The sequence below is a fragment of the Neofelis nebulosa genome, chromosome 1 (assembly GCF_028018385.1).
Source record: "Neofelis nebulosa isolate mNeoNeb1 chromosome 1, mNeoNeb1.pri, whole genome shotgun sequence".
NCBI lineage: Eukaryota > Metazoa > Chordata > Mammalia > Carnivora > Felidae > Neofelis > Neofelis nebulosa.
Genome location: NC_080782.1, coordinates 23,226,909 through 23,298,997, shown reverse-complemented (window position 1 = coordinate 23,298,997; position 72,089 = coordinate 23,226,909). Strand labels below are relative to the sequence as shown.

General features: G+C 35.6%; 1 pseudogene; it reads right to left on the bottom strand.

Annotated features, from left to right (window-relative positions):
- Window positions 1–33,506: 33,506 nt before the first annotated feature.
- On the bottom strand, window positions 33,507–55,145 carry LOC131514427 (annexin A11-like; annotated as a pseudogene).
- Window positions 55,146–72,089: the final 16,944 nt, after the last annotated feature.

The following is a 72,089-nucleotide window of genomic DNA, read 5'->3' as shown; positions in this document are numbered from 1 at the left end:
TTTTATATACATGTTAATTTTTTTACAGAATTTTTAATAAAAAGTACAAATTATGCATAATTTGGGTATAAACAGATTATCGGAGGTCTAGTGTAAGTTGAACGTTATTTTTTTGCTGAGAATCTCTTTCCTATTTTGCTTTATTAAGATATATTAAGTACTTTTTCCTGAATATTGAGAAAATTTTTCTGTAATTTAAATGTCAGTACAAGGATTTCCTTTAATCCCCCAAATCTTCTATGGATCCAATATATACCAAGGTGAATACAAAAACTTTTGGCTTTATTTCTCAATAAAATTTATTTTTTGGCCATATTTGGCATCATGAGTCATTTAGAATTACTAAAAACAAACTGAAAAAAAAAAAAAAAAGACCAAAGCAGACTTGAGGTATTTTACTTTGGGATCAGCTTATTTCAGATTTGGAGTCTTATTAGCTAAATTCTCTGAATCTCTGACTCATAATCTTTTGTCATTTTGAATATTCAATCCTATGATACCTTATTATGATTTATGCTTTACTTATATGTTAAAATACATGATGTTGATGGCAACGCAAGTCACTATGTATGTCAAAGCTCACCCAATTGTGTATATTAATCAATTATATGTTAATTAACTGTATACATTACGGGCAGTTTTTTGTATACCGGGTATACCTCAGTAAAGCTGAACAGAAAAATCTGTTTGATCTTGAAACAAATAAATAAATCAGATGATGCAGCTGTATCCGTATATTTATATTTGAAATTGTATTAGAATTGTCATTCTAGAATCAAGACAATCGCACTATAGAAATAAGAAAATTTATGGTGGGAGCGGAAGAAGTTTCAAGATACAGGTAACATCTGGTGAAAAATATCTGATTTATCCTAGCCACAAACAAACTGTACGGTTCCGGGTTTTCTGAGGAAATATCACAATGTCCAGTGAAGCTGTGTCATAGAAGGTGCACATGGTTATTATAGCTGGAAAGTGAGACTGGGAATATGTTTGCAAAGACACTTATTCTGAAAAGAAAACACCGGAATGATCCAATCAGTATTCAAAACTTTTTAAAATGTTAAAATAGGGGCTTATTATGATTTAATTTGACATTTACAGAGATCAGTTCTGTGGACGCTGACATGAACTGGAATGGAGAGCGGAATTCAGGTCATACAAAGACCAACTAAGAGTGTTTCCCAATATTCACAATGAAACATAATGAAGATTCAGACATGGGAAGTGAAGACAGAAAGGATGCCTGAGATGTTTGAGCAAGTGTACAGGTAGGTGAGGACCATTCTTAGCTCAACGAATACTTCTTTATTTATTCAACAAATTATTTAAGCTCTTACACTATCCTAGACACATTTGTTTTAATGTTTATATATTTTTGAGAGAGAAACAGAACATGAGCAAGGGAGGGGCAGAAACAGAGGGGGACACAGAATCCAAAGCAGGCTCCCGGCTACAGAGCCCAACGCGGGGCTCAAACCTATGAACCTCATAATGAGACCATGACCTCATTAATCCAATCAATAATTTTTATATGTTCATCTAGTCTATATGGTGTCAGTGATAATGCAAAGACAGATTGAGGCAAGGGAGAAGCATGACAGGAATGAAGGAAAGTCCCGTATCTAAGATGAGGGCACCGAGATTGTGTTCACGTGTAAGAAGATGAAAATTCAGCTGAAACATCAGTAATGTGTCTCAGTAATCAAACCTTTGGCTAAACAATTCTCTGACACAATGTGCCCCGTGTGTTTTCAAGATGCATCCGCACCCAATGGCTTTAAGTAGCTCAGAAAGAATAAGAATCCTATTTAAAGGCGTACATTGACCCCGAGGATACAATGCCAGTTGAGGGCCAGGCTAGACTGCAGTGCTGGCATAGGAATACTTAGAAGTCTTAAATTACTAATGCACATCAATTTGTTTGGTCAACATCAAAGGAGTAGGATTTCTCATTAGCCATGATTTGCTGTGGTTAGTATGGTGGATATCTTCTTATACCGACAGACTGGGAGACGGTTAGTGACCACAAGAGGAAAAGAAATATGCCCACAGAACATGAGGGAGAATATGAGTCAATAACTGCATATGCAGTATTTTTTAATTTTTTAAATATTTTCAATTTATTTATTTTTGATAGAGAGGGAGAGAGCACAGGTGAGGGAGAGGGGCAAAGAGAGAGGGAGACACAGAATCTGAAACAGGATCCAGGCTCTGAGCTGTCAGCACAGAGCCCAACGCAGGGCTCGAACTCACGAACTGTGAGATCAAGACCTGAGCTGAAGTCAAATGCTTAACCTACTGAGCCACCCAGGCATCCCTATGTAATATTTTATTGCTGGGTATGAGTAGGGATACGGTAATGTCACTACTCTGGATAAAGATTTTAGGAACAACGGTTTTTGAAAGGCAAGGTGAGAAGAAGAAAGATCAGTAATAAGCAATTATTTTATTCCTGCAGACTTTACCACAGTTAGGAGAGGTCTTAAAAATATAAGTGAGACATTATATCTCAGAAAAATGGTCATATGCTAAATACTGACATTGATGTGTCTAGAAGACATTACTATCATTTCTGTCCTCTGAGGTAAAAGGCAGAAAATGCCTTAGAATATGCACTTCTCTCTGGCTCACCGCTCTGTCTCTGTCAACATTTATATGTAGCTTCATCCTCCTTTAATTCTTATCTCTCTTTATATGTCACTTCCATAAAGAGTTCGTCACTCAGAAACCTATCTAAAATGATCACTGGTCATGACTTTTCCCCTGCGCTAATTTTCTTCATAATGCACTTATCACTTTCTGGCATTGTATTGTGTACGTTATTTGCCTGACGCTATTAATCTGAAACATGCAATAATAATTTTGGAAGCAGAACAAATGGATTAGGTAACAGGTATGATCTCATCCTAGTCAGTGCTACAATTACAAGAACTGTTCACGATCAGTTTTACGCTATATGGTTATTGTTAAGGATCCAACTATTTTTTGCCTGCCTCAATAATTAGAAGGATGAAAATTCCTTAGTTCAATTATACATATTAAAATTATCATGTGAAATAATAATAATGATTTTGGTGACCATCAATGCAATATTTATCTTTCCATTTATTTTTCTGACAGCAACTAATTAGATTCTATGAAATATCTGAATACTGTAGCCTGTGTAGGTATTTACACAGATATTTAGGCCGGGTGGCACTGTGTGGTTCATCTGTTGTCACCTCTCAGGTGACATAAACCCAACCTTTTGACATTTAGCTATGATTGAGGAAAAAGGAGAGTACTGTTCTGATCTGAACTTCTGTTGGTCATAAAAAATGTATCTACTGCCTGCTTTTCTTCCACTGTAAACTTACATTTGCCACTGAATGTTACTTACATTTAGTAATTAGAGATATTTATAAGAGACCACATTTTATTTTTCTGCTTATTCTTGTCTTACTCAGAGTCTTCAATGAGGCCTGACATTGGGTTAACAAGCTTTTACAATGAGAAGCTTTGCAGGAGAAATTTAACTAGTGTCTCAGGTTTCCAGGGATAACACCCAGCAGCTAAACCATTAAGATAATTACAAGGAAACAGGAGTGAACTGAGGCAGTTTGTCAGAGCGAGAAATCGCAGATCTAACTTAATTGAATTCTCTGAATAATGATAAAAAAAAATGCATCACTTTAAACACAGAAAGGAATTTTATAAGCCAAGTCCTAAGCCACTAGCAATATCTCATTATAATAGGAGTCACTAAGTAGAATGATTTAAACGTGCTGAATATAAAACATTTTCTAGCATACATAAATAGTATGAGTTTTTAAAAGTCTTTATCATAATCCTGGAATATTTAAATACAAATACAGATATTAGGCTTTGTTTTACTTTTGCCAATTTTTAAAAGCGTGATTGCAGCAGACTTATTTTTTCACCAATAAATGAGGTGATATACAGATGATTTAATTTGTTTTAAGTATAATGACTCTTCAGGAAAATGATCCAGAATAATTTAAAGGACGATTTACTTTAATATTTGGTACATCCTAGGAAGAGAGGACAAGTGGTTTCTGTGTTTATTTCATATCACTTTGAAGCTTATAACTAAGTGATTGTTTCATATTCCACTTACTATGGTTCAAATGGACCCTGCTGTAAAATTTCTAAAGCAAAATATATTTTAATGATATTCTAGACACATCATAGCTTAGACATATCGTCTACAAAAATTGCCTGTCTCAATTTTCAAATGGTCTTGGATTTTTTTCAACAGATCGTGTAGAAAATTTGCTATTTAGTCATGAAATTTCTTTGACAAATGATGACTCCCAACAGATTTGGAAATCGATGGTCATTAAATGCTTTCAGTTATTTGAATTTACTTGGTTTGGTATATTTTTAGTAATTGGAGAAATGCAGAAATGTAATTTTAGTATTTGTTTTATTCAGCATATACTGTAGGTTATTTCATCTTTATAGATATGTAATTGGAGAAGGGCAACACATAAGCTTCTTATCACAACATTAATTCCTTCTATTAAGTTTGCATCTCCTCTCTTTGACCGCCAAGGCATCGCCTGTCACATTTATTGCCATGTTCGAGAAACTGTCAGCCAAAATGAAGGAATCTGATAGACTGCTTACTACAGAAAGGAGTGATTACTGGAAATGTAATCTCTAATGTTTCCAAGTCTATTGATTCGAATTTACTTTCAATAAGTATTATTTTTTCTAAAACTGAATGCATGGACCTATTAACATGCATAATCAGGAACATCATTTGAAGTCCTCTTACCAAATATAGGCAACATGTTCAGCTGGGAACACTGCCATTCATCCAACTTGCCTCCATGTAAAATTACCTAATTCTTTAAATCTCAGAACAAAAAAGCCCTGGGGAATGAGAGAAGATTACTTTGTCTGTCTGTAGAAAAAGCCTACTTGTCTTTACTTTATCTTTGCCTTGTATGTGATGGATGATTGAAAATAAAATTATTTTCATTAAGCTCTAATGTAAATAGTCTCTTTCCTTTACCTCCTTGATTCGCAGTTAGTTGCCGATTCTGCATGTACAATTGAATGCCTATATTTGCTACCATTTCATTTCATATTATTTATAATAAAATATGGAGAGCCACTATTTAAGTCATCCGGACTTGAGTGTGTTCTGTTCTGACAAAAACAGGTTAGAATTCTAGAGGATTTAATATATTACTTTGCTGGATTTACACATATGAAATTATTCTGCGTGAGTGTGCAAAGTCAAGTAGTAGAATTTTATGGCATATGGAAATTCCAGAGCTGACTTGAATCTGGCTATTCAACCTAGTTTCAGTGATGAAAAATATAATACATTAGTGGGTATATCAAGTAGGCATGAAACAACAAATATAACATTTGAATAGAATCCCTTCTTGCCTAATGACTAATCAGCTTATGTGGCCTTAGTCATCAAAATAATTAACTTACTTGTATTGGTTAATTAAAAGGTAATGGTCCTGTAGTTTACTTCATAGGTATTGCCTAAATGAGAGGTGAAAAAAAAAAAAAAAAAAAAAAAAGAAAATGAGCAGTTTAAAGAATGTGCATCTTTCAGTTCAAGATGTCCAACTGAGCACACCAGTGAGACTCATCTTACTGGCAAGATCTCGTTTAAATTATTTAAATATAAAAAAGCCATAAATCTGTCACATGCTAGAGAAGAGAACATCAGTACATGAGAAATTTCAATACATGTTTAAGAAATCATATAATTGATGGATAATTTAAAAATAAAAATAAAAAGAACAACACAGAATATACGCTGAGCTTCAAGAGTAGGAATCTCGGGGCACCTGGGTGGCTCAATCGGTTAAGAGTCTGACTTTGGCTCAGGTCATGATCTCACAGTTTCTGAGTTCGAGCCCCGCATCAGGCTCTGTGCTGACAGCTCAGAGTCTGGAGCCTGCTTCAAATTCTGTGTCTCCCCCTCTCTCTGCTCCTCCCCTGCTCATGCTCTGTCTCTCTCTCTCCTTCAAAAAAAAATTAATAAATAAATAAAAATAGTGGTAGGAATCTACATATTGGCACAATTACAAATGGACTACAGACTTGCTACAACAAATAACTAGCTTAAAAAAATGGCCAAAAATTCAAGAATTAGTTTAAGGTTTGTGTACAGATAGGCAAATACCATTTAATCTTCTACTTATTCCCAAACATGCATAAAAATAAACAAAAAAAAGCATGCCCCAAGTTAAGAAAAAGTCATTTCCACCTTTCCTACATTATTTGATTGAATATCTTAAGAACAATAAATCATTTAATGTAGGTGTTGTTACTCATGTGTAAAGACTAATATGACTCTTGGAAGTAGAATAACTTACGCAGGTTCATAGAGGGCCCAGTCAGATTTTCCAGTCTCACTTCCTAAAACCTTAGGAATCAAACATTCAGTCAAATAAGCCAAGATAAACATATGGAAAACAAAACCTGGGTTAAAAATGTGTCTCTCCAAAATTCATATGTTGAATCCTAACCCTCAGTGTGATGGTCTTTAGAATGGGGTCTGGGAGAGGATTAGATCACAAGGGCAGAGCCTTCATGGATAAGAATCTTGGGCTTATAAAAGAGACCCCCAGAAAGTTCCCTGGCTACTCCTGCCACCTGAAGATGCAAAGAAGACAGCAGTCTATGAACCAGAAAGCAGGTTCTCGCCAGACACTCACCGTACTAGCACCCTGATCTTGCACTAACCACCCTCTAGAACTGTTAGAAATAAGTTGTTTATAAGCCATTCAGTCTATGGTATTTTTGCTATAGCAGCCTGAAGGGTCTAGACAGGCAAAAACGTAAGATAAACAAACAGAAAAGCTGACTCAAGTTGAAAGAACTAATGCAGAGAAGATATCAAAAGTACAAAAGTAACCATTCTCTTGGCTTCTTTTTTTTTTTTTTTTTAAGATACTTTAGGAGATCTTTTTATACACAGGACAACGAGAAACTTTGGAACAAATGAACAAACAGAAAATAGTGAATAAGAATGATAGCTAAGAAATCAAGGGTATTACTCAAAATAGCAATACAGTATTTCCAAGATAATGCAAAGCAAATTAACAAAGAGATGAACGATATAAAAGCAATGAGAGCAAAGATAAGAAATGTTACCCCAAAGCTAAAATCCAAAAAACAGTAGTCACAAAGAGAATTCAGAGATTTAAATTACAATGAAACTGATAGATTATTTTCTAATGTTGAAAAGAGACATTAGGTCTTCAGAAAAGGGGCCAGCCATTTGGTGGGGATAATTCTATGTGGTCATTCCATGTGATATCTTTGATGGACTAGTCTTGGCTTCTTCACAGCATAGCAGCTGGGTTCCAGGAGTGAGGGTCCCAATAATACAAGTTTTAAGTGTGTGTGGAATTATATTAATCTAGTCTTGGAATTCACATGACATAATATTTGCTGTCTCTATTGATCAAAGGACCACAATATTTGTTCTCACATATTAAATAGGAGTGCACAGAGACCCCACCATGTGATGGGAAAAGTGACGAAGTAAGAAGGCTATGTAGGGCAGGAGACATTTTTGTAGCCATCTTAGAAAACTCAATATGCCACACCCTTGTTGACAGGAAAAAAAATAAGAAATTACAGAGAAATAGACAAAAAATATTGAAAGTGTCATGTATAAAGGACAAAAATCGTGCTAGCATCTGATGACACCTTTAAATTTTGAAAAAAAAGAAGCGATTTCTGACTTGACCTATTATTTTATGTGCCAAATACTTGAAGAAAAAATATAGCCATTTATTTTTGTGAATGCATGTGTAGACCAATAACTGGTCTTCCGATTCATTCTTCCGCAGGATGGTACTTGAAAATATAGTCCAGAAATGAAAATATGACAACGAACAAAGAAACAGTTATAGAATTAAAGAAACAGTGGATCATTTAAAGAGATATCTTATCTTAGAAAAACATGTTAGTTGTCTCAATTAAGAATATCTATATGGAATCAAATAGTAACAATGGAAAAAGTAATAATAAGCTGGCTGATACCAGTAACAGTTTGGAAGAGGTATAGGTTTATCCTCCCAAGTAGAAAACGAGAGAAATGTAAATGTTAAGAAACAAATCAAAAAAACCATACAAAAATGTGAAGTAAATGAAAGTGTGCTATATTTAAAGAAATGGTTGTATGTAAGAAAGATGACTCAATTTGACCTTCTTTTAATTCTATAAACTTTATAAGGCCTGGAGACATTGGATAGAAGTGAGTCAATAATAACAGACCATTCGTTTCAATAACAAATTATACTTGCATAGCTACAAAGTATAAACACTCTACTGTATCTCTAAATGTAAAATGACATGTGAAAAAAGAAAAAGACATAGAATCACAACGTACAACCTGATTCTGTCAACGTGAAAGGAAAGCAGCTGTGACCACCTTGGGGAGTGGAAGAAGGAGCCTAGAGGTAAAGAGAAGCACTTTTGCGATGTAGGGCGCAACAATTCTTGTTTTACCAGAGGAGAAACAAGACATGGTGTGAACATTAGCTGATCCCTAAATAATTTTAAAATTTCAATGAATTTTAAATTTTAAATAAATTTTAAATACACAAAGGCAATCCATAGAGAAACAGCACTTAGAAAAGGAGAAAGAAAAGGAAAGAGAAAAACAAAATAGAGCAGAGAGAAGAGACAGGGCATAAGGTGGGCTCTTTCTGGAACCGCAAGGTTAAGAAATTATGCCATAGCGGTATACAATGTTATCTAGAAACACAGTTTGAATTGCCAGAGGACTAAACAACAGAAAGAAATAATTGAAAGGAGTTGATTTGGGAAGGGGTGGGCATGAGGCAGGGGTAGAGGGGAGTTAGTCTTTCTCATTATCATTCCTACCATGCAATTTCAGTTTTTAACACAGTGGATACATGCTACTTTCATAAAATTAACAGTAATACAAAGTCTGCTCACATTTATGGCTCTTACATGAAGCCAGTCATTACTAACATGATGGATTCAGACAAATCCCATGGGAAAAATGATGAATGATCGAAAAAGAAGTAAAAGTTAAAGAGGGCATAAGCTACTTCTAACATGTGACACAGGGCACCTAGGAGGCTCAGTTGGTTAAGCATCTGACTTCAGGTGAGGTCATGATCTTGTGGTTCGTGAGTTTGAGCTCCATATTGGGCTCTGGGCCTACAGCTCAGGGCCTGGAGCCTGCTTCGGATTCTGTGTCTTCTTCTCTCTCTGCCCATCCCCCACTCATCCTCTCTTTCTCTCTCTCTCTCTCTCTCTCAAAAATAAATAAACAGTTAAAAAAATAAGATTTGTAGGGGTATCTGGGTGGCTCAGTCGGTTGAGCATCTGACTTCGGCTCAGGTTATCATCTCGCTATTTAATATTGTAGATTAATGATTATTCCTAAAAGTAATATTTTGGGAGCACCTGGATGGCTCAGTTGGATAAGCAACCAGCTTTAGCTCAGGTCATGATCTCGTGGTTCCTGGATCCGAGCCCTGCGATGGGCTCTGTGCTGACAGTTCAGAGCCTGGAGCCTGTTTCAGATTCTGGGTCTCCCCCTCTTTCTCTGTCCCTCCCCCACTCATGCTCGGTCTCTCTTGCTCTCAAAAATAAATAAAACATATATTTTTTTTAAAATAAATAAGATGTTGTGACTTACAAAGGGATATTTCTTAGTTGCTCATGTCAGGAGATAATGAATTATGTTTATGTAGTATGCTAAAGGATATGTCTCCATTTAAATGAGAACCATGAAGTATTACATAACTGACCTACATGGGAAACAGAATGACTCACGAAATAAGTTCTTCTACACTAAAACATAAAAACAAAGTCATAGTGAAGAGATATCCATATGGTTTATATATTTTAAAATAGATATCAGCACACTTATAAAATGATCACATTGTATACAGAGACAGTCGGTGAACAATTAAGGTTTCTGAGTGTGAAATAAAACCAAAGAAATACCACATAAAAATAATTCTATTAGCAATAACTGCTGGGCAATTATAGATCTGTTTCTACAGCCTGGCAAAAAACAAGTTTCAATACGAATTCAATTCTTAAAACAATCATTGCAAAAAATATATATATATAATCAAAACACTGATTTCTTTGCTCCCATCATTTTGGAGTGAAAACCTTAAAGATGTCATCTGTGCATATGAAATACAATCATATTCATGAATATGAAACAAAGATTAATGTTATTCCTGATTGGAAAGCCATGCGTGAAGTTTGCATCAGAGGTGCAGAGTATAAGAATAGAAGGGGGGCGGCAGCCTTCTGTGAGACAGAGTAATAAAGACCTTCTGCTGCTCTAATATTATAGACGATGGCTGACGTGCTCTGTTCTGGGCTGAATATATGCCACCAGCTAAAGTTGAATGAATCACCACTGCCTGATCAGCACTTCCCTTCAGCAGCAGTACAATCAATACATCTGAATATAATTCCAGGAAGTCTTTGTTTTTGAAGATTCTAAGAAGCTATACCACATTTAGGATTATGCGTCAATCATTTAGCCTTAGTGGCTCAGTTAAGGAAAGTAGAAATTTAAATCTAATGAGATTTATTTTTGGCTTATGTGAAATAAATACAATAACCTCTTTCAAAAAGCTATAAACTAAAACCTAATCTAATGAACTGCTCTGATTACAACTTTAATGGACATGTAATACCAAGATAGCATGAAGTGAAATAATGCAAAAATTACTCACATATTCTTGATGCTTTTATTTTATAGTTTGAACAAGTAAGGAACAATTAATTGTCTGACTTGTATGTGTATTTTATTTTGCCTTTTAGTTTTGCTTAGAAGAATCTTTCAAGTACTTATGTAATTAAAATTGTACAACGGTCCTCTATTCAGAGCTACTTAAATTTAAGAATCATTCATATAGAACTTCCAGCTGCTCTGAATCCTCAAACATCTGGAAAGACCAAATAGCCTACAGGTCCTATAACCAAAGTGAGGAAAAAAAAAAAGTACTAAAACACAATCAGCTTATTTGTGGACTCTCACTATTCCATTGATATATGATATGTCAGCACTACAAAGTCTTGATTAATCTAGCTTTGTGATAAATTTTGATTTTGAGAAGTGTGAATCTTCCAGATTCAATCTTTTTATTTTTATGTATTTTATTTTTTTTTAACATGTATTTATTTTTGAGATAGAGACAGAGACAGAGTGTGAGCAGGGGAGGGGGAGAGAGAGAGGCAGACACAGTATCTGAAGCGGGGTTGAAGCCCTGAGCTGTCAGCACAGAGCCCAACAAAGGGCTAAAACCCACAAACCATGAGATCATGACCTGAGCCTAAGTCAGAAGCTTAACTGACTGAGCCACCCAGGCACACCTGTTCTTTTTAAAGAGTGCTTTCGCTACACTTAATCCTTTCTCTTTACATATGAATTTTAGGATAAGCTTGGCAGTTTCTGAAAGCCAGGCACCTAATACTTTGATAAAGATTGTATAGAACCTGTAGATCAATTTGAGGAACACTTGACGTGGATTCATGTTGAAGAACCTATCACAGTCTCCGCAAGACGGCATTCGGCAAGCATTCCTGGTAAGAAATACCAAGCACACGAATAACATGAGTGAATAAATTAGCCCTGCTGTTGTAAAGGTGTGACATAACTGGAGTTCCCAAACAGTAGATACACAAACAGGCAATGTCAGTTCCCAAACAGCAGAATGTAAGCAGGTATTTCTTGAACATTCAGGACTTTTTTTTTTTTTTTTTTAACATGTTCCTGTCTACCTACTGGCATTTAGATGACAGTACATTTCTTGTCGGTAAATAATAAAGGTCAGAAAGTACTCTGACTGCTTTCACTGTGACCCATATGTTACCCAGCAAAGTCTGATTTCTTGGACTTTTTCTTAAGAAATACAAGTCTTTCAACAATACATTTTTAAACACACTTTATGTGTGTTGTACTGTCACTCTAGTATAACTCTTGGGAACACTCCCAGAGTGTCCCCCAATTACATCAATACATACTGTTTAGTGCCGTCGCGCTCAGCATTTTTTATTATTACAACATTTCCCCCCCTCTTAAAGTACTATTTGGACTAATATTGGACTACTATTGGACTAATGTCCAATATGCTATTTGGACATTCTTAACCCTCCACTTTTTGAAGATGGGATTTTTCCCCCTGACTCACTGTTTGTTCAGCCTTGCCCCCTTAGGCACAAAATTGACAATGGTCTCCTGCTGAGAAAATTTTCAGCCTGAGGTTGAAATCTTTCTCATCACATGTTGAAATGTGTGAGTCATTATGGTTTTAAAAACTATAATTTGGATATCCATCATGAAAATTGTCATTCTTGGGGCGCCTGGGTGGCTCAGTCGGTTAAGCATCCGACTTCGGCTCAGGTCATGATCTCGCGGTCCGTGAGTTCGAGCCCCGCATCGGGCTCTGTGCTGACAGCTCAGAGCCTGGAGCTTGTTTCTGATTCTGTGTCTCCCTCTCTCTCTGACCCTCCCCCGTTCATGCTGTCTCTCCCTGTCTCAAAAATAAATAAACGTTAAAAAAAAATTAAAAAAAAATAAAATTGTCATTCTGATATATATATATTAAGCAAGTAGTAAATGATCCTGTATTAAATAATATTTTTTAAAAAGATATCTTTCATTTTGTATAATTTGTGATTATCCATCATTAAAATTGTCATTCTGATATGTATTAAGCAAGTAATAAATGATCATGTATTAAATAATTTTTTTTAAAAGATGTCTTTCATTTTGTATAATTTGTGATTATAGTCTATGGATATACTGTTACACATGCAGATGAACACACACACATTTTTTCTTCCATAACTATTAGCCAGGACCCATAGAATAGGAGCATTAGACTCTCCTCATAGACGGATTTTTGGCAAGAAAGTCATGATACAATAAATAAATAAATAAATATTTACATACTTCTTTCTTTATTTACTTACTTATTTTTGCTCCTGTCCTTGGGAAAAAATGAGTGTCTTTTTTCCTTTGTAGGGTTGTAATGATGTACTAGGTTAAAGGGTACTACTTATGTGTTTTCTATTTAACAGAATGGACAAAATAGATTCACTATGTCAATAGCTGCTTACAGGAGCCAGGGATGTATTGATTTCACCATTAAGGAGGCCATAGCTGCAAATGGAATCTTAACTTCATTAAGCTTAAGTAAACACATTTCCATTACCCCAGATCCATCTGTCTTTTCCATTGGCTGACCAAGAGTATCAAATGGGATGTAATAGAAATCACAGCACTTGTAGTACAGTATGAGAGCAAAGGTATCGGAGTCCAAGTGCCCAGGTACAATTTTAGTTTTCTATGGCCTAGCAATGGAGCTAGGTGCATTATTTAAGGTCTATGGGTTTTAGCTTAGAAAGTAATTGGGTCTGCTTCCTAGAGTTATGGTTTAAATGCAATGAGAAATTGTATGTAATATTATCTGGTATCAAACAAGTATTAACATAATAGTTATAATTATTTTTATTATTGCTCATAATCTCTAACATCATTACATTTTTAATAAAGGATGTTTATTGCATGTAAGGATATGAGTATGGCCATTTTCATGAAGGAAGCAGTCTGTAGATGTTATGGCATTAGGATTCTATGGCAAAGTGCACAGAAGAGCTAACATACTGAAAGGGATCAGGAAGGATGATGATTGATTTCAGATTTGAGCTACAGTTTAGAAGGATGAATATAGTCAAATTACCCTAATAATTGGTAGACATGGGTAGGATTCATTTGAAAAATGATTTAATTTTAGATGGACTTTAAGTTCATTATTTTATATTACTCACAGTAACCAATAAAGAAGATCCTAGATGAGTCTATTAAACGAATTACTGTTTTATCTAAAAGCAAAGGGAATGTAAAAGGAAAACAGGAAGGTCTTGGATCCATTGGAGAGTGCATACGGAATGAAATGTACATACAACTTAAGATACAAATTAAGGCAAAGTATATAATCAGGGACCACTTATACCTTTTTGAAAGAAAAGGAGAAACAAAAAAGTATACATGTGAAGTATGACAGAGGTAGCAATATTCCATAGTACAAGATAGAACAGGAAGGACTGTTAATGATACCATTGAAATGGAATGAATTACTTAATACTGAAAGAATTTTAAAAAATCAAATATTGAGAGAAATCGCATTTTCCTGAAATCCAAATGTTTCTACTTAGTTTTCAAGGAGTAGTCACTGTGGATAGATAAAAGACAGTCTCAGTGCAGATATCTGCTGAAGGCAACTCCGCAGTTGAAGTAAAGGTAGAAATAATAGAACAGACTCCCTTAAGGAACAAACTCTGAAGGAGAAAGTTTTTTGTCAGCCTCCTACACTCTAGAGTAAGAGAAAGCAGAAAACACAAATAGAGATGTTTGAAGAAGGAGAAAGATGAGGTGGCAGAGAGATCTTATGATCTTAATTGGTATAAAACAAATAAAAAAGGTGAGCGTTAAGAACGACTATGAAAAATACCTGAGGAAAGGTATCTTGCGGACTTGCCTCATCTATGTAATAGAGGGTATCTTGATCACATGAAGAAGTGGGAGCTTGCTTAGCAATCCGTTCAGCATAAGATGTGCATTTATTTAGCACCATAGCGAGAGCTACAATGTTTATAAGATCCCCACATGAACTTTGGAAACAAAATCCCTTACTAGATGAGGACGTTTGTATTTCATTCGTCTATTAACACAAACATGTTCACAAGACTCTAATGTCTATGGTTCATTTTGAAAGCTGGTGAAATTCAAAGTATAAAAATTCAGAATAAGATTTGTATAGGATCTAGTAGAATCTCAAATATTTTGAAAAATTTCATCTTGATCCTCTATGATTCTTTTACACAACATTCCCAGCACACAAAGTATGGGAAAAGGTACAAAATAGTGACTGAAAATGAAGCAAACAAAAATATAGAATCAGATTCATAGATAATCCGGGTATTGGGATTTGAAGAAAGTGCTTTAAAATAACCATGAGAGGGGCGCCTGGGTGGCGCAGTCGGTTAAGCGTCCGACTTCAGCCAGGTCACGATCTCGCGGTCCGTGAGTTCGAGCCCCGCGTCGGGCTCCGGGCTGATGGCTCGGAGCCTGGAGCCTGTTTCCGATTCTGTGTCTCCCTCTCTCTCTGCCCCTCCCCCGTTCATGCTCTGTCTCTCTCTGTCCCAAAAATAAAATAAAAAACATTGAAAAAAAAAAATTTAAAAAAAAAAAAAATAAATAAATAAATAAATAAAATAACCATGAGAAAATAATGATCAACCTGAAGAAAATGGAAACGTTCAATGCTTTCAATAGAGCAATCTATCGGAGAGATTCATTTGTGTATTCAATAACTGAATATAAATAATCTGCAGTTGTGCTTTATAGTATACTGCACAAAACTGGAAAGCGAATGACTATGCCCAACGAACCATCCATAGAACATATCCAAACTGAAGTAGGAGACAGAAAGCAAACAGACCGTGTAAGATCCATGTAGATCTGGGTCAACACGCCTAACATGTATGTAATTGGAATCACAAAAAGAAGAGAGAAAGAGAATAACCAAGGTATTTGACAAAGTAGTGATTAAGAAGTTTCCTTAAGTGATGAAAAACATTACATCACAGAGTGAATGAACACAACTCACACTATATATGAAAAACAAACATATGCACACGTGCACACACACACACACACACACACACACATTCATACATATCAAGGCACATCATGATCAAACTACTGAATATCCAAGCACAGAACACTTTTAAAAGTAGCCAGGGAAGAACAATACTAATTTAAAATGAAATAATAAGACAAGGGGCTGAGTTTTCAATAGAAACTATTGGAAATAAAAAAGCAAATTTGTGAAAACAAAATTTAATTTATATTTATATAGCTAGAAGAAAATATATCAGATTGAAGAATAAATACCTTTTGGACAAATACAAACAAACTGAGAAAAGTCATCACTGACACTAAAAAACATAAATGAAGTTCATCAGAATTAGTTGAATTATTACACAGAGAAACATAGAAAGAACCATCTCTTCCTTAAACTCCAAAGGTTCTAGAGCCTCTTGGAGAGTGAATCTTATAAAAACAAAACTGGAGATGTTTGGATTCAGTCCAATTCAATTGAATTCACTTTACCTTTGCAAAATTCCTATATGAATATACTATGAAATGTCTTAAGATACAACAGTATTTGAACTGTTTATTTCAAGATATCATGTCATGTACCTATATATGTATGTGTTGATACAAAATTAATGTGTCTGCATACATACACACAAGCACATGCACACATATGCCAGACAATATATTGTTAACAATTTTGGTGTTACCTGTAGGAGTACTGAGGAAGATAGAACTTTAAATTTCTTTAATTATGTCTCTTTCCTTTTAAATGTTCTTTCATGTATGTTCTGTGTCTTGTATATTCAGCAGTTTGATTATGATGTTCCTTGGTATGTATGAATGTGTGTGTGTGTGTGTGTGTGTGCGCACGTGCATGTGCATATGTTTGGTTTTCATATATAGTGTTGTGCTCCTTGACTCTGTGATGTAATGCTTTTCACCACTTTAGGAAACTTCTTAATCACTGTATTTTAAAGCAATTAAGACTGGGTATTGTATAAATAAAATAAGTGTTTGGAAATAGGTGGAGGATAAAATAAAATTACAGTAAGATCAGCATCTTTTGTAAGAGGATAAACACAAATTTAAAACATCACTAACTGTGAAACCATTGCTAGACTATTCCACCAGGGCACAGAGAATGTAAAAAATTTAATAGCAGCAAACATTGGGAAAGCAGAGGTGTTAACTGACTTAGCATGAGGGAAAAGTGAGATGTAAATACATCATTGGACTCCCAAGAGGCTCAAAAATTATTTCACCAGTTTCCCTTGGAAATGAAAAATAAAGTAAGGGAAAGAAAATTAAATAATTGCTTGAAGTATTTCTAAGAAAAAAAGTGTCTTTCAGCATTCTAGCAGCCATGTGATTGTCCCTTCCTTGTCTCATTCGAAGTTTGAAAATGTATTTCCTAAAGAGTATAAAACTATAGTCTCCACATGAAAGATATCAGGCACAGTTGAGAGTAGGGAGACAGAACTGAAAATACCATAATGTAAGAATTCCTGCATTAAATGGTTAGGCACCTCTTATTCTGATATTGATTCCCAAATCACTGACAGCCATGCCTATACCTTCCAAGTCAATAGAGTTCAATAAATTTCCCTTTTGAGCAGGACTCTCTACCATCTTGAATTCCCCAAGAAAAAGAAACTTGTAAACTCTGCAGTAAAGACTTTAATTGATCACCCCCATCTCCAACACAGAGCTTTTACTAATGGTTTCAACATTGCAGAAGGACATTTTGGTAGATCTTTATGATTGATCCAGAGAAAAATGTAACATGAAAGAACATAGACTTTTTAATTTTTTTAAATTTTTTAAATGTTTATTCATTTTTGATAGAAAGGAAGAGGCAGAGCATAAGTGGACGAGGGGAAGAGAGAGAGGGAGACACAGAATCTGAAACAGGCTCCAGGCTCTAAGATGTCAGCACAGAGCCCAACGTGGTGCTCAAACCCACAAACCATGAGATCATGACCTGAGCCAAAGTCAGATGTTTAGCCGACTGAGTCACCGAGGCACCCTAGAACATAAACTTTTTAGATAGAATGAAATTTCAAAACATATATTTCAAATTGTCAGGAGCCCAGCTGGGCTTGCAGAAGCACTTTTCTATCTGTCAGATACCTTCATATCTAATTAAAGCACTAAGTCAAAAATGAGTGGTAAGCCTCTAATCATTTACTGTGATGGTATGAGCAAGAGATTAAAACTGGAAAAAGCTAACTCCCCATGTTCCGTTTCCCACATAGAATGGTGCAGTGTGGCAGAGGGTCAAGCAGATCAGCATAGCTGTAGGGATTCTCTCACTGTTGGGGAAGCCTGAACAAAAGGCTTCAGCAGTTTTAAGGACCAAGAGGCTTGGTGGGTTGGGCAAAGAGAGGGATAGGAGTGAAAAAACACTGGGTACTGAACCAGAGTGAGGAAAAGTGGTTCTCCTGTCCAACCCCCATTAGGATGTCTCAGCAGACCTGCCCGAAGATAGCCTCTAGCAAGGTCTCAGATAAAGAAACCCAGGAATGAAGGCACCAGGACCAGCCTCAACTAGCCTGGACCAGCAAAGAGCATGCCCAGTCAGAAGGGCCTGGGACATTGATTACAAGTCCCTTCAGAGATTGTGGTGCACTTACTGTGCATGAAGTCTGGCTGGGGGAGGGCAGTTTGAGGCCTGTCGGGCAAAGCCTTAGTAATTGTCTATTGTCAAGCTTGAAAAATCACACATAGATTTTTAACCAGGAGCGAGACTCCTCACAGATATTCTCATAAAGAGGTATAAAAAGCTATTTAAGTCTGGACGCTATGGGAAAGAACATCCAGAGGGAGAAAAGCAATTTTTGTAAAATAATTATTTGATAACCAAAACAACATATGGCTAATGTTGAATAAGTCTTGTATAAAAATACAAAAGAGATGGAAAACTAAAAGAAAATAACAAGCCTAGGTGGTCCAAAAACCTAACAAATAGGAATCTCAGAAAATAATAAAAGCAAAATTAGATCAGAGAACATCATTGAATAGATAATTTAAGAACATATTGCCAATGCCAAGGACAGATATCTATAGATTAAAAAGAGAAACCAGGTGTCTAGCTGGATGTATAAAAATAATTCTGCACCAATCATGTCATCCTGACATTTCAGATCAGTTGATATGAAAATTAGAGCCCACAAGCTTTAAGAAAAATAATGGGCTTCGTCAAAGATAAAGAATAAGAATATTTGAAATGATTCCTCAAAAAGACAATGGAAATTGGAACATGGGGGTGTGTTTTCAAAACTTAATAGAAGGCAGTATCCATGGCAGTTGGGGTAATCAACAGGACTCATCAGATTATAACACGGCAAGTTTAATTGCAGGCACAGGATACATAGCACCAGGGCCAAAGATGCATAAATGAGCAGTAGAAAGCACTGGGACACCCAAGCAGAGCTTCTAGTGTTCACCTCAGAGTTGCAAAGGATTCAGATTCCAGGCCACTAAAATATGTGTGAGATATCTTGGATTCCAGGAAGCTCAGACTGCCTGATCTCATAATAAGTAAACTCCGTTGAAGAACATCAAACAATGTATTTTCAATAAATAATGTAAATAAGCTGGTATTTAATGCCTACAAGGGTGTTTTGTAATTTAAGATACTATCACCAGTATATCCTATTCCTACCTTGGGCAAACTGTGATATAATGGCTCCTTGTGATAAGCAGGTTATCAGAAACTATTTGAAAGTTAACCCATTGCTTACACATTATCTAACCTATGGATTCATGCTTACAACTAAAGGTAAGGCAAAGGAGTTAAGGTGTTTTTAGACATAGAAGATATCATAATTTTAGCTTTCCAAGGAACTATTGGAGGACTACTATTCAAAAACCAAAGAATATAAACCAACAAAGTTAGACACTAAATTCAGAAAACAGGAAACTTAACAAAACAAAGAGGAAGGCAATTCCCTGGCTGATTGTGAACTGAATTTCTAAAATGAGAACAGGAAGCTGCGTAGAGAACCAACCATCCAGATTGGAGCAGGTCTGGAGTCTGTGAAAGAGATTTGCTTAAAGTGATGAACTTGATAAAATACCTAATGGGCTTATAAACATTTTATGTTGTAGATTTCAACCGTGCCCCTCAAAGTTGTATCCAAGTCCTTATCCCTCATACCTGTTTGGAAATAAAGTTTTTGCAGATGTACTCATGTTAGGTCCTTGAGATAATAACTCCAAAGTGGAGCCTAAATCCAATGTCTGGTGTTTTTGTAAGGGAAAGAAGAGAAAGGTTTGAGACATAGAGACAGATGGAAGAAGGTCCTGTCAAGATGGAGGCAGAAACTGGAGTTATGCTGCCATGAACTAAGGAACACCAAGAGCCTCCAGCAGGTGGAAGAGGTGAAAATGATTATTTCTCCCCCAGAGCCTTCAGAGGGAGAGTGGCCCAACCAACATCTTGATTTCATACTACTGGTCTCAAGAAATCTGAAATAATAAATATCTAATCTTTTAAAGACAAATTTTTGGTAGCTAGTTACAGCAACTATAGGAAACTTATAGATACAGAAAGTAAGCAAACAAAAACATGATAATTTTCAAGTCTAGGGAAATCATGAATTTCTACCAAAAAAAGAAAACTATATTACCGAGTACTCTGACTTAGATGTAAGCAATATTTACATTGTTGTAATAATAGAAATACTGATTACAAATCTATAGTTTTACCAATATTACAATCTAAATATACTTGGGATGGGGGGAAGGGAACTGTATTTGAGCAAGATGAGATAAATTGAAAGAAAATAAAATGCAGTAGCCCAGGCTTTCAGTACTTGGATATGGGTAGTAACACTTGAAATGGTTAGAAGTAATTACTGAAGTATGCGATGGCTAAGATTGACAAAAATCCATCATCAATTCTTTATGGAATTTAGAATGAAACCAAATTGTCAAAGATGGCTCTTAAATTTCTGGATGATTGGCCAGATGATTGCAATAGTTCATATTTAGAAAATCTTTAATGCTAGATCGAGGGCCTTTTATTGGAGTGTGGGTCTACTGACTGGAGTTTTGATCGATACTCTTGCACAAATATTAATCATATTTCATTTTCTAAGATTTTGTATGATTCACTACTGTATAACAAATGAACCACTTAAAACTAATTCAACCTCGAAATATTTTAAAGATTAAAACAAACACTTTTAGAGTAGTGTTTCTCAACTTAAAATATCCTCCCTTTCACGATTTCTGTGATATTTTCCCCTAATTTGTCACGAAATTTTAATGTCAAGCATATGCCATTGTCTATCTTTTTGTATACTACGTGCATACTTGCACTTTATACATAAAAATGATAATTTGTCACATCACCGCAAGGACCAATACTGGTCTCTTTAGGAGACCAATATTTGTCTGCATTGAAAATGCAGTCTTATAGTAGACTTCCCTATAGTAATCATATAGAATTTTTGAGGGGAGATTTTCATCTTTAGGGAGTGCTATCCATACGATTATTTCCACAAAAAATTGAACTCTACCTTTGACCTCTATTCAGTTATATATATAATGTTCAATTCAGTTGTTTAAGAAATATGTATAAATTAATTTCATACTGATATTATCAAACACAACTTGTGGAAATTGTTTTAGAAGAGGAGCAAATGATTTGGTAGGAATTTGAAAATGAAATGAATGTTCAATATTCTGTGATAATCTATCATCACTTTCCCCACTGACTGGAGAACTTCAGTTCATGACTAATCTATCGATTGGACATCAACAATGGAAACTTCCACGGTATACTTGTTTATCCACTTTGGATTCATTCCTGTGTGTGTGTGTGTGTGTGTGTGTGTGTTTATTCATGTACATGTGTGTGTGAGAGAGATGCTGATTTATTACATAAATATACATATTTCAGTGCCCTGAAATCAAGTGTAGATTGGAAAATGGTATTTATTTTTTTTACTGATAATTTTTTCAATTAGGAACTTAACAAAAATACCATATCCAAGAAATATTTGTATGGTGACTCACTTACTGGATTAGAGACATGAATTACAAGTAAAATTCTAGAAAATCCCTTGATTCCATTTGTCAGAGACATACCCTGTTAATACAAATTTATTTTTTTCTATAATAATTGAAAATAAATGTGTAATTTTTTATTGTTTTTATTTCAAAAATACAGCAAATATTATTCTGTAATAAAGAAATAAAAATATTACCAATTTCATTTGAATTAGGTCACAAAAGTTGTTAAACTTATGGCTTACACTCGTACCATACTATCCCCTTTATGTAAATGAGCTACAAAATAACAGACTTTCAAGTATCATATTTGAGGATTTTTTCCAATACTAAAATTTTACCCTGTCTTTATTAGTTGTTGAATTTAAATTGGACTTTTATCAACTTATTTTTCATTCTCCATATTAGTGCAGCAGAATCCAGACAGCTAAATATATCACAGTATTAGTGAAGACCTATATAGCTCTGTCATAAATGAATTGTGGCTGTCACAATGGAGCTGTAAATTAAACAGAACTCACACCAGGGCTCTGTGCTGTTAGATATATATTTGGGGTTCATACCTTGCAATTTATAGATTATTATTATGTAACATTATCTTTTTTTATGTGACATTACTTTCGAAAAAGCTTTATAAAATGTGTAAATTCACATTAAATGCGCAGAAAATAGTTACATGAAGAAAGACTTCTGATACCAATGTTAAAGAAAAAATGTAAGACAAAAGTTTCTCTATTAATAGAAAATTGAAGAAGGGAACTTTATATCTTTACATATAAGATTTGGAAAACATCCCAGATTCAATTCAAAGAACATTGAACCTTGTCAAAGCAGGATGGTTTGCCTTCTCTAAGTGATCTTCATTAATTATGGATTTTATTCCTTGTCCTTCTAATGACTCACTGAAAAAAGTTATAGAAAGTTATTAGAGAGGTTACATAAGAAGCTTTCTAGATTATCCACTTTAAACAAGAAAAGAAATAATAAAAGCAGAATACAGGTCATCATGCCATTAGCTAAAGAGCTCAACAAAAATATAAAATGAGATTCCGTGATCCTTTCTAATATTGACTACCCGTATAAGGTACACAGTCACTTTTTTTTTCAATAATTGAGGTTCTATGCCTCCCTTTGTTGTATTTGTGATAAAAATAGCCAATATTTCCCACCTCACTAGAAAAAAGAGTGAGTTAAGTTTTCACTAAGGCCTTTGCCAAGTCTTATGTATCTGTGTGCATGCGTGTGTGTGTGTGTGTGTGTGTGTGCATGTAGACTGCATAAAGATAATTTAGTTTTTGAAATAGGAGAATGCCCCTGATCTTCTTCTGCATTTTTTTGTATGGAAACTCAAATCCACATGGTAACTAGCACTATGTGAATTTCCTGCTATTCTCCCAGTAAGCCAGGAGTGTATATATGCCTTATCAGTTTCTCACTTGTTTAAAAATGAAAAACAACAACAAAAAATAGGTTTGATGGCATCAGTTTCTTCCTGTAACAGACAGTAGGCTATACAAGTGAGATTCCAAGGCTTTCTGCTAATAGTGGCAAGCTGTCCAAGCAGCACTCTATGGTTCAGTAAAATATGAGGCCATGAAAAATGGACAAGATATCTATACTTGTATCTGCATAAGAATATGCTAACCACCTTGTGCTACTATATATATTTTATAGGGGCTACAATAAGTTTGTTTGGTCATACACATGAAAATGAGTTTAATTGATGAGAAAAAAAGAATAAGAAGGGGGTTGGTCAATATAAGATGGGGACAAATATGCTAATAAAATTACAGCTTGAAGGAAACCATTTGTATCTCTCTTATAATCACCAGCTATGAGTAAATACCAGTATCGTTGGCCAATAAAAATGATTTAGAGTATTTCAAAAAAATTAAGAACCAATAGTATGCAACAGAGAAAAACAGAAAAGAGTAATGTTTCTCATCTACTAGACCTTCTAATTTTTGCTTCTAGTATTTGGTTCATTTCCCCAGTGAGGGTCAACTGCAAAGGCATTTAGTCCAGGTGAATTGTTGTGACTCTTTTGTAGGCAAGCATGTAGTGTGAGTTTTACTATTCCTAAACATGTCTCATTAATTACTTAGCTTTTCTGTTCATTGTATTGGTATGATGTGTGAGTGTGTGTGTGTGTGTGTGTGTGTGTGTGTGTGTGTTAGAGAGAGAGAGAAGGAGAGAGGTGGGTGTGTTGAGGGAAAGAAGGAGAAGTGGGGTTTGTTGACTGCTATATTAGAGAAACAGCATTTCACAAACACTATTTCATTTATTTTCATGGAGTCCACAATTCCTAAGCTGCACTTGAGAAAATGAGTTTCAAATGGGTTAAGCAACTTCTTCAAGGCTACTTGGCTTATATTTGTCAAATCAATTCAAGTACCCTGGCCTTTCTGCTATATAAATTATGCTTCATTGAAGCTGAGTTTGTTAGACTATGTAAAGTAGCAATAAGTTCTTTCTGTGGAACACTGCATTTAAAGTTCAAGTAGTTTAAAAATTGATTTATTTCTGTAAATATAGGATTCCCACTAAAATATAGTCTTATGAAAAATACCCTAATGAGAATTTTATTATTTAGAAATAGGATTTAAACATCTCAAAAATACTAATAACTTCAGGTATTATAATGTAGTTAGGAGACTCTTCCAATTATAGCTGCTGGAGATGCTATTGTTCCAACAGCTGATCACAAATACCATCAATCTGTTGTCCACAAATAATTCCCCCACATTACTGTCTGACCTGGGACCCCAGATTTCTTTGTCTTGTCTTGCTTTTGATTTGTACCTGAGTTTTCCCCCAATTCTTCAATAAGTTTTGGAAGTTGAATTTCATTCTCATATGCACAAAGGTAAATTGCAGTAATATGCTACATGTCAGTTTCTTCAAATGAATTCTAATAGGTTCCTGATGAAAGTTCATAAAAATCTCTTTTGATATTACACTGATATTCTTTTCATTATGCATTGTCACTAAATGATGATAAGATAATTCTTGGTCTCAACTAAAAACCTGACTTTTCCTAAAAAAGAACCCATGAAACTAATTGCCAATCAAAAATTAGGTTATTAAGACTATACTCAGAAATAACGGACAGTATAAGGAATGGGAGTCATAACTTGTTAATGCAGTATGTACTTATTTTTATGTCTGCCTAATATCATTCCTTAAAACAGGCAAAGACAGTTAACATATTAGAGATTATTGTTAAAATTATATGTAAAATGCAATATGGCTAATTTGAAAGATAATTTAAAATCATACATATTTTTACATGATTTGATTGGAATATATTTATAAGAAATCTGAAACATAAACACAATTTATACAACATATATCTTTTCCGGTACTTATGATTTAAATGTTGCAAAAGTATGTGTGTATGCATATGTATTAAATATAGTTACAACTATATATAAATCATATTACCTTAAAAATATTATAACATGATTTTCATTGTTTTCTATATTTCTAAGAATGCCATTTATAATTTTAAAAATGGACTATTTAAGAAGTCATTAAAACGTATATATTTGGCTTAGGACTAATACATGTATATAGAAAATCGCATATGAAATATCTAAAGCAGATTGTATTTGGGAAAGAATGTCTTTTTTCTCTCTCTCTTTTTTAATGCCTGGAAAATTGATAACATTTATTTATTTATTTATTTATTTATCTGTTTAATTGAAGTGTTTGACATACAATATTATATTAGTTTCAAGTGTACCACATAGTGATTCAACATTTATATGCATTGTGAAGTGATCACGGGATAAATCTCGATTTAAATAGTCTCTCATAACTGTAACTCATAACTATAAATATGATAATATTTGTGAAACACCCTGGAGATGGCAAACCCTCTGGAACAAAAGAGAGAAAAAAATCACCAAACTGCATGTTGTGTGAAAATGCCCAGCTGGCCCAGTTGAGTGAATATTGCCAGCACCTAGTGAACAACCGTGCCACCTGCCCACCTGGCAAAAACCTGTTGAAAGACCATGATCTTACACACCAGTTTCACTATTCATCTTAATTTTGGCCCTACCATAGTTTGCCAATTCTCCCATATAGATCATAAGTAGTCCCAATTGTATGGCTGCTGGGGCATTCTACGTTTCCTGATTCGGGCAAGTCAAGAAAGATTAGAACGACTTTAAGCAAACTGAAGAAGAAAAGTCTGCGGAGGGAATCCTATTGAGCCTGTAAAAAATCAAATAATGAGGGCTCTTGGGCAGATATAAAAAGAATGTATTTGGAATTAACACAAAGAAACAGGAAGCAATTATGAAAGTCATTTTTACATTAAAATTCAAGGGAAGTGAACAATGAGAATGGACACCTTGAAAATACAAGTACAGATGTTAAATGCAGTTGCAGAGATGCTATGATGGCATAGAACAACACCACAGAGAAAGTTAAATCACAATGGAAAAGAAAGGGGTACATAATACAATACAGGATGGATACAGATAGGGAAATGTACCGCAGATCTCTAGAACGTACCCATCTTGGATAGTTGAAACTCAATACCTGTTGAACAGCATCTTCTGTATCCCCTGCCCCCAACAGCTGGCAGCAACCATTCTACTCTGTTTTTATGAGGGTGCCAATCTTAGATTCCTCAGAGAAGTAGAATCATGCAGTATTTTTGTCATTCATTTGGCTTATTTCACTTAGCACGATATCCTTCGGGTTCAGCCATATTATCGTCTAAAAATAAACTGGATAATTTGCTAGAATGTCTCAATATTGTGCACCTGAAACTAATATAACACTGTGTGTTAGCTACACTGGAATTAAAATCAAATAAAATCAAAATTCTAATAAAATAAAAATAAAATAAAATAGAAGTCTAATAAAATAAAAATTCCTAGAACAATTTGCAGAAATCTAGGTCTGTTAAAACTAAAAAGAAGAATAAAATAAAAATTATCAAAAGCCAGTGTTATTTTTATTGGTGTAAATCAAGAACTAACAAGGGCACCTGGGTGGCTCAGTCGGTTAAGCGTTCAGCCCTTGATTTTGGCTCGGGTCACGATCTCACAGTTGTGAGATTGAGCTTCGAGTGTCCTGAAAGCCTCTGCACTGACCGTGCGGATCCTGTCTAGGATTCTCTCCCTCCCTCTCTGCCTGCCCCTCCCCCCCACATGCACGCACTTGCACTCTCTCTCCTTCCCTCTCTCTCTCTCAAAAATAAATAAACATTAAAAAAAAGAACAATAACACTAAATAAGTGGGCATATAAATGAAAAGACTGAATAATTACAGGATGGTGTGAATACAATATATCTGTATACGTAGATAAAGATTATGCAATGCTATATCCATAATTTTATTTTACATTTAAATGAAATGACAGGAAACATTGTCCAGGCATTCTGTTGGGGGCCTAACTGTATTCGTTCTACATATTCAGGCATGTCTGTTCAGAGGAAGAGAGAAAGGGAAAGAGATAGGGTCAGCCATAAGGTGGACATAACTGAATCATTAAGGTACCACTTAGTGTGGATATTGTCTCAAGTTTGGCTTCCTTGGTCTGTGTTTGGTCAGAAGACCAGTGCTTTTCAGATTTCCAAACTGGTTACAGACTTACTTAATTGGTTCCTTCTGCTGAATTCAGATAAGCTGCTTAAATCATTTAGAAAATACCTCGAATTTAAATTGTGGTAGGGGTAACTGAATAATCGCTTTTAAATATGTTTAACTCTATGTTGTATTTATAATTAGGAATATTTATTTCTCATTCAAAATAAGAAATAGTGATGATTAGGAAAATATATGCTACTTTATTCTTCCCTAAGCAAAAGTATAAATTCTTTTATTGTATTGAGTTTAAAAAACACATTTAATTTTTTATTTAGTCTAATAAACTTTCCTCCTACTTGAATGTGGACTGTATGAAGTCAAGGGTTTCCAGGCATTGTCCACAGCACATAGAATGGGTCCAGGTACTGATTGGGCTCTCAATGCATATATACAGTTAATGAATATGTAAAGAGTGAATGATAGAGTCAAATACTTATAACCCATAGAAATGACTGCATAATTTTGGAAAGAAAGGTCATGGAAGAAGGGAACAAAAAAGTATCAAGGGAGAGAGAGACAGAGGGGGCAAGGGAAGGAATGAAGGAAAGAAGAAAGGAAGGAAAGGAAGACTGGAAATAGCATTACAGAATGCATTTTGCCTTATTTGGAAAGGTGTTATGTTACATGGAATTCATAAGCACCAAGCTGAATTTCTTTTCCCAGTTGGAACAAAAAGGATTCTTATGTCAATTTCAAATTGAAAATCTCTTTCAATTCTTCAAACAGTTGGTAACCTGAATGTTTGTAATTTGAATAAAAAGTAGGATGATTTCCAAGGAGGAATTGAGATTTTTAAAATTCAGGTCTCTCAAATGGGAATAGGAGAGTAGTTCTCTGTTTGTGAAAAGCATTGCCTGCTGTTTTCATTAAACAGTAACTGTGCTGTTTTTGAACCTTTGCCCCATAAAAATAGAAAGAAAAAAAAAAGAAGATCAAAGAAATTCAAGTCAAACAGTTGGAGTTTTTGGTATAGCTGTCATATTTTACCAAAATGTCAAGTACTTAAATGCAGATGGTTTATGTTCACTGCTATTTTAAGAGCGAAGTTCCTAGGATTGAAGCTGATATTGAAGAGAGCGAGGCACATTCCCACCTCCTCAGGAGCTGGAAGAATGCAGCCAGAGGAGAAGGATAAAAAGCAGTGAAAGCAACTGCTTGGTGGCAGAGAGGATGCTGTCTGGAAAGAAAGAAGCTGTTTGCCTCCTTAGCCATGAATCCAAACTACTTTATAAAGAGCATATAAAAAAACGGATCGTGTCAGATCTCCATGAACAGCAAAAACAAACAATTCAACCAACATTTACATATAAGGTGTGCTTATTAATACATTCTCAATGAAATTTGTAAAACTTCTCCCTAAGCACAAATTCCCTGTTTTTTTTTTTTTTTCCAGTTGGTTTAAAGGCTCTATTTCACTGCTATAAATTATGAAATGATTCCAAGGGAGTTTGCGAGAGCTGATTACAAAATATTAAATGAGATCCCAATTTTCAAATACATTTTTGTATTTATCAACAAATTATTAACAAAATCCAACACTGCGGCCTTATGGTATTTAAATCGTGGCAACATATCGTAATCTAGAGATCTGGATAAAATATTTGGAATCAAACACTTTGTTAAAGGTAAAGAAATTGTTTTCTGGTTGATGGAAATTGTTTTCCGAAAGGCAGAGTAGATAAGAGGGGAGATATGGAGCCCACGCAGCTAGAGAACCATCCCAAGGTTCTTGCAGGTTAAAGGACATTCGTGCTAACAACAGCAACTTACAGATGGTAGATATATAATCTGTCTTTGTCATTCACCCATTCAGTCCAAAACACGTGTCTAAATCCCAAATCAACACTCACAGAGCTTTCCTGATCAGTGGCGAACGTGTGCCGGGTGGTAAAAAATGTGAATGACCTGACATGCGCATTTTCATCTGAGGTCCAGCAAGGGAACATTCTACCTTCTCGCATCAGGTCTTATGCTATAAACAAGTATCCTCTTGGCAGCCTATTTTAGTGTCACAGTTTTTTGCATCTTTGTAGTTTTTGTGGGTAATTTCGCTGTTTAAAATGACCCCATTGGGATAAGCACTGGGTGTTGTATGGAAACCAATTTGACAATAAATTCCATTAAAACATAAATTAAATAAATAAAAATAAGTTAAAAAATAAAATGACCCCGGCGCAGGACTGAGGTGCTGTCTAATGCTTCTATGCACGAGTGTGGTGTACTTTACAGAGAAAACATATACACTCTTCGTTTGTTAGAGTAGTTTTCGTAAGGCATGTGTTATAGTTCTGTGGGCCATGAGTTCAATGTTTATGGATCAAAGTGTGTATTAAATAGGCTACCTTTAAAAAGAAGCACATATGAAACAAGGGTATATATTAAATGTTTGCCTAAAATGTTCGGACTAGAGGTCACCGAAACTTAACCTTGTTTTCTCCCCAGGGGAAAAGATTCGGTGTTCACCAATTCCTGTTTACAGTGACATTCTAGAACGTAATACTGTAAATAACAAGAATCCACCATATATTTATAAAACATAATATACTATGAAATATATAATAACGATATCTCCAGACATTTGGCTGAACATATTCTGGGTGTGTCTGCGAAGAAGTTTCTGGATGAGATTAATTAACATTTGGAGTGGTAGACTGAAAAAGGGCGATTTCCCTTCCTATTGTGAGTGGGTCTCATCCAACCCACGGAAGACCCAAATAGGACAAAAAATCTGAGTGAGAGGAACCCCTTTCTGCCTGACTGATACGAGCTGATGCATTGGTCTTTTCTGGCTTCAGATTCAAACTGAAATTTTGGCTCTTCTTGTGGTTGGATCTGCCACCTTTCAGCCTGAAACTTATATCATCAGCTCTCCTGCATCTCAGGCCTTTGGATTCAGACTGGAAGCACACATTGGCTCTTCTGGGTGTCCCGTTGGCAGCCTGCAGATCTTGGGACTTGTCGACGTTCATAATTGTATGAGTCGATTCCTTATAACAAAACTCTAAATCTACCTTATCTATGTATCTATCCATCTCTCCATCCAACCTATTGGTTCCATTTCTCTGGAAAACACTGACTAATACACTATTGTGTGTGTATGTGTCTGTGTCTATGGGTGCGTGTCTGTGTGTAAATGTTTGCTGTATATGGGACATGTGTGCGTGTGTTTTGCTATTGTTGTTATCTGTATCCCTCCCATAAAATCACAGTGAAATGACAGTAAAGTAGTAAAGGTTGCAATAAAATCATAATGATAATGATGGAATGTAAGTAAACCAGACTGAAGAATTTATGGATGACTTTATACAAACTGAATTTTATTGACAGATAAACTAAAAGACACAAGTTCTAGTCCACTGCACTGACAAGACAATGATGTAGCCTTTCCTCTCAGGAGAGACCCATCAATGTCCTTGTCTTTATGCCGAGTAGGTATAAAAAAAGGTAAAAAACTGATTTTTACCTAAATGAGGGGCCTGGCTGATGGACAGAGAGGGCTCGCACACCCTACATCTGAAAGACAATTTAGGTAGGCAGGGCACAGCTAAATTCTCTTCAAAGGGAGAACAACAGAACAGCAGAGAAAATACATGCCATTATTCTCAGTGAGTCAACTTAACATGACAGGAAGCCAACTAATAAGAGAAATCTGAAAAGAAACGGTATCATTTAAAGAAATAAGGAAAAATAATGATAGGCAATAGGCACCATCAGGGAACAAGAAGGGGTTCCTAAAATTGTAAAATGAAAATGGTTGCTAAAATTAAAAAAAAAATGTATAGAAGGGCTGGATAGCAAAGTTCATGAAAACTTCCCCTCACCAAAGGTAGAAGTAAATGAGAAGATATGGAGTGTAAGAAAGAAAAGTGAACACACAGGAAGACGCAGACCAATAGATGTAAAATTCCTATAATGGATATTCCAGAAAGAAAACAAGGAAATAGTAATCAAACAGATAACACAAGCTCTAGGGCCATTAATATCAGAAAACTACAATCAACAGGTATTTACAAATAAATGAGATACATATTGGTGCCATGTTTTTTTGTTTTGTTTTGGTAGCGCTAGATTTTAAATTGCATTCTTAGTGGGTAATTATTCTGAAGCTGGGATTCTGCACCTGGGGTGGGGGAAATGATCAAGTGTAAGGCTAACTAAATAAATTTGTAAAATGCACAATAATACTAAAGAATTACTTAAGAATTGTGGCTGGTTTATTTATCTTATAACTAAAAGTTTGCACATTTTCACCCCCTTCACCCAACACCTCTCTCATTTTATTCATTTCTCTTTGTTCCTTTTTATCTCTATTCCTTTCTTCTTTTTTTCCCAGAAAAAATTTAGCAGATTTACTTATAATTGTTACAATGTTGAACTACTGAAACGTGTTCACTGAACCAGTTTGACTTGCATTAATGCTTTATGACCCCGCACTTACATTAAAAAATCACATACAAATAAAAATGGAAAAACTGCCAATTTCTGTGCCCTATTTTTCTACTTGCAATCATATACTTAGGTGCATTTTGACCCTATGGGGGGAAATACCTAATGTTCAGAACTACCAAGAACAAGAAGAGAAATTTTTTTTTTAAAGAATAATATGTTGGGGCACCTGGGTGGCTCAGTCGGTTAAGCATTGGACTTCGGCTCGGGTCACGATCTCACGGTTTGTCCGTTCAAGCCCCACGTCGGGCTCAGTGCTGACATCTTGGAGCCCAGAGCCTGCTTCGGATTCCGTATCTCATTCTCTCTCTGCTCCTCCCCCACTTGTGCTCTGTCTCTCTCTTTCAAAAATAAATAAGTGGAAAAAATTTAAAAAAAGAATAAAATGTTTTCCATCATAGTGGATTCTTCAGCACGTTCTCTACACGTGCAGTGTGCTAGCTGGATGGCTTTCAGCACAACTGGTAACATTTCGCATGCTTAGCACACAGGCTGGGGTCCTCAAAAAGGCCCACCAGATAGGCTTCACTTGCCTCCTGGAATGCACCAATAGCTGAACCCTAGAAGTGCAGAAGTTCAGGGGGACTTCTGATAACGTCTAATTTCCAGAGCCTCCCAGTACCAGGCCTATAATGATGAGGTTTCTTCACCCCTCCAGTAGAGGGCGCACTCTTGCAAGTGGTCTTAGTAGCCAGTTGTTTCTTGGAGGCTTACCACCGGTGGATTTGTGGGCAGTCAGCTTTGCAGGAGCCATGCATGGTGTAGACACCTCCTTATTCACCCAGCTTCTCCTTCACCTGAAGCCTTGGCGAGCTAGTGGTGGCTCTGGCTTTAGAGAGTGACCTTGGTGCAGCAGGGGCTGAGAACAGTCTATTCCTCTCTTCTAGTTATCTACTGTACAATGACCACTATTCTAAGGTGTCTGATACGGATCCATTTATTTTGTGTGTGTTTTTTTAAATAAACATGAGTACTGATTTATATACATAAATATTTTAAATTAAAAATATAAAATTTTCATATGTATTATATGTTTTACCTGTCCCCCGCCCCCAACACTCCAGACCTGACTGACTTTAATTATAAAACAGCTTTTGGCTATAGACATTCATGTTTAAGGAACACTCAAAATTACACAAATTACTGTGTTCTCTTGGTTTTTCATGGAAGAAGGAATAGATGACTTTCTGAACTTTTCTTTGTCTTTTATTTTCTCGAAAGGAGTGAACATGACAATAACAAAGCTCATGACACATACTCACCAGAAATGCAAAGATAACCCTTAAAGGTCTTCCCTTTTACTATTCCTTCAGGACGTGGTGCTCCCACACCCAACCTCTCTCACCCAAAATGAGTCTGCAGTAAAGAGACTTATATGCATCTGACTAGCAGTTACATGTGAGTGTGTGTGTGTCCAAATAAAATATAAAATTATACGCCCAAAATAAAACCAAGTGTCTCAGCCGTAACCAAAGGGTAATGACTGCATGAGTGAGTAAATTAAACATCTACTTTAGCAGCAAGAGGCTGTGAGGCCTGGGGAGGAAAAGGCATCCTGAGAGAGTTTGGGACTGATCCGGGTCCTTCAGCACCAGCAGTGTATAGGATCAGGAGGGGCAGGAGGAGGGGAGAGCCATGGCTCAATGGATGATCTGCACTGGGACATCTCAAGGGCTATTCTGTGGATTTTGGGGAAACACATAGACATCTTTTTGGCCTTTTCCTGGTCTGGTTGTTACCAGCAGGTGAATAGAAGCGAGTCACCGGTCACTGCTTAGTCATTGCCACCACGGATCTTCAGCAGAATATTCCAGTAATCCCCTGAAGTGTCTCCTAAAATGCCGTGGAGGAGCAACTTGCCATACAGCCGCTTATTCTCCAATCTGATGTCTGATGAGTGGTCGATCTCCCTGCAAGACTCCAGGATGCCATTCAGGGCCCAGTCTTTTGTTCTTGCTCCCCTCATGGCCTTGTTGGGCATGTGTGGGTTCGGCTTTCGGCTTTGTCCAGTAAAGCCCAGGATGGCAGAAAGGATTACTCAAGACTCTGTGCAAGTCAAGAGAGGTGAGAGGGAGGCTCAGGGAAGTCTTGCACGATACTCAGTGAGCCACGTGCCGATAAGAATATATAGAAAACGTGCAGAGAAACAAGACAGGGTAAAATATTCCATGAGATAACATGGTCTAAGGGATTTATGAGCACAGGCAGGACCTAACCCCTAGATATACATTAACCAGAAGTGAGTGCCCCTCGATGTACATTAACTAGATAAGCAAAGCATGGCCGCTGTTTTCAGCAAGGCCAGAAAGCAGTGCTCTGCTTTGCAATGCGTTCCCTATAATCTCCTAACCCAGGACAGAGCTATTTGATTTCCCACAGGCCTTTCAGCAAGAACAGGCTGGCGTATTCCCGAGACATTTCCCCACCACCAGGGTTGCTTGCTCCGGGTTCCCAGACATCTCCCTGCAGATGCTCTTAGTGTCCGCACCTGCCCTCTCCTGATATTCATTGAAAACGATACCAGGTGGGCCTGGCTCTGCAAGCACAGAACTGTGCTGATTTGGACTCCTGTGTCCCCAGGCGGCTCTCCCCAGCCACTTACACCTGCTCCGCATGTCTCTGGGTGCATGGCATGCCCACTGTAGCCCTTATGTCCCGGTTTTCCTGGCAGAGAGTGATGAGGGGCCTCTGGAGGTGTCCTGACTTGTCTGGAATAGCCTCCTCCAAGGTCGTTTTCAATTCTGTTCTGTGGGCTCCGCTCACTTCCCGGGTGTGCTCACTGCCACGGGATGTGCGGATTTCAATCGGGCAGGCTCCGGTGGCGTGGGCCTTTTCGATGGCTTCCCTTCCCTCACAAACCTCAAAGACGATGGGGTTTTCATCAGAGCCAAGCTGCCTTCGCCAAGTTTCCTGACAGTTCAGATTTCAGATCTTTGATCCAATCTTGGGGCCATTGGGAAGGACTGGAAGACCTTCTGCCATCACTTGTTGGAGCAACGCTCCGGGCAGCCTGTGAAGGCCGGCTCCTCAAGCCGGCAGCCTTTCCCAGCCTCCCACAGGACCTCATCATCTCTTAGGGGGTGAAAGACAGGAGCATATGTGATGGTGCCTTGGTTTTCAGAGTGTGCTTGAGGCACAGTGGAGGCGCAGGTATCTTGGGCAGCTGTTGTTGCCGTCCAAGAGGTGGCATTGACAGTTGTCCAGGGGACAACATAGGCTGGCCTGACACTGGGGACTCTGAGTGTGGGTTTCCTCCAAGGTACAGGTACATCCACATGGAGGAACGGGCTGCTGGATGAAGAGGGCTACCTAAAACCCCCAGGGAATACTAGAGGCTCTCAGAGTACAAGCTGGGCACTTTGGTTCCTCTGAATGTTCCTGACATGTTGGTAGTTCTGGTTGAATTGCCCTGCATAGTTTGCCCCATTATCCAGCCTGATGGGGGGCATGTGTGTATGTGTGGGGGGGTGGCTATCACCTCCTCAGTCACCACCACCTGGTGCAGATGGAGGGGTAGCCCCCTGCCCGCAGATGATACCCTGCATCATTCACAGATCCGGCCACAGGCGATGGGCACAAGGGGCGGCGAGAGGTGAACAGGACTCGAGCTGGAGCAGCTCTCTCTGCAGGCATCCCAGGCACACCATCTTGGGTCTGCCTGCATGCAGCTGGGTCCAGCTGGGGCCCTCAAATCAGAGCAAGGAAGTTTACATTTCCCCCCTTGATTCCATGAGAAATAGAATATTTACTTGCAAATCATGACCTAAATTTGGCTAAAAGATCTTACCCACTAAAAGAGAAGAGTATACCGCAGTGACCAGTCCCATTTTTCATCCCTTCACTGACATATTAGATGATAATGATTCAGGAAACTCACCCTTCTTAGCAAAGTTTATATTTGATTTTTCTAGAAAGTAAGATGGGCAACGCAATGATAGTTGAATAGTGAGAGTAGATTCTGTTGATAGTATATTTCATATTTAATGCAATATATATGTTAGGATTTACATATGTCCTTTTTCAAGGAAAAGTTAAAATGAAGGCAACATGGGCAATGAAAAATGTCACATGTGTTACCTACATTAAAAGACAATTGTAAAATAAAAAAAATAAAAACAAAAAAATAAAAAATAAATAAAAAATTAAAAATAATTTAAAAATATTAAAAAAAAAAAAAGAAGGGGTGCCTGTGTGGCTCAGTCGGTTAAGCGTCCGACTTCCGCTCAGGTCATGATCTCGCGGTTTGTGTGTTCGAGCCCCGCCACGGGCTCTGTGCTGACAGCTCGGAGCCTGGAGCCTGCTTCGGTTTCTGTGTCTCCCTCTCTCTCTGCCCCTCCCCTGCTCATGCTCTGTCTCTCTCTGTCTCAAAGAAAGAAAGAAAGAAAGAAAGAAAGAAAGAAAGAAAGAAAGAAAACATTTTAAAAAATTAAAAAAAAAATTTAGAAACAATTGGCCCAATTCCCACAGGGTAGAGTGTGCTAGATAAAGGGCAGCTATGAAAAAGGTGAAACTGTTCATTAGATGAAATGTTTCACTGTATTAATACATATAACTCTTACTGCGCATATATGAAGTTGGCATTTAAAAACAAAACAAAAAACAATTCCTGTATTTAGAAAGTGCACCAACCTGTTGTTTTTTCTCTGTAGCCTCAGATGTTACCTGATGTAAAACACGATTTAGAGTTAAGAAAAACAAGAAAGAAAAAGCTTTTATTTTCTTCCTACCAGATGAATAAACCCTTAGTCTGCACAATTCATGTTTCAGAGTGACTTTTATTAACACATCACAGAAAATTTAGCTCATTTTTGTCTTAGATTAACCACATGGTAGTACTGATAACTCTTAATCTGGAAAAAAAACTAGAGAAACAAAAACTTTGAAATCCATGAGTGTCTTATAATCAGGTGATAGGAAACATACAGTGATTTGACAAAGACTTACTAAACTTTTCTCTTTTATTTCTAAATGCCTTGGAGAATTTATATGAAGGAAAAGTTATCAAAAGTTTTAAAAATTATTTTTAACCTCAAAAGTTATTCATCACATAATCTTATTTTCTATAATCAAGATTGAAACAGTGAAGGCAAATTTAAAGCACGCATTCCTAAGAGTTCTCTCTAAAAGGTAATAGCATTTTTTGAGAACACCACAATTAAGCAATATATTTTATCTTTTCCTAGTATGGGATTTTTCAAATGGGGTTAAGGAAATGTGTAGAATATATTCAATATTTTATTTCCATCTTTAAATGATGTTTTTCAATTTTGTAACACCATTTTCTATTTTGAATATTAAAATGATTAAAATTGGAATTTTCTCCAGGAATCTAATGCACAACGTAATGATTACAGTTAATAGCACTGTAGTATATACTTGAAAGTTGCTAAAAAAGTAGATCTTCAATATTCTCACCACGTTAAATGGTAATTATGCCATATGATGCAGGTGTTAGCTAATGTTATGGTGGTACTCATTTTAATATATGAGTATATCAAATCAACACATTGTATAACAAAAACTTGCACACCACCATATATCAATTACATTTCAGTGAAGCCGGAAAAAAATAAAATTAACATTTCCATAAAAATAACTAGAAATGTATAAGGCAAAAGCAAGTGATGGACTTTACCATTTAAAAAAAATTTACCCGTATAAGACTTCTTTCAGTTTGTGCACATATGTAACACTAGCATAGCACAAAGGTACTAGAAGCGTCTAAGAACCATAAATAGAATATGTTCAGCTATTTAAGGCTATCTGCACCTCAGCCTGTTTGTCTAAAGACCCAATGATGTAGTATTTTTAGTAAGTAGAATATTACTACCCAATACCCCCTGCGCCCCCCCCCCCCCCCCCGCCTCCAAAATTTGCACCCTGGTCTTTGAAACCTGTGGTTATATTCCCTAAAGTGGCTAACGGGACATGGCATATCTAATTAAACTAAGACTTTGCAATGGAGAGATTATTCTAGATTATTGGAGTAGGCCCAGCGTAATCCTAAGGGGAAGTCGTGAGGGTAGGAGTGAGAAAAAGAGAAGAAGCAGAGGTGGATGATAAGGGGCATGAGCCAGGGAATGTGGGCGGCTTCTAAAAACCGCATAAAACAAGAAGATTGATTCTTCCCCCAGAGAATCTAGAAGGGAAGTAACTTTGCCAATACCTTGATCTTAAACGTTCTAAATTCCAATGTTATAAAGTAATACATTTGCATTATTTTTAACACAAGAATTTTCTGATAATTTATTAAAGCAATAACACAAAACAAATAAGATATTTAAGAACAAGAAGGCAGGATGAATTTTAGAGCCATATATAAAGGACCGCAAACAATTATCATTCTTAATTCTAAAATATCTTCATTTATTCTATTGGCTTCATCTATTCTATTAGCTATTCTATTAGCTATTAGCTATCAGAATTTTCCCGATTTGTTTTCTGGTTCAAGCAATGCCTATTTTTGTTACTAGTTAGGGTCTTTGTTACTGCTAACTTTGGAAGTTAGATGTGACTTTCCAGTCTTTCCAATCCATAGGTGGTGTCTACTTCCTCATTCACTGAATTCCTCTTTAGTAACAGAAATGTGATTGAATCTGGTTTTGCAATGGAATATGCTCAGGCCAGCCTAAGAGAGGCATGGAGCAGAGAAGAGGAATTGTAGCTGAGATCAACCAAAACCGGTTATCCCTTTGCCAACCCATCTGAAACACTGTAGAAGCTTGAGGACTCTCAGCTCAAATTAGCCAACATCAGGAAAATAGATTAAACTAATCCCAGATTAAATTGCCAAGCAACAGAATCCTAGGCAAAATAATTGTTTTACCCCACAAATAATTAGTGTTATTTGTTACAAAGCAGTAACTGACTACTACACTTGTTTCTCCATGAAAACCATGAGATGTAAATGCTCAGGATTCTAAGAGGACTGAGAAAAGAATGCAGCTTCCAAGGATGGTGTATTTCCAATGCCTACCATAAATATGGCCTCCAAATGTTTGGATGTAACACAGATTTTTTTGTGAGAAATCAACTTCAATATGATGAGCTTCTGGTATGTCAGATATGTTTGTCATAACACATCCTGTTCACCTTCACTTTTAAAGGTGTAGACAGAATTACAGATGGAATTTGTCATAAATATACTACAATAAGGATGGCCAGCATCTATTGAAATCTTACTGTTTGTCAAGAACTATTCTAAGGGCTTCCTTCAGATTTCTAAATGCTTTTAGTGCCCTCAAAATCTATATGAGTTATACGTTATGATTATTTTCACTTTGAAGACACAAAGACTGAAGTATAGGAGAGTAATTAAACTACCTAAGATTACATGACTTATAATTGCTAGGGCCAATAATTTATAAGGAAAATAAAAGTGTATTTTTAATTAATCTGCCACAACATTTGTCTTAAAAACAAAATAAATAAATAAAACTTAGTTGGGTTCTATTCGTTTGCTTCCAGTCAGTTCCACACACAATGGCCACATCTAAAGTCTGTATTAGATATCATTATGAGCTCAATTTACTCATCTTTTTAACCCATATTGCTTTCTCTCAACTTCATGGCAATTGCTTGGAGCCTATAGGGCTTCAATGTGAAGATAATACACTGTTGTGGATTGAATCTCGCTCCCCAAAATGTATGCTCAATTCATAATTATCAATGTGTGATTTCAATTGGAAATAGAGTCATTGCAGATAGAATTAAGATGTAAGTCAAAAAGAGGTCTTAAGGTTCAGGACTTGCCCAAAATCTAATCGCTGATGGTCTTAGAAGAAGAGACCAGAGACACACAGAGATAATGGCATGTGAAAACAGAGGCAAAGATTGGAGTTTCGAATCTACTTGATAAGGATTGTCATCCTCCTGCGAACTGAGAGACAAGCATGGAACATGGTATCCCCCAGAGCTTCCAGAAGGCACTAAACTTGTTGATACTTTGTTGATTTTGGACTTCTAGCCTCTAGAACTGTAGGAGAATAAATTCTTTGTTTTAAGCCACTTTGCAGTATTTTGTTATGACAGCCTTAGGAAACTAATATAATACCCTTGACCTAAACTTTGTCATAAGTATTTTTATTCAAGCAATTTCATTTAGCACCAGTCCTTGGACTAATAATCCTTGCAATTTAGGCGTATACTAGACTGAAGAATTTTTTTTTTTATATTCATTTACTTTTGAGAGAGACAGAGACAGAGAGTGAACAGAAGAGGGGCAGAGAAAGGGAGAGACAGAATCTGAAGAAGACTCCAGGCTCTGAGCTGTCAGCACAGAGCTGGACGTGGGGCTTGAACTCACCAAACATGAGATCATGACCTGAGCTGAAGTTAGATGCTTAACCGACTGAGTCTCCCAGGCGCCCCTGAAGTATTTTTCATTCAAACCTCACTTAAACCTTTTATCTTATGGAGACTAAAAGTAGTCACCTGTGTAACCTGTCTTTACTTCCTTTGCTTTCTGTTTGCAAATTGTACCATTCCCCCCCACCCCGAGGTCATCTCTTTCTTGTAATATTTTGTCAGATGCAGCCAATAGCAACCAGCATTTTTTCCATCTCAACTTCTGTTTTCCAGAATTTATCTCTAAAGTTTTAGTTTTAGTAGTTCTATATGATTCTTGCAACTTGATCAGACAACAAAATTAGTAAATATTTTGTTCACAGCATTACATTAAAACACTGCCAGCCTCAGTGATTGCTTCCCTTGCTCTTAACCTCTCCAAAGACATAAGGGAAGAGTTCCTTTGATTCTTATAAGGACACTAATCCTATTCCTAAGAGCTCCACTCTCATGACCTAACTACTTCCCAGAGTCCCCACTTTCTAATACCATCCCACTGAGTTAAGATTTCAACATATGAATTTTGGAGGGACATAAACATTCTATCCATAGCAGTTCTGCTAACTAAAATGATGTTGGGAAGTAAACCCCCATACATCATCCAAATTGAAAGGAACACAATAGTAGTGAACACTGGTAACATCTATCCAAATATATCTATGTAAGGATACATTTAATTGCTATTTCTGATTGACAGATGAAGCTTTATAAAATTTAAAGGAAAAAATAAAAAAAAATCAAGCATCTAAAATATAGCAACAGAAATTCTTGTCATTTTGTGAATTTGATAAATAGCTTTCAATATTTGAATTTTTTTTTAATTTTACTTTACAGAGAGATAGTGGGGGAGATGGACAGAGGGGAAGAGAGAGAGAGAGAGAGAGAGAGAGAGAGAAATCTCAGGCAGGATCCCATGTACACCATGGAGCCTGATGCAGGGCTCAATCCCATGACCCTGAGATCATGACCTGAACCAAAATCAAGAGTCAGATACTCTACTAATGGAGACACCCAGGTGCCCCTTACTTTTCAATATTATAAACATTTGCTAACATGGCTCATATGTTAGAATTCCACAGTAAATATTTTACTTTATGGTCTGAATAGGAAATTATATAAAATAGAAAATTAGTGTCATATCTAAACTATACATGTATGTGCAATTGACCAAACAGAAGTATATCACCATACATTAAAATATATGTAAATATAGATTTGTTTATTGTATATAATATGCCATAACATAATAACATGACATACACAATATTACAATATAAGGTATTCTTCATTCTAGCTCTGGGTTTGTGTGTGTGTGCACGCTCTGCTGAATTTCTTGGAATACATGGCAAATTTACGGTGGAATCTAGGAGGAAGATTAGTCAAATACAATGGCACATACTTCCAGATGTCTTGTCCCAAGGGCTGTTTGATCTGACTGCAGCACATAAGGGACAGAGCTAGGACTCTATGCATCATTTATGTTGGATTATATTTACAAAGACCAGACTGAACTTCTGAATGATCCTATTGAAAAGAATGTTGCTACTTTCTCAACATCTGCTCAGAGAAATTTGCATAGATACCACATGTGCAAATAGCAGATAAAGCTTCAGACACCTCAGACATTTTAAACTAAATTTTGTACAATGCTTCCTAACTGAACTAACTGAACTAGAGGCCCTACTTTGATAGTCTTTCAGTCCTAGGGGAAATTCTACCTCTTCTATTATTTCGAGGAATCTTACAATTGAAAAATACAGTAAAATTACTTGAAACTAAGAGAAAATAAGTTTGATAACAGAAACTTTGTGCAAAAAGTATAAACAAAAGCAAAAATGAATCAATCAAAAATCTTACATATGAGATATTCTAATGAGGATGAGAAAAAAAAAAGTCTTTGTTTTTTGGAGTTTTAGTAACTAAGAGAGAAGTATTCCAGGCAGTTATTAAATGAAATGTGCCATTTAAAAGGATTAGAAGCATATTGTTTAAAATTATTTAAAAAGGCCACTTTGGCATGAATGGAATTTGATATTGCTGTTTGCACATCAGTGAAACGATATGCCACATTTTGTGAAGACATGACCCGAAACGTTTCCTTTTTTGTGCCTTCATCGTTTTACTTTGTGGAATTTGTCAGGGCAGATGGAGTGGGAGAGGGGAAGCAGCGTCCTTGTTTCGGTCAGACAGAGAAAGATAGATATCATATGCTTTCACTCATATGTGACACGAAAAACTTAACAGAAGACCATGGGGAAAGGGAAGGGGAAAAATAGTTTCAAACTGAGAGGGAGGCAAACCATAAGAGACTCTAAATACAGAGACCAAGCTGAGGGTTGATGGGGTGGTAGGGAAGGGGGTAAATGGGTGATGGGCATTGGAGGAGGGCACTTGCTGGGATGAGCACTGGGTGTTGTATGTAAGCGATGAATCATGGGAATCTACTCTCGAAGCCAAGAGCACACTGTATACGCTGTAAGTTAGCTAACTTGACAATAAACTATATACATATATAAAAAAAATAGTAATTAAATTTAATTTAATTTAAAAAAAAGGATAAGTTGCTTTCTTTAGTGATTTCCTACCACTTTGAAGTGTTTAATTATAAAGTAGAAATATTCTTAAATTTCCAAGACTTAACATGTAACCTTGCAGAGCATTTTATAAAATAATCACACCCAACATTCATTCAATCCCCAAATATGAATAATGCTTTAACAGAATATAGAGGACTTTTTATTATGATTCATTCATATTATTTTCTAAATTTGCAAAAAAGTCAATATTTTATTTATGTAAGTTTCCTCAGAACACATGTATTTTTATAAAGTCAAAAAAATAGAACAGGAATAATGGAAGCAGTTCATATTTAAGCATAAGAAACAGTGATATATAATCTTTCTTGTAACCATGTTTTTCTGTTCTAAATAGATTATCTCAATAATGCATAACAATAACAAATAATAGAAATATTTTTAATGCTTTGATTTTTAAAAATATTAAAAGTTAGCAATAGCTAATGTCTATATAAAATTCAACATTTCAATGGGGGTATATTCTTGTAAAAAAGGACAATTACGTGAACATTTAAAAACTTGATTCTCTGTATACAAAATTATAATTTTATACATTGCAGTATTTTCACATAAAATTATAAAAAAATAACTTACATTCTGTAAATATTTTGTGTCTTTCAAACGAAAGTGTGAGCCTATGAATACCTATAAATCATACTATATTTTAAAAAATAATGTAATTTAATTTTTGTGTTTGGTTTACTTTTTCTAAAGGGATCACCCTTTCTAGACTATTGTCTTTATATACTGAGCACTATTCAATATGCCCCAAATATCCTGACATATAGTTCCTATCCCATTGTGCATTTAAAGCCTAAAATCAATAGTCATGATTTTATGTCTATTCACTACTGTAGGCTCCCCTCCCTCTCTTCCTTCCTACCTCCTACTTTCCTTCCTTCCTTCCTTCCTTCCTTCCTTCCTTCCTTCCTTCCTTCCTTCCTTCCTTCCTTCTTCTCTTTCCCTTTCTCTCTTTTTCTCTCCCTCTTTCTTTCTTTCTTTCTTTCTTTTCTTTCTTCTCCTCCTTCCTTCCATTTCTATCTTTTCTTCTTTCCTCCTTTATCTCTCTTTCTCTCTTAAATATTGGTAAATCAAACATAGCACAAAATTTACCATCTTAATCATTTTAATCATTCAGTTCAGTAGTGTTAAATATTCACGTTGCTGTGAAACAAATCTGTAGAACTTTATCATCTTGCACAACTGACACTCGATACTGATTGAACAACTCCCCATTTCCCCCTCCCTCTGGGGGAAATGTCTCAATGAACTTGAATACCCTAGGTATCTTGTATAAGTGGAATCATACAATTTTTATTTTCTTTTCTGAATGACATATTTCATTAAACATAATTTCCTCAAGATTCATTCATGCAGCATGTTTCAGAACTGCCTTCCTTTTTATGGCTGAATAATATTCCATTATATGTGTATACCACGTTTTATTTATTCATTGACCCATTGAAAGACATTTGTTTGGCTTCATATTTTGACTATTATAAATAGTGCTGCTATTGAACAGGGTTGGGCAAATATCTCTTTGAGATTCTGTTTCCATTCTTTCAGAAATATACCCAAAAGTGGAATTGCTGGAATATGTAATACTTATATTTTTTAATTTTTTGAGTCATTGTCATATGGTTTTTACATAATGGCTACACCATTTTGCATCCCCACCAAGAGTGCATAACGTTTCCAATTTTTCCACATTTTTAACAACACATTATTTTCTAGTTGTATTTTTGATAGTAGCCATCTTAATGGTTATGCAATGATGTATCATTTGATTTTGATTTGCATTTATCTAAGGATTTGTGATATTGGACATCTTTCATTTGCTTGTTGACCTCCATACATTCCTGCTTCTGATCCCAGAGATGCATTAAAAATGTATTTTCCTATATATGTGTGTTATGTGGCTCCCAGACTACTGATATGGATATTTTTGACTAGAAATGCCTAAGTGCACTCACCTAGGCCCTTTTTAATCACAGAAAGCCCCACAGACATTCTCCCACCACCATGGCATTGATGTCGTGGATGGCTTGTCCTTGTGGTTTTTATTATGATTGAGCGATGTACCTCAGCAAAACCATCGGGTGATTTTGAAGAACAACCCTTAGTAGTCACAAGTCCTAGAGGGTACACAGCACACTTTAGGGCCACACAGTGAGGTCTAAAGGTAGAGAGAGGGAGGGAGGTAACAAGGACTGGGGCTCTGCCTTTATTAGGGCCAGAGAGGGGAGTGCCTAGGGTTTAATAGGTTCACTCTTTATTGGCAAATTTAAAGCATACAAGCGATAACTGAAGTTAAGGAGTAGGAAGGGAAATGCAAAGTCATTCAAGAGTTCAATTATCTAGGTTATCCAGGGCTCTTGAAAAGGGGAACTTTATTGGCAGTGGTGATAAACAACTTGATAAATAAAGTGATAACTTTGTTATCAGCCTGATTCCTGATCTAGTTTTATGTTAGTAGCTGTGTCATACAGCTGGCAATATGTTCATTCAAGATGGATGTCTAGAAATGGATGCTTCTGCAACCAAAAGTTTAATGTCAGAAACATTACAATTAAAAAGTTTAATGCCAGCACTATAATATGGAATAAATTAATTTTACTATTTAAAAAATACTACAAAATGGAACTGGAGAACAGTTTTAAATGTCCAATGTACTTATTTTATTTATATTTCTGTAGATGATTTTTAGTTTTCTTCATATGTAAAACATATCATCTGTATGCAACATTTTATTTTCTGTAGTTATATGTATATTGTATATAACTTTTTAAATCTTGAGGGATGAGTATAAGTAATCTCTTTCACTTCAATAGCCATAACATCAGATTTGGAGTTTATTTAATAAATAAAATGTGATAATTATCTGTATCCTTACTGAATTTAAGAAACCTAATTCCTTCATGCATTACAGTAAGCTGTATCTTTCCATTACCTACAATTTCCACAAAATATCATGTGATGAAATTTTAGCTCTATCTTGAATAAGCTTGGGCCTTTTACCAAAATCAGCCTTATCACTAATATCTTACTGACTCTCCTCACAAGAGAGGAATGCAAATCTGGAATTATGTTCTTTTTATGGCTTGACTCCATCTTTCCTGGAGTTGACTATCAGAAAAGGAATAATTTCCTCTAATTTTATCTTCCTGTTCTCTTTCTTGATCATACCAAAAATAACTTTCAATTAAGCGACTTGGAAAAAAAAGTCGTAACGTCACTAGGTACCGTAGTAGGATTTAGTATTTAGGATTTAGGCACCAAATCCCCAAATTCCTGAATATATTTTCACTCATTTCCTTAATATAGGTTTTCAAAATCCTACTTTTTGTGCACTATGTACATCATTCGGCAACTTTTTTTTAGGGGAGGGGGGATTCTTTATTAATGTTTCATCCAATATTGTATTTGTGTAATATAAAACAATTATTTTTAGTTTGTTTGTATATTTGATAGAAAGCTTTCGTATAGTGTTCTTAATTTTTCATCATAAAAATCTCTATATTGATTGAGCACTGGGAAAAGTTAACTGGCAACCATGAAGGATCATAACAGGAGGGCCAGGAGTGGCTCGGGCAACCTTTCTAGGATGAAAAGACTAGAACTTTGGCAGTTACCATTTTTCACTTCCTTGCCTTCCAGTGGCCCTCCTTTTGTACATTAACAAAAGTAGTATCTTTCCAGATGTAATCAGACATCTGGGAAGAAGGGACAGAGTAGGGGAGCAGGTGAACACAATCGTTGCCTTGGGTAATGCTGAGGCCACAAATAGCTTTGTTGGAGGATATGTTGAAATAAACATATGTGACTTAAAAAAAACCAAACCTCTGTATTGATAGAACAAACATTGTTCTATTCTGTAATTCAGAAAAGTTATTTCATATAGTTAGATTCTCCAGTTATGTTTGTGTGTGTATGTGTGTACTTGTTGGTCAGTAAAATACTTTCTTATGAGAAAACAAAGAGGTCACATCAATTGTATGTAATTATATATGTGTATGTATGTGTATGTGCATGGAGGTTTTGACCAGATTGAACTTACATCATGCTGCTGCTAAAATATACTTACTTATATGTCTGTAACATAAAGAAAAAAATAAACATAGGTACAATTTATGAAATTGCACATCTCAGTTTGAAAAGATTACTCATTTTTGTTGTATATGTGTTTGTATGCTTATACATTTCTGTGTATTTATTGAAATAATTAAGAATATGATTTTCCTCACAATAGTAGGCATTAGCACCAGTATAAAAGACATGTTATTTCTTTTATTAAATTATATCCGCTGAATATGATTAAAGGGGCAAATAAAATAGAAAAAGTCACCTATTGGGGATCAGAAGTTATTAAAGTTAGAACCACTAATATATTCCCATGAGTACAATTAAATGTAAAACAAGTCATTTGTATATATACATAGCCAGGAGGGGTTGATAGGTGAAGTCCTAGTTAGTCAAATAATGAGAAAGCTGGTCCTTTCAGAAATGCCATAGAAACTAGTGTGCCTAATTCGCCATCTATCGTAAATGGTTTTAACAGATAGAGGAAGATAAAATATATCTAGAAACACCCTTCTTTATTTCCAAGCGGAAATTAATAGAAAAAAATAAATCTGTAACTATCACATATTAAGGTTTAAAAAGTAGTTATCTCAGTATTATGCTAAATGGAAGTGGTGTATATAATTCATATTGAATATAATTTTAAAATTTGAGTTAGTTTATGATTTATTACATTAAAATGTTGACATAGTAATGGCACCCATTATCAAATGATCTTGACTTTTAATTTATATCAGTGGTTCTCTATGAAAAAACATGGTTATGAAAAACACTGAACCATTGTTATAATATAATTGTCTGTATTATAAACTACCATGAGGGTTAGGAATTAAACAGTAGCCCCATTAAATGTATTAAGGTATAACACCTGTATGTCTCACTCTTGGTCTATTTACCTGTGAATGTATATTGTTGGTATCTGCTCAGTTTTTTCAAGGAACACTTATGTTATAAAACAACTAAAATTCAATTAAATAATCAGATTCCATGCAATTGTTTTTTTCTAACACTGTAACATATTAAAATTAATTTACTTGCAGTTCAATATTAAATGTCTTTTATGTATCAAGTAGTATGTTACAAGCTAAATTTCAAAAAAAAAAAAAAAAAAGATTAAGCCCGTACTTTAAAAAATATGTAGAAGTGAAGGCAATTTCTCAGATTAAATAATGGAAGGATTCCTCATAAATAGTAATTTTATATATATTATTAGTCTGACTGAAAAATATAAGCATTAATACATCATCTATAAAAAAAAGATAACATTGAGTAGCTTTCAAGAATGGATCTCTAGGGGCACCTGGATTGCTCAGTAGGTTAAGCATCTGACTTTGGCTCAGGTCATGATCTCACGGCTTGTGAGTTCGAGCCCCACGTCAGGCTGTGTGCTGACAGCTCAGAGCCTGGAGCCCGCTTCAGATTCTATCTCCATCTTTCTCTGCTCTGCCCCGCTGGTTCTCTCTCTCTCTTTCTCTCTCTGTCTCAAAAATATAAATAAACATAAAAAAAAGAATGGATCTCTTTAGGGGTGCCTGAGTGGCTCAGTCGGTTGAACATCTGACTCTTGATTTTGGCTCAGGTCATGATCTCAGGGTCTTGGGATGGAGCCCCACATCCAGCCCTGCACTGAGCATGGAGCTTGCTTAAGATTCTCTCTCTCTCTCTCTCTCTCTCTCTCTCTCTCTCTCTCTCTGTTTCTCTATCTCTCTCCCCCCCACCCCCGCCCCTCTTCCCTGCTCATGCTCTCTCTCTCTCTCTCTCTAAAGAGAATAAAAAAGAATGGGTCTCTTTAAGGTAGAGCTGTATCTATATATTATCTTGTTATAAACAATGCAATAAAATAATTGTAAAATAGATGCTATATTCATATTTTGCTCTTTTGAACATGGCTGACAAGTCCAGTTTAAGCTCTTTTAATCACAGCTTAATTTACTGTGCCCCTCTTTTTGAAAGTTTTACCTGGAAAATTTGTTTCACCTAAATTTATATGCCATTCAGCTTCCTCTTCTCTCTCATGCCTTCTCAAATATTTTGCAGTCCAACTTTTGTTCTTACCCTCCCTCAAAACGTGTCTTGACAAAATCACCCTTGACATTTATAAAAAGCAAAATTCTAAGTCTACAGCTTTGTTAACCTGTTGCCAGTACGTAAGACAAGTCTATCACTTTATCCTTCCTGAAAAACTGCTCTTACCTTATTTTTCAGGACATTATTTCCTTTTTCAATTACTGACTTACCTTATCGGTTGTTACTTCCCAGAATTCCTTGTGCATCCTGTTAATTTCCCCAACTTTAAACTTTTGTTGATTTTCTGGGCACAGTAGTAGCTCTTCTAGTTTCTATCCAAGTTCTCTCATTAGCTTCTTTCATCAGCACGTATGTGCTGATAAATTATAGTTTGTAGCTTCAGCCAGAACCTCTTGTAGGAAATCCAGATATAACTACTACTCCTAAACTCAATTTTCATATAAATGTTTAATAGCATCAAATATAATATAAACATCAGTAATTGTTTTGATATTTCCAACTCCATACTATTCCATGAGCAAATCTGACCACTGTTCACCACGTCTGCTATAACCACTCTGTTTAAAGCCACCAACCATCTCTTTCCTAGAATATTGACATAGCCATTCACTAATCTCCCTTCTTCCACTTTATATCTATCATAAGTCTAGTTTTCACATATTACTAAAGGGATCATTTTTAAATGTGTCAGATTTGGTCACCTCTCAGTTCAGAATCATCCAATGGCTTCTCTTATACTTAGGATAAAGTTCCAAATCATTGTCATTCCTACAAAGCCATGTGCAATCTTAACCTTTCCCTCCCTACAATCAGCTCTTACAACGACCTCTATTTCTCAATATGCATCATCTATACTGGCATTCCCTTGGTGTTCAGCCTCAAACAACTTTTTCCTTAATAGTCTTTGCAATGAGTACCAAGGGTCAATCTGCGAATGCACAATAATGATGTGGGGAACTATTTTAGATACATACTAAGCTATGTGACAGGGAAAGGATGACCATGACAGAGATGTCCTCACCCCTAGAATAGTTTCAATTTTTCTAATTTAATACAAAAAAAATGAAAAGTGGGACAGAAGTTAAATTTGCATAGAAAGTCTTGTTGACTGTTAATATCATCTGACATACCCCTGATTATACACACATGCTCAAACACACACACATACAGACACTCACATGCATGTGTACGATTAAGAAATGCTCATCAATTCCTATTTTTCCAAGCATTTGTAATATATATATATATATATATAAAATATAAATATAAATATTTAAACATACATATATAAATATATATATATATATATATATATATATATATATATATATATATATATTTTATCGAATAGGGTTTTTCAGAAGTGGTAGATATCTTCTGTGATCCTTCTAGGTCTTTCTGCTATATTCTGTGCCCTTTATAAGGCCATCTTGTATAGGTCTTATAGGCCATACAAGTGGTCTATGGATGGTCATAGGATGGCAATGAGATATGGATATACTCTTCCACCGGAGAAGAGATGCCTCCCTCCTCACAGCTCTCTCTGTCTCTAGATTGTTCTAGTACAATTGTTTCAGGCAGTCACCCCATGCCTTTTTTACCCTTCAGGCTTAATATTAGATATGATTCACAGCTGTTAATATCTTCAAGTTATCATACAAGCTGCTATATTCTTTTTTGAGATTTCTACAACTAACTCATGTCTCTGTAAATAACCCCTTTAAATCGCCTTCAAGTTACGCAAAACACCAAATTTGAGTGTTTCACTCATTTTTGTCCAGAACCTTGACTTAAATGCAGCTATTAAGTAGGTAAATACTTTAATTCATTGTGGGTCCTTGCTCATATTTTACTTTTGAATTTTTCACATTTTAAGAAATAAAATTATCATAGCATCCACTTTAGAACTGCAGATAAGGTACTCAATTTACTGCTTTTAAGAGCTTCTCATTTGGGCAATCCAGAAAGCTGGAACATTTATTGACGTATAGCTTATTTTTTTTAAATTAGTGTTTGTGGATATATAATTTTGATCAGATAGAGATAGAACATGGTTCAATGAGAGGTAGAGGAGAGGTAAAGTGTATGTATTTGTATTATCCTCAGCTTATTATCAACATGACTGAGAGCCAGTCTAAAGGTAACATAAAATCCACGTGCCAACCCTTGTGTAATGATTGGCATAGTAGTCAACACCTGTTACATATACCTGCCAGAGCATCCCTTAATCATGAGTTCTCCTACTTTGGATTCAAAAGTGAAATTCAAAGTAACTGTGCAGTTGAAGCCACTTCATATTTTCTTAAATAATTATTATGGATCTCCAGTCATTCAAATTATGGTAGTTCTGGGCCGAGGAATGCATATGGTGAAAGGTAAAACCATGTTTTCCTTTAATTTCTAAATATCGGTTGTAGAATTATGTAAGTACATTTTTAATGAGATGATCATATGCGGTTTCTCTTTCAATCAATAATGTGGTAAATTACATTAATATATTTTCTAATAATGAGCCAGTCTATGCCTACAATTTACTCAACTTTATTGTTTTATATTAGAAAATGCTTCTTTGGATTGTGTTTGTTTTGATAATATATTGTTTAGGATTTTTGCAAATATGCTCAAGAAGTAAGATTAGGAGTTAATTTCAGCTTTTCTACAGTCACCAGTAATTTTGGCATTAATGTTACAAAAGCCTCATAGGTAATCATCAAAGCAAGACTGTCTTTTGTATTCTTTGAGAAAGTTTAATGACATCTGAATTATCTTTTTCTTGAATATCTTATAGAACATATCTATAAAATCATGAGGCTCGCTTTGTGTATGCATTTTGTTTATCTTTTTATTTTTTAAATTTTTAGTGGGAGGAAGTTTTTGACTGATTCAGCATCAATGATTAAATGTATAGAAGTAGACTACTTCTCCCTGAGTCAGTTTTAATATTTGTATTTTTACGTATTTGTGCATTTGCAAATTCATTGGTATACATGGATTTATGGTTTTGTTTTAATATCTATCACATTCGTAATTATATATCCCTTTTTCTTTTTTTTTTTAATTTTTTTTTCAACGTTTTTTATTTATTTTTGGGACAGAGAGAGACAGAGCATGAACGGGGGAGGGGCAGAGAGAGAGGGAGACACAGAATCGGAAACAGGCTCCAGGCTCCGAGCCATCAGCCCAGAGCCCGACGCGGGGCTCGAACCCACGGACCGCGAGATCGTGACCTGGCTGAAGTCGGACGCTTAACCGACTGCGCCACCCAGGCGCCCCTCCCTTTTTATTTCTTAAGATATTAGTATATTTCCATAATATTTAATCAATAACTAATGGCAAGTTCTGAAGTATGACCATGTGCGTGTTTTGTCTGCAAAAGATGAAGTGAACAATCATAGGTTTCTGGAAGGTAAGAATAATGGGATATTGGGACAGTTAAAGCAGGTGCAATGGTGAAACACAAGCTGCTGAATGTTTTGATGGGCATGGGGAGCTGTAAACGTGAGGTCGCTTAAGAAGGAAAGTAGGAAACATGGTAGGTGGTACAATTTGATTTCAGGAATTTCAAATAAAAGTGATATTGTTTCAAAATGTCAGGGAGGAGTGATATAGACATATTCCCTACTTTCAAGCTCTAAGGTCAAAATGTTTGACACTAGCATTGACACATATATAAACCTAAATTGATATCTTATTTTTTCTGTATATAATATCCTTATATATAAATATATATATATACATTATTATACATCACTATACATTACTATGTATGATATATATACAATGCCTTTAACCACCATCAATTTGTGGTTAAAGCATCAACTTGTCAGGAAATTGATTATACAGTATTATCTTTTGAAAATTTAAGTGCTAAGTATAGTTTTGCAGGGGTCATTACTTAGTCTGCTACTATTAAACATTTTTAAAATTAATGATTGGGGTGATGAACCAGAGTGTCTTTATTAAATTTGCTGATGACACCAATTTGGTAGGACAATTAGCACATTTAAGAACTGGATTAAAATTCAAAATGACCTTGATGAGTTGGAGAGGAGCCTGGATATAAACAAGATGAAGTTGATGGCGTTCATGTGTAGTAATTCATTTAGCCTTTTTCACATTTACAGTGGCCAAACTATTATGTAACTCTAATCGGAACTTTTAATAGGAATAGCTTGAACGATCTATCTTCATTGCACTACAGCCACAGCAAATGTGAAGTCAAGATTTTGGTGCATCCAACTGGCGCAAAAACGAACTTCCTAGCCTAATCAGCGTGATGTTGCTGCCAGGGTTCTTCCAGGAATGAAGACCAAGGGTCAGATGGAAATATGTCTACCAAAAATCAAACTGAGATAAAATAAACCTCAACAAAGATCACTGAAGAAGTAAAAAATGCCATGTAAGCTGATAATGGCGTTGAAGAAGAAAACAGTGGTGAATACATGACTGTATAAAATTTGGATAAGAGTTTGGTGGTGTTTTTTTTTTTTTTTTTCTGTATTAGTTACTTAATGTTTGGGAAGGAATTTCTATAATTGAATTATTGTGCCAAGACTTTTAAAAATGAATTATTGGTGAATAAAATGTTTTACATATGAGAAAACTAGCTTAAGAAATAAATATAAGGATATAATAATTATAGACTTCAGAATTAACATGAATGTTAACATTTTTGTCTTTAATGTGAGTTTCAAAATTTGGGGGTCAATGTCTATAATGAGAATGTCATGCAAATTTTAAATTACACAGATATGAAGTTTTCACACAGATCCAGAGGTTTAGTCAATGTCTTAAACCTCATTCATGATATACATCTGCTGGTCAGAAGATTCAAGGTTAGGAAACTTAAGAATTGTCTTCTTAAGGGCGCCGGAGTGACTCAGTCGGTTAAGCATCCGTCTTCACCAGGTTATGATCTCACAGTCCGGTTCGTGGGTTCGAGCCCCATGTTGGGCTCTGTGCTGACAGTTCAGAACCTGAAGCCTGCTTCAGAATCTGTGTCTCCCTCTCTCTCTGCCCCTTCCCCACTCATACTCTGTCTCTCTCTGTCTCTCGAAAAATAAATAAATGTTAAAAAAAATTAAAAAAAACCACAATTGTCTTCTTAATATTTATGGCCTCAGGGCGTTTATGTGTTTTTCTTTATAATTAATGGATCTGATTGCTTAGAGCATTTTTAGGTTTACGGAAATATTGAACACAAGTACAGAGAATTCGCATCTACTCCTCCTTCCATCCAGTTTCCCCTATTATTAAGATTTTGAATAAGTTTAGTACATTTGCTGCAGTTGATGAACCAGTATTGATACACTAGTATTAACTAAAGTTTCTACAGTTTACATTAAGGTTTACTATTTGTCTTTGACACTCGATGGTTTATGCCAAATGTGTAATGTCACGTATCCACTTACAGTATTATACAGAATAACTTTCTTGTCCTGAAATTCTTCTGCCTTTGATTTATTTATCTTTTGTTTTTTCCCTACCCACAATCTCTGGTAATAACTGATTCTTTTACTTTCTTTACAGTTCTGTCTTTTCCAGAATGTCATGTCATTGGAATCACGGGGTATTTAGTCTTCTCAGACTGCCTTCTTTCACTTAGCAATATGATCGAAGGTTTCTCTATGTTTATTCATGACCTGATAGCTCATTTCTCTATGGTGATGGATAGTATTCCAGTGTGTGAATGCCCCACAGTGTATTTATCAATTCACCTAATATCTTAGCTGCTTCCAGCTTTCGACAATCATTAGGTTGCTCTAAAATTTGTGTGCATGTTTTTTTTGGTTTTTTTGTTTTTTTGTTTTGCTAAATACTGCAAACATTAGTGATGGCAAACCTCACTAGGATGGGGTTGGCATGTTTCGGCAGGGGGAGTTCTCACACCCTACTGCTCTAGGACCTCACCCTGAACGCAAATAACTACTTCACTATTCCAGCGGGAGGAAGAGACATTCTCCTCATCCCTAAGGGCAACGGCTCTGCCAATGAAAAGCCACCATATTAGGAACTTCCAATGTACTCCAGTGGGCTTTTAGTTCATAACAACCTTCCCAAGTCACCCCTTTTCTCCTTAAAAAAGTGTACCTCTCCTTTGTTTCCCACCGGTTTTGCCACAGCTTGTTTGTCCCAGATTGCAATTCTCCTTTCTTCCTGAATAAATCCATCTGCTGCCGGTAAAACAACTGGCAGTTTTTACTTTTTAAGGTTAATAACACCCAAGGGTGCAATTGCAGGAACCTTTGGGTAAGACTATGCTCAACTGTGTAAGAAACTTCCAAACTGTCTTGCAAGGCGGCTGTACCATTTTTCATTTCTCTTAGGCAATTAACGAGAGTTCTTTTTTGCTCCACATCCCCTCCAGCATTTGGTATTGTCATATTTTTGGAGTTCAGTCATACTAATCAGTGTGTCCAGGTATCTTGTTTTAACCCATAATTCATTAATGACATGTGATATTGAGCATATTTGTATATTCTTATTTACCATCTGCCTATCTTCAGCAATGAGGTTTCTTTTCAGAAACTCTGTCCACTTTCTAATTGGATTATTTGTTTGCTTACTGTGGAATTTTAAGAGGTATTTGTATTTTTCAGATACAAGTGCTTTATCAGATATCTCTTTTGCAAATATTTGGTCCAAGTCAGTAGCTTGTGTTATCCTTCTGTTAATGGTGTCTTTAGTAGAATAGTGGTTTTCGTTAATGTAGTCTAACATCAGTTTTATTTTTTGTTATTGTTGTTGTTTTTCCCTCCCCATGCATTATGGTTTAAAGTTTCTACCTAAAAACTCATTGCCAAACCCAAGGTCACCTAAAGTTTTCTCCTCGTTATCATGTATAAGTTCTATAATTTTGTTTTACATTTGTTTTTAAGTTTCTGGTCTGACTTATAAGGAGCTTGGAGAGAGCCTCTCTCCTGTGCTCACACCAAGACGAAGCTGAACAAACCGGAAATCAGCAGGACTTCCTAGATTCATCAGAGAATTGACGTAAAAGAGCAACTGCTGTCCTAAAAACTGGACAGACAGACAGACAGATACGGAAAATGACGGCTTATAGGAGCAGAGCCCAGGGACAGAAGCCTCCAGGTGGAGTTACTATCCGTAGACACTTTAGATTGTAACTGATGGGTTGCTGGAGGCTGAGTGTAGACTAGCTTGAGAAAAGTGGGAAAAAAAGAAACCCTGGATCTACAAAGGAGCAAGAATAAGAATTTTATTCTACTGATCTTTAGAAACCAAGCAATCAAGAAGAGAGTAGTGTGAAATATTTAAAGTGATAAAAGAAACACTCTCACCAAACTAGTTTGTAGCCAGTGAAATTGTCTTTCAAAAGTCAAGGAGAAATAGTCTCTGAGACAAGTAAAAATTGAAGGACTTTTTCACCCGTAGGAGTTCCTTGCAAGAAATGTCAAAATAAGGCCTGTGGAGAGAAAGAAAACGATAGAAGTGAGAAACTCTGATCTACATAGTGAAAGAATGTTAGAGAAAGAATAAATAGAAATAAAATAAAGTACTTTATTTTCCTTATTCATGAACTGGGGGTTGAAAAAGGGAGATGTTTTATTTTAAACATTTATTTTTATTTATCAGTTGGAATAATTTTTACAAAAAGATACTTTTTCTAATATTCTCTTTGACAATCTAGTGCTATAGCTCAGAGGCTGATGGAGTATGAATGTTTCATTCCTTTCCAGCAACCAATTTTTAATATCATTAAAACCTCATGAATTTGATAAACTTCTATATTAATTCATGGTCAAAATCTTTACAAAACAGCAATAGAAAAAAGAAAACGTTCTCATCCTAATTAAGGCATACTCTAAAATACTACAAGCTAACGTTATACTTAATGTTAAGACTGGAGTGAGCTATCTGAACACCATATATTTGACAAGGAACTTGCATCCAGAATATATAAAAACCTCTTACAAGGTTTTAATAAAAAGAAAAATGGTGCAGTAAAACTTGATAAAATAGTTGAACCTACACTTCACCAAATAAGGCATTTGGGTGATAATTAAGCCCATAAAAAAGGCACTCATTGTTATTAGTCGTTAGAAAATGCTTATTAATAATAAGATACCTCTACATCCCTACCCAATAATTAAATGTTAAGACTATTAACACATATTGGTGAAGAACTCTCATGTATTGCCACGCAAAATGGACTGGCCGCTTTCAAAAATAATTTGACAGTTTCTTACAAAGTTAAACTTATGATTACCATAGAACCAGTGATTTCATTCATAGATAATTACCAAACTAAATTGAAACCTGTGTACTCCAAAGACAAGAATGCAAACATTTATAGTGGCTTTCTTCATACTATCGGAAAATTTGATAAGTAAATTGTTTCTAAACATGTAATAGAATCCAAATCAATGCGAAACATGAATTGACTTCCGATATATACAATAGCACGGGGTTATGTTGTAATTTATACTAGAAAATATATACATGGTTTTCGTCCCCAGTTATGGCACCGAGCTCCTAAAACCTTTGGAATTCCCTAAGTAATGAAAACCACAAAGGTAGTCTCTTGTTATGTCACTTGCTATGTCACTATGACTTTTGGCCACCACCTAAGGATGGGGGCTGGCTGTGAGCAGAACCAACCATGTGACTAATGATTTTATCAGTCTTGTCTATGTAACAAAGCCTCCATAAAAAACCCAAAGGACAGCGTTCAGATAACTTCCAGATTGGTGAACAGGTGGAGATTCAGGGAGACGGGCTCACCTAGAGAGGACATGAAGCTCTGCAACCCTTCCCCATACCTTGACCAAAGTGTCACTTCCATCTGGTTGTTCCCGAATTATATCCTTTTATAGTAAACTAGTCACCTAGTAAGTGAAATATTTCTCTGAGTTCTGTAAGCCACTCTTGCCATTAATCAAATTTGAGGAGGGGGTTTGTGCAAACCTATTATTTATAAGCTAGTTGGGCGAAAATACAGGTAATCGCTTGGTCTTGTGACTGGCATTGTAATTGGGTAGGCAGGGAAGGTAGTCTTGTGTAACTGAGCCCTCAGCCTGTGGAATCTGACCTAGTCTCTGTGTAGGTAGTCTGAATTGAGTTAAATTGTAGGACACCCCTACCATGACATACACACATGTGTGGGAATGGGTCCAGGAATCCAAAAAGACATAGATAATCTCAAAGGCATATGAAAGAAGCTAGCCCCTAAAGACTACATATTATGTATTTTATGTATGTATATAATGATAGCAGCTTTTTTTAACGTTTATTTATTTTGTGAGAGAGTGTGTGAGCAGGGGAGAAGCAACAGGAGGGAGAGAGAGAGAGAGAGAGAGAGAGAGAGAGAGAGAGAGAGAGAATCTTAAGCATGCTCCCTACTCAATATGGAGCCCAACATGGGACTCAGTCTCAAGATTGTGAGATTATGACTTGAGCTGAAAGCAAGAGTTAGATGCCTAACTGACTGAGCCACCCAGACACCCCAGAAAAAAATTTATTGATTGCTGATAGCAAAAGGATATCAGGAGGATATTGATTGGAAAAGGATGTGACAGAACATTTAGGGTGACAGAAATGATCTCCATTATGATGTAGTAGTAATTAAATGATTGCAAGCATTTAAAAAAATTGTCATAGTGTATATACAAAAGTGATTAATATGGCTATTTTAAAATCATATTTCAGGGGCGCCTGGGTGGCTCAGTGGGTTAAGCGTCCCACTTCAGCTCAGGTCATGATCTCGTGGTCGGTGAGTTCGAGCCCCGCGTCGGGCTCTGGGCTGATGGCTCAGAGCCTGGAGCCTGCTTCCGATTCTGTGTCTCCCTCTCTCTGCCCCTCCCCCGTTCATGCTCTGTCTCTCTCTGTCTCAAAAATAAAACGTTAAAAAAAAAATCATATTTCAATGAAACCCAACTAAAAATAAATAAAAGGGGAAATCATCTAAGGTCATTTAATTCTAAGGGTAAAATGTTTTTCATTATTTTACACTTCCTTCTTTGGCAAATACTATAATGTATATTAATCATCGTCATGTACCTAATTGTCTAATTTTTTAAGGTACTTTTTGGAAGGGTAGTCTCTAACATAAAGAACACTTAGTTCTTTCAGGCAACAGTCTCTTCAAGAGCTTATTCTGTTTGTACCACATATAGACTGTTTTCTTTTGTTGTATTCTATGCATGTTTCCAGACTGCAATTTAAATTTTATTTTGAGCCATATTTTATAGTCATTTTTTTGTCACATCTGTAGGCTCCATACAATTTTTCATCCTGTTCTAGAGTCCCCTGATATTTTGTCTTAAACATAGGCATACATATACATAGGCATACATCCTCCCCAGGATGTCCACCCACAGGATCTTATCTTACTCCCTAGTATGCTGAATGCAGGAAAATGGGAATTTATAATACATCCAAAGAGCAATCATCATTTAATACATCATGCGTATGTGCTAGAAATTCTACCTTTTGGAAATGACAAGTTTTATCTCATTTAAAAGTGAATGGAAAATAAGCATTTCATTTATAAACTTTAAAACATAAGAAAATTGAAGTGTACAAAATGTGAAGGTTTTACATATGGAAAATACATGAAAAATATGCATTTTACCATCATTTTAAATGATTGTGAATGACTTTTCTCGTTCCCTCTCTCTCGTTCCCTCCCTCTCTTTCTTTTCCTTCTCTAACTCATGAAAAAACCCACATAATAATAACTAAATGACATTAACTGAAAAAAAATGAACTGCTTAATATGTAACAAAATTGCCAAATGAAATGTTTAAAGTCCGAACGAGAAAGAAACATTGTACTGAATATCATGAAGAAAAAAAAAATTCATGTTTTCTTATCTACAAATAAATTGCCCTGACTTCCTGAAAGAGGCAAAATTCTTTCTGCTTTTGAGATGATAACTCAGTAGAACTGTCAAAAAGATCAAATTTCCTTCAAAGGATTAGATTTTGTCACAAAATTTGGAAGTACCTGTTCTCCTGAGGCAAATGTAAATACACTGTCAGTTTTTTGTGTTTGTGTTCCAACGCTGTATGACGGACTATCTCTTGGGAAATAGATTTGCTTCACTTACTTCTCAAAAGATTGACTTTGGACTAATAAATATTATTTTAGAAAATTCAAGGTAAAATGATTCTTAATCAACAGTTGTAATGGATTTTGCAGGCTTTAAAACTCTTAAAGTTTCAGATATCAACTCAGATTATTTAGCTAATTAACATAATAAATGCCATATAAATTTTTATCAATAAGCAAAATTGTATCCAGTTTAAGATCATGGTAGGCATTAAATAGCTAACCATTTAAAATAGATACAAGCTATTCTATTTTCAGATAAATTATGATGGTAAAAATAAACTCATGATTATTTGATAAAGTATACAATGGTGATAAATTCTCAAACATTTGTACTTTGGCTAAGCCAAAGCATTACCTTAATAGTCAAAAGCAAGAATAACAAAACCAGACGATAAGCTATGAAAATATAGTCACAAGCTTTTACGCTTCAAGAATTAAACAGACTTCAGAACAATATCTAAAGTTTCAGTAAATGTTTTGGGTACTTAGATATCTTAATTAAGAGATGTAAAATTGAATATACAATTAAAAACATATAGGTACTTTACGTATGCGTATAAACACATTCACATACAGCCACACCCACACTTGCAAAGTCAATCTTCGTTAAATGGCAAAGATCTGTGTGGGGATATTGTGTAAGTACTCACCACTTAATTTCAACCTAGCAATATTGCAGTGTATACACTCTTTTTTAAAAATTAATTGAGGTATAATTGGCATACAATATTCTATTAGTTTCAGGTGTGCAACATAGTGATTCAATATTTGTGTACCTTGTGAAATGATCACTACAGTAAGTCCAGCTACCATCTGGTACCATACAAAGTTAGTACAATGTTATTGACTATATTGTCCATGCTGTGCATTCCATCCCACGACTTATTTATTTTATAACTGTAGGTTTGTACTTGATTCTCTTCGTCCATTTTGTCCCCCAACCTCCCTCCGCCTCTGGCCACCACCAATATGTTCTCGGTATCTTCGAGTCTGGGTTTGGTTTTGCAGTGTATGCCCTCTTTTATCCATTTAACGAATAAGGACAAGGACCCTGAGATTCATCAGTTAAATAGCTTGCACAGCCTTGTAAGTGCCAAAGGTGGTATTTCACTCCAGATCTGCCTGTCTCTGAAGCTCACAATATACTTACCCTGCTGCAGATGTCTGTGGTTTGCTGTATGTCAACACAGATGCACAAATAAACAAGTGTGAAATGAAAATACACTACTGGGAACTAATGTGATTAGCAGTCTTTCATTCAATCCTATCTCCCTGATAAAGAGATACAAAAATATTTATCTCGAAAAAGAAATGTGTGCTGACTTTTCTTTCTCTTCAGTATGATTTATAAATGAATTTTTAAAGCAGCAGAGTTCATATAATCAAAGCCTAACTTCCATAACCACTAAGATTTCACAGTTTTCCAGTGTCCTTGCTGGGACTCAGAAGTATTTTGCATTAAATTATGTCAAAAAGATTTGACATATGTAAACTCATATCTAACAGAAAGGAGGAATATCCCATAGGGAAATGCCACTTCCTGGCACCAGTATATGACATTTATTATGTTAATTAGCTAAATGTAATGTAAAAATCAATACAACAATTTCAATTGAATCGTTAGACATATGTAGCAAGATATAATTTAAATGCCATAAATGATGCTCATTTAAATGTGCAATTCAGTTTTTTTTAAATATATACACAGAGTTGTGAAGAGATGACATCAGCAGTTACTGCTGTTTATCTGACATCCCTCCAGATCTGGGTGATCTTTCTGTCTCTATAGATTCTCCTGTTGTGGACATTTCATTTGAATGGAATCATACAGTAGGTAGTCTGCAGCATGTATCAATACTTCATTCACATTGTGTGGATACATATTCCACTGGATGTATAAACCACATTGTATTTGTCCATTTATCAGTTGATATATGTTCAGGGTTCCCGCCCCCTCATATTTCAGTAGCAGTGAATAATGCTACTAGGAATATTTCTATGCAACCTTTTTTTAATGGATATGTTTTTATTTCTCTTAGGTATATAACTAGGTATATAACATCATAGGTGGATATTATGCTTAAATTTTGAGGAAATATCAAACAGTTTCCAAAGCACCCCATTTTACATTTCCACAAGAAAAATATGACTGTTCAAATTCTTTATAGCCTTGTCAACACTTATTGTTATGTCCTTTGGAATAAAGCCTCCCTAGTGGATACAAAGTGGCATCTCATAGTTTCATTTTATTTCCTTAATGACTAGTGATGTTGAACATCTTTGTATATGCTTATTGATCATTTATATATCTTCGGTGGAGAAATGTCTGTTTAGATTTTTGCCCATTTTTTAAAAGAGGTGATTTTTTTATTTTTGAGTTTAATAATTATGTATTCTGATAAATATATAACTCCAGAATACATAAATCAGAAGTCATTGCATATATTTTCTTCCTTTCTGCGAGATGTCTTTTCCTTTCTGAGATGCTATTGGGTACAGCACATAAGTTATGAATTTTCATGGACACCACTTTATTTTTAATTTTTCAGTTGTACTCTTTGGGTGATGTATATGAGAAAACATTGTCTAACCAGATAAAATGAGGATTTATTTCTTTGAGTTTTTTTTCTATGTGTTTTATAATTTTAGTACTTACATTTACTTTATCATCCCTTTGGTCTTTTGTATATGAATCGTGGAAAAGATCTGACTTCGTTATCTTGCAGCTGTATATCCAAACTTTCCAGGAATATTTGTAGAAAAGGCTATTCTTTTCTCATTGAATGATCTTCCACCCTTGCTTGTAATCCATTGGCTATACATGTAAGGGTTTGTTTTTAGACTCTCAATTCTATTTCAATGATCTATGTTTCCACCATATGCCAATACCACACTGGCCTATTTATTGTAGCTTTATAAGTAAATCTTGAAGTCAGGAAATGTGGGTTCTCCAAATTTTTTCTTCTATTTTAAGATTGTTTGGACCACTCTGGTTTCCTTGCATTTTCATATGAAATATAGGATCACTTTTAACAATTTCTACAAGAAATCTGCAGGGATTTCAATAAGGATTAGTCTTAAACCTGTACATCAATTAGGGAAGTGGTGACATGTAAATAAAGAAGTATTTTGATCCACAAGCATGAGATGTTTTCTCATTTATTTAGATATTCTTTCATTCCTTTCAATAATGTTTCCCAGTTTTAACTACACAGGTCTTGCATTACTTTTGTTGAATACATTCCTAAGTATTTGATATTTTTGATTCTATTGTATGGATTTTTTTTTTACTTAATTTTACAGTTGAATTTTTTATTGAGAGTGTATTAAATGCAATTATTTTATATTAATCTTTCTGCACTTGTTTACTGGTTTCAATATTCTTTTTTAATTTTTTTTAACGTTTATTTTATTTTTGAGACAGAGAGAGACAGAGCATGAACAGGGGAGGAGCAGAGAGAGAGGGAGACACAGAATATGAAACAGGCTCCAGGCTCTGAGCTGTCAGCACAGAGCCCGACGCGGGGCTCGAACTCACGGACTGTGAGATCATGACCTGAGCCAAAGTCGGACGCTTAACCGACCGAGCCACCCAGGCGCCCCGTTTTGGTTTCAATATTTTAATGAATTCATTAGTGCTTTTTATTTATGAGAACATGACATTTGAAAATCATTGTACTTCTTCCTTTCAATCTGGATGGCTTTATTTTTAATGTCTACTTGCCCTGGCTATAAAACACCAGTAAGTTTTTGGGTTTAGTTTGCTCTAATGATCTTTTTAGTTTCTTAAGGTTGGAAGGCAGGTTATTGATTTGTGACCTTTCTTTCTTTCTTTTTTTTTTTTTTCAATTGCATATTGCAGCTGTTAATTTGCCTCTGTGTACTGCGTTAGCTGCATCCTACAAGATTTGATGTTTTATTTTCACTTTCAGTTATATTAAACCTATTTAAAATTTATCTTGTGATTTCTTCTTTGATCTATCAGTTACTTAGAAATGCAAGTTAAATTCTCACAGATTTATGAATTTTTACAATTTCATTTGTGCTTTCTGCTTTTTAATTTTGACCCATTGTACTGAGATAATATTATTTGTATGACTCAATTTGAAAAAGAAAATTCATAGTGTGGTATGCAAGACAGACTTTATCATTCCAGGATGGAGAAATTGGAAGTTCAAAAGAAATCTTAGCAAATACTATATGGTTTCACTTATATATGGGATCTAAAAACAAACAAACAAATAAAGCAGAAGCAGAACAAACATTGCCAGAGGATAGGGGAGTGGGGTGGGGAATGGGCAGAATAGGTGAAGAGGAGAAGGAGATACAGGCTTCCAATCATGAAATGAATAAATTGTGGGATTAAAAGGCAGAGAATAGGGAATATAATCAATAACCAGTGATATTGTAATAGTGTTGTATGGTGACAGATGGTAGCTACACTCGTGCTGAGCATGGCATAACGTATAGCCAAGTGGAATCATATGTTGTACACCCGAAACTAATGTAACATCGTGTGTCAACTGTACTCAAATAAAAAATAAAAAAATAAATTTAAAAACAGCTCCTGGGTCCCAACAAGTCTGAAAGTCCACAGGGCAAATTCCATAGACTTTAAAACTTGTGAAGAATTCTCTATGGCCCTGGAGGCCCTCTGGCTCCTCCAGACTGGTGGCCCTGCTCTCTTGGTCTGGGGAGGCCCCACTGGACAGCCCGTCTGCTGAACCAGTAGCATTCCCCTGGCTGGTCTCTGCTTCCATGACTCTGCCCTCAGAGTCATTTTCTTTCATTTTATTTCATCTCTGTCCTTGTTAGTCCTGGCTCACAGTGTTTCTTTACGATGTGCCTTTATGATCTTTCATACAGCTTATGGGCATACATGCCACTAGAGATAAAGGCTTCCCTACAGATCCTTTCTGGATAACCCAGTATGTATTTCTGGCTTCTGCTGAGGTACCGATTGGATCCACAAATCATATGCCTAATCTCTTCTGTAAACTAAGCAACTGATTTTCCAGTTATACATTTGATCTTCTTTGCAAAGAGTACTTCCTCGTCTTTTGCTGCCACCTGGATAGGCTGAGAATTTTCCAAATCATTAGGTGTTGGTTCCATTTCGCTTACCAATTCTTTCCTCGACAGAAATCTTTCGTCTCACATTTTACTGTAAGCATCAAGGAAAAGCAGGACATGACTTTTATACTTTGCTTGGAAACTTTCTCAACTAAATATACAATGCGTTGCTTACAAGTTCTACTTTCCACCCAACAGTAGAACGTAACTCAGTCAAGTTCTCTGCAACTTATTTATAAACAAGGACCACCTTTCCTGTGATGTGTCATGCTCCTCATATCTGTCTGAGGGTATACTAGAGGCACCTTTCATACATTTTACCAACTTTTTGTTCATAATTATATACGTAAGATAACAGAAGCTTTTCTACCATATTAATCACTTCCTTCTGCATACTCACCATAATTGCCCTTAAAATTCATATTTCTAACCCACTTTCTCTCCATGGAAATCTATCACATGCTTCAAGTGCTTCAAAACTCTTGCAGTCTCCACCCATTACCCAATTCCAAAGCCAGTTTGATATTTTAGGTATAGCACCCCACTTCCTGGCACCAAAATCTGTATTAGTTTCCTAGGACTGTCATTACAGTACCACAAACTGCGTAACTTAAAGCAGCTGGAATTCATTCTCTCACAGTTCTGGAGGCTAGAAGTCTGAAATCAAGGTGAATCAAGAAATCAGGGTTCCCGTTTGATCTGAGAGAGAATCCCTTCCATGCTTCGCTCTTAGTTTCTGATGGCTGGCAGTTCCTTGGCATTCTTTAGCTTGTAGATACTTCTATAATATTTCTCCAATTCCTACCTCTGTTCTCAGATTGCATACATTCTTTCTTGGGAATGTTTCTTCGCATCACTGTCTTCCCTCTCTGTACTTGTGTGCCCAAATTACCCTCATCTCATAAGGACACCGGGCATTGGATAAGGGGCCACTCTACCAGTGTGACTTCATCATATTTCCTTAATAATCTATTTGCAAACAAGATCACATATGCAGATACTGGGAGTTAGGACTTGTACGTGTCTTTTGGGGGCATAAAATTGAATCTACAACAGTACCCTTAACATGCCCCCATGAATGCATAGTGTTTAAACTTTTTGTAAATACTTTTTTTTAACCTTTTGTCTATGCAAACTACTCTAGGTTCATCCTGTATCTTTATTGCTCACCTCCCAGAATCAGTTGTTTCTCCAAAAGTTTAACTCCTTTTATTGCAGATGGTATTGGAAACCAAGATCTGGGTACTAGATATGTTCCTTGCTACTAGAGTGCCATTTCTTTCAAGCTCCTTCAGTTGTCAGAATAAAGAAGCATATCCATGTATACCACACACAACACCCACACATACACATAATTATAAATATTTCTATATTTAAATGTATGTATTTATCTTTCACCGATCTTGCATTATTCCTGATGTCTTCATCTTTATTCATGATCATGGGAATCATTCTAGCTTCCTCCCTTGCTTATCTGAAAATTCCCACTCCAACAGTGAGAAAGACACCTGGTTTCTACATACTGTTATCCTTTGACTAAGCAATCAATTCCAGTATCTATGTCAAAGGGTCAGTTATCACATATTCTAGTGAGAAACAATGTAATCAATGAAAGGACAGTTCTCTTGTGCAGTTCCTTTTTGTTTTTATTCTCGTAGATTCCTATGACGTCTAAAGTTTAATCAGTTTTCCCTACAACACTTTCAGTTCAGTTGTTTCATGTATGTATAATACATTTAGACCCTCCTGCTACAAACTGCAGTTTATCCTGGGAACCTGTTGACAATGTGGGTATATTCTTAACCCCAATGTTTCTAGTAGCGCTATCAACAATAGCCAAAGTATGGAAAGAGCCCAAATGTCCATCGATGGATGAATGGATAAGGGAGATGTGGTATATATGTATACGATGGAGTATTACTCGGCAATCAAAAAGAATGAAACCTTGCCATTTGCAACTATGTGGATAGAACTATGTGGATAGAGGGTATCATGCTAAGCGAAATTAGTCAGTCAGAGGAAGAAAAATATCATATGACTTGACCATAAGAGGACTTTAAGAGACAAAACAGATGAACATTAAGGGTTGCTGGAAGGGTTGTGGGTGGGGGGATGGGCTAAATGGGCAAGGGACATTAAGGAGGACACTTGTTGGGATGAACCTTGGGTGTTATATGTAGGGGATGAATCATTGGATTCTACTCCTGAAATCATTATTGCACTATATGCTAACTTGAATGCAAATTTAAAATAATAATAATAAAAATAAATTGAATATATTTTTAAATTTGCATACATTGAGGCTGCATTTTATAACTGTAAAAGCTGTAAAGTTCTATGGGTTTTGATAAATGCATAATGTTATCTATCCACCACTACAATGTCATATGTAATAGTTTTGCCATCCAAAACAAAAAAAAAAGGAAAAAGAAAAACTAACAAACAAAAACAAAACATAGCACCCTCTGTTTCACCTTTTAGGCCTTTCTATCACAACTCCAAATCCCTGGCAACCACTAATCTTTTAGCTATGTCTATAGTTTTGCCTTTTCAAGAGTAACCTATGATTGAAATACAGTATAGTCTTTTCAGTATTTTTTTTCACTTTTCACTAAGTGTTTATAATCTCCCATTACTTTTTATGTCTTAATGAATTATTTTTTATCATTGAATAATAGGCTAATATATGGACCTACTGTACTTTATCAAAATGCCTACTGAAAAATGTCTCAGCTATTTCCGTTTTGAGCAATTATGAATAAAGTAGTTATAAACATTTGTGTGAAGGTTTTTATGGTATGTAGTTTTTAATTCATTGGGTAAAGATGTAGTTTCATGATTGCTGTATCTTATAATAAGATTTTGGTAAGCTCTGTAAGAAACTGGCAAATTATCATTCAAAGTGTCTGTGCCATTTCTCATTTCCGCCACCAATGGATGAGAGATCCTGTTTTTTTCTGCATTCTCACCAGCATTTTATATGTTTTTTTTTGTTTGTTTTGCTTGATGTAATAGGTGTGTATTGACAGCTTAGATCGTTTTTGTTTTGATTTGTTTTGTTTCTAACTAATGGAAATTATTTTTGGAGAAGTATTAGGTTTACAGAAAACTAGAAGGAAAAGTATAGAGTTCACACATCCCTTCTTACCTTCTCCCTGTACCCCACTTCCTCCTAACAATAACATCTTGCATTAGTTTAGTTTTGTTACAACTCATGAACCAATAGAGACTGATACATTACTGTTAACAAAAGTCCACATTTGGGTTCACTCTTTGCAATGGGTATTCACAAATATACAATAGCATATACCCATAATTACAGAATAATATGGATTAATTGCACTTATTTCACTGTTTTCTTATTTTTATTCATATTTCTAAGGATACTATTTTATTTTTTAATATTCCCTTTCCTGTTAGGGAGCACTGGGTTTACATTTCTTGAGTTACTGAATGCTTAACATTTCTGTCTAAATAGGCTTTGTACTTGAAGGGAATCTAAGTAAGTACACCATCTTTTTTCCCCTGTTTCTATGACTCAGAATCTTGCAGACATTTGTCTTTATGTATTTTCAAGACTTTCTTTTTAATTATGACAAAGAATTTCTTGATCACTTTTTTCCTAATTTACTTGAAATTGTTTAAATTCTATAAAAATTGTGTTTGGAATATTGTAACTTATATTTATACTCCTATTTTTTTAAAATGTTTATTTATTTTGAGAGAGAGAGAGAGAGAGAGAGAGAGAGCACAAGCCAGGGAGGGGAAGAGAGAACAGTCCCTGATCCATCAGTGCATAGCCTGACAAGGGGGTTCATGAGATCATGACCTGACCCGAAATCAAGAGTCAGATGCTTAACCAACTGCGCCACCCAAGCACACCTATAATTTTGTCTTTACATCTATGTTGTTTGAGATAATTTGCATTACACCTATGTGTACCACAACAGAATAAATTGTATTTGATCATGCCACACTATGTATTCTGATATACATCAGAATTTAGCCCCATTCCTATGTATCACGTGACTTTTCCTTACATTGATCATCTTCCTGCCTGTGTAGTTCCTTCGTCTGCTTACTAATGAAAAGAAAGCATAATCCTGGCAAAACAGCACTTGTGTTCATCTTTACCACTTCCAGTGTGGTTAAATCAATTGGTTTTATAACTGTCTTTCTCCCTTCCAGAATACTTTGGGGCGGGGAGGGGTGGGGGGGGGAGATACTTACTTAATAGAAAAGTACTGCGTGATGTGCAGATTCTCGGTTTTGAACCTAGATTTGATAATCTAGGTGAAATTCGCCAATTCCTTGAAAGACACAATTTGTCAAAACTCACATATGAGAAAATGCATAATCTGAAAAGCCTATATCTATGAAAGAAACCTAATCAATAATTAATAACCTTCCAAAGCAAAACATAGCAGACCCAAATGGGTTCACTGGTGAATTCTACCAAATATTAAAGGAAGGAATTGTATCAATCCTCTACAACCTTTTTCAGAGGACAGAAGTACAGTAAATACTTCCTAATTCAGACTGAAGTATTCCTTTTTTTTTTTTAATTTTTTTTTCAACTTTTTTTTATTTATTTTTGGGACAGAGAGAGACAGAGCATGAACGGGGGAGGGGCAGAGAGAGAGGGAGCCACAGAATCGGAAACAGGCTCCAGGCTCCGAGCCATCAGCCCAGAGCCTGACGCGGGGCTCGAACTCACGGACCGTGAGATCGTGACCTGGCTGAAGTCGGACGCTCAACCGACTGCGCCACCCAGGCGCCCCCAGACTGAAGTATTCCTATACGGACACCAAAAATATTACAAGAAATCTACAGACCTGTGTCCCTTCTAAACACAGATGCAAAAATTCTCAACAAATATGAGCAAACGGAGCACAACAATGCATAGAAAGAATTATAGATGGCACCAAAGTGGGATTCAGTCCAGTTATGTCAGGCTGGTACAAGATTTCAAAATCAATTAATGTATTCCATTACATCACCAGACTAAAAAAGCAAACTCACATGATCATCTCAGTAGATGCAGGGAAAACATCTGACAAAATGCAACACACATTCATGATAAAAACCACTTCTCAATAAACTAAGAATACTGGGCAACCTTGTCAACTGTGGTAAATACTGTCGGCAAAAAAAATTACAGCTAACGTCATACTTAATGGTGAGAAAGCCAAAGTTTCTTACCGAAATTTCATTCTTTTTAACATCATACTGAAATTCTAACTACTGTAAAGATAAGGAAAGGAAATAAAAGTTGTACAGATTGGTAGTAAGATATAAAACTGTCTTTCCTTGCAGATGACATCATTGTCTATGTAGAAAGTCTGAAAAAAAAAAAAAAAGAAAGTCTGAAAAAATAAAATAAAAATAAAACAGAGAAAAATATGTCCTGGAACTAATAAGCACTTTTAGCAAAGTTTTAGGATACAAGGTTAATATACAAAAGTCAATCATTTTCCTATATACTGCTAATAAACAAGTGGAATTTGAAATTAAAAACACATTACCGTTTACATTAGCATCCCGAAATGAAATACCTAAGAGAAAGAATCCCAAGCAAGCTCCATGCTGCCAGACTATACTGTTTAATTTAAATCATAGGTTTTTCTGGAAAAGGCAAAACTATAGACATAGTGGAAAGATTAGTGGTTGCCAGGGATTTGAAGTTATGTTAGAAAGGCCTAAAAGGTGAAACCCAGGGTGCTATGTTGTGTTTTGTTTTTGTTAGTTTTTCTTTTCTTTTCTTTTTTCTTTCTTTCTTTCTTTCTTTCTTTCTTTCTTTTATTTTTGGATGGCAAAACTATTACATATGACTTTGTAGTGGTGGATAGATAACATTATGCATTTATCACACCCATAGAACTTTACAGCTTTTACAGTTACAAAGTACAGCCTCAATGTATGTAAATTTAAAAATATATTCAATTTCTTTTTGTTATTATTATTGTTGTTGTTGCTGCTGTTATTCTCATTAGATCTGTTAAAGTTTCAGTAATCGATCTTTCTGTAATTTATATTTCATAATGGATACATGTGAAATGTCGTTTAATTGTACTATCGAGTGTGGAGGACTTTACCCATCCCCGATGTAGGCATATTATAAAATTAGACCAAATGGTTTTGCATTTGCTCTTTGTATGTGAACGCCTAGATTATTGCTCTCACTGCTTCTCATGTTGGAATATACTAGTCTCAAAAAAAAAAAAATATCCCTGATTTGAAGAAAGAAAAATCAACTATGAGATGTTTGCAGAGAGTAGGGATATTAAAATGGTCAGCTAGTTGCTAATTACTACAATGGAGACTAATACAATCTCTAGAGATGCTTAGCATGAGCTAATACTGCAGCCTTCTGCCCAAAGCCTATCATTGCAGTAACAACCCTGCCAAATGTTTCCTGTTTTCACTTACACCTAATAATGCTGATCGAAATGTTCCTCACAGTATTACTCAGGATGCACATACGTGCATATTGCAAAGTTTGACTTTAGAACAAACGGCATTTCGATGGCAACTCATTTGGCAAACCGAGAATTCTGGAAAAAAAAAATATATCAATGCATAGGTTGAACAAAGGGTGTATTCTGAGCAGGCATTCACTTATTTTGACGTCACATGCTTTAAATTGGACAGGCTCATTCATATATTCTTATCCTGTTCAATTCACGACCTCCAAAATAGGGATAGAATCTGACCATCTTTATGGCAATAAACTATGCAGTCGTTTGATTGCTCGTGTCTGGGGTCTTGTCAGAAAAAAACAAAAAAAGTTATTCTCTAGCTAGAGGATATTCCTCTGCTTACATTCCTATGCAAAACCTACTTTTTGGTCTAAAATGAGTATTATTCATTAGGCAATCAAGTAGAGTGCGTTAACAAAAATGATTTTGTCGTAATTACAAAGTTGAATTTTTATGATTTATTCATGCAACACACAGTGTAATCATCGAAACTATTTATTGAATCCTAAGATAGCTCATATTTCCAACAATGTTGCCTATTTCTTTAATCTGAGTACCACTATGCAATTAGGTAGGGTACCATGCATTTGGAAATATGTCATACATTCTATACACAAAAGGCGGCTGGATGTGCCTTCTTCACAATATACATTAGGAATGCTTCATGAAAGCATTAGTTACTCCTGCAAAGCTTTCACT